The 72,089-nt window shown below is 45.4% G+C and overlaps 1 long non-coding RNA gene across 2 annotated transcripts; it reads left to right on the top strand.

The window, feature by feature from the left end:
• Nucleotides 1-5,588: 5,588 nt before the first annotated feature.
• On the top strand, nucleotides 5,589-20,469 carry LOC113624127 (uncharacterized). Of its 2 annotated transcripts, XR_003434229.1 has the most exons (5): nucleotides 5,589-5,707; nucleotides 18,655-18,816; nucleotides 19,493-19,680; nucleotides 19,935-20,060; nucleotides 20,195-20,469. It is a non-coding gene; the product is annotated as an uncharacterized LOC113624127 (long non-coding RNA). The 2 variants fall into 2 exon arrangements; XR_003434230.1 differs by lacking the exon at nucleotides 18,655-18,816.
• Nucleotides 20,470-72,089: the final 51,620 nt, after the last annotated feature.

Here is a 72,089-nt window from a genome sequence, read left to right on the forward strand (position 1 = left end):
GCACTGCTTCTGTCCCCAGAGGCAGTGGAGGCTGTGGCCCCTAACTGGGGCTGCAGGGGTGGGCAGGGGGAAGGAGGCCAGAGCTAATGGGACTGGGATGGAAGATGCCTGGGGCAGCCTGTAGGTTCTGAGGGAGGAGAGCTCTGAGGATCTCATGGGAGGGGAAGGTGTGGGGAAAAGAGGGTGTTTTAAAATGTAGGTTTTATTATTATTCAGGTATGGTGAGGCCAACAGGTCAGGGGATCAGGAAACAATTGTCATTGAAAAGATACTTTGTTATACTCATAGCATCCCAAGAGAAAGGGTCAAGCCACACCATGGTGGGGGACACACCGGGAAGCACCAGGGTCAGTCAGGAGGCAGAGAGAATTAAGGGAAATGTGGGCAAGAGCCCTCTTTTTTAAAAAAATTAATTAATTTATTTTTGGCCGCATTGGGTCTTTGTTGCTGCGCGGGGGGGTGGCTTTCTCTAGTTGTGGCGAGCGGGAGCGACTCTTCATTGCGGTGCATGAGCTTCTCATTGTGGTGGCTTCTCTTGTTGCAGAGCACGGGCTCTAGGCACGTGGGCTTCAGTAGTTGTGGCACACGGGCTCAGTAGTTGTGGCTCGCAGGCTCTAGAGGTCAGGCTCCGTAGTTGCGGCGCCCAGGCTTAGGTGCTCTGCAGCATGTGGGATCTTCCCAGACTAGGGCTCGAGCCCGTGTCGCCTGCACTGGCAGGCGGATTCTTAACCACTGCTCCACCAGGGAAGCCCCTGGGCAAGAGCCTTTATTGTGGCTTTCACATCAAGGAATGGGCAGGCAGGGTAAGCAGATTTAGGATTGGCTAGTGTGAATAATTTCAGCAGGTTCTAGTGCCCAGGGGCCGTCCCTAGCTGTCTGAACCCTGGTCCTGGGAGGCTAGGGCTGGGGATATCGCTTTGGAGTGTAAGAGACTTATAAAGGAGGTGGCTGACGATTTGGACTCTGAATTGTTTGGTTTGCATATAAAAGGTGTACCAGCAGGTGAGTCTCTTACTATCTCTAGGAACTGGCTAACGCTGGGAGAAACAGTCCATCCAGTGTCAGCAAGACCACAGAGCAAAGCGTCAGAAATACAGAGAATAAAAGACACGCTTCGTGCAGGGGGAAAGAGGAGAGATTTGGTTTTTCCTTTCGTAGCCCCACACTAGACATTCTACAGATACCGGGCCTTGGGTTAGTCTCATTCTAGAGCTTGTTAGGATAGAGAAGTCCATGTCAACCGAGTGTGTGACTGCATCATTTCAACAGGCAGGAAGATTTTGGTGACTGAAATTTCCAGAAACTTCTCTGGATGGGGCAGGCTGATGATAACTCCCGTTCAGGCCCAGATAACCTCTCCACTGTGCTGGCACTACCCGGACACTTGATGTGCCCCAGTTCCAGAAGCTTTTGTCTCCTGGTGTGGCCAGGAGAGAAGAGCTCCCAGGTGTCTTCCAGGGGAGAAGTGTCCTGGGTGGGAGGGTTTGAGGAGGCAGTGTCTGGAGATGCTGGGTCTCAGGGTCCCGCTCAAGTTTGGAGGAGGGTCTTGCCAGGGGATTCCCAGGGACTCTAGACTGTGAGTTGGGGGTTCAAAAGACAGCTCAGAAGTTCGACTTGATTTTTCTGAGCTTGAATAGATAATCAAAATAAAGGCTCCCATTTATTGCAGGCTTATTAAGGGCTAGATGTGGGGCTAAGAGCTGTGCAGTTCTATGTCATTTCATTCTCTCAGCAACCCCAGGATGTAGATTTTTTACCTTCATTTTACAGACCAGACTGAGGCACTGAGAGGCTAAGTGACTTGCTGGCAAGTGGTAGAGGCAGAATTGCACCCAGATGGATCATGGCCACTTGGAGTTGCAAACTGAAGGAACTTTTCCTGGAGGCCTCTTCTAACAGCCCCACTGATCTTTCTTCACTCCCCTGACCCGGTGCTTCTTAACCCTTTGGGGGCTGCAGGGCCCTCTAAGCACGTGATGAGCGGAGCGTCGCTTCCCAGAAAATGCACACTTTGCATTTTGCACATGCATATCTCCCAGGCAATTTCAGGGGCGCACAGGCCCTCCTGAAGCTCATGAACCCTGCTTTTGGCATGTGCTTTCTGCAGGGACTGTTTCTCTTTCTCGTAACCCTAGGGCACAGGGCAACCTTCTGGGCCCCAAAATCACTCCAGTGGGGAATGGAATCAGACAGGACAGGTTAATCAATGAAAGCTTGCGGCATGCTCCTTCCATAATTGCATTCCTGCCTTTTCATCCCAGCAGCCAGCACTTAGGGTAATTGCATTCCAATAAGGCTCCCAGATTTGGGGCCTCTGGGGCCTGCCCTGGAACCTGTTGACATGCCATCTGCTTCCAGAGGGGTTCTGGAGACCAAGACAGCCTTTTAAAATTCTTCTCTGTTGTCTTTGCTCTAAGAGAGACAAAGAACTCTGTAATAGATCTTGTCCAAAATTCCACTTTCTTAACCCACCCACATCAGCCCTGGAGCCAAGGAGCCTTCCTCCCTCCCTGGCTGTCTTTCTGAAGTCAAAAGAGCAGCACCTGTCATTCCAAGTAGATGACCTTTGGAAACACCTGGCTTCGGAGCAGGGTGACTGCCACCCGGCCGGCCGGCGGCTCGGAACCCGCTCAGGACTAAAGGATCGAAGGTCTTGGGCGCTCCCTCAGCGGCTGGGCCTTGTGCTGCCTCAAACACCCCACTTCACTCATTTGTTCATAAGATTTATCGGAACCTCCCTAAAAGACTCCTCCTCTTTGCAAAGAAAACCCACCGTACAGGAAAGTAGGGAATCCCTCAAGAAACAGGGGAGTTTCATGAATCCAGGGAGTCTCATTTCCAGAAATAGAACTTCCTCTAAAAAAGGTCCACGTGTTCTCCAGGCACCACGAAGTCCATACAATTAATGGGAAAAGTGCAGGGTTCAGGATGATTTGAGTTTCACTCTTTCCCAAATAGGAATGCCTCCTCTCCTCACCCCCACCAAAGGAATGAGGTATAAAATGGAGAGGTCTGGTGTTTGTTATATGACTTACAGATGCCTCTCCCCTCCCCCCTCCCCCTCCAGCCCCTGAGGCTTCTTTCTTGCGAAGAAAATTTTCCTCTGGGGCTCTTCTTCCTCTCGGATCTGAGCCCCAAGAAGCCCCCTCCCAGCCCAGCTCCCTTGTGCTGCTGCCTCCTCAGGGCTGAGAGCTGAGTCCCTCGTTCCTGCTGAGACCTTCCCTCTCTCAGAGGAAATGGGTTGTTTCAGGATGGAAAAGTTCTTAACTGCAGGAGGGAGGGCGATGAGTATTCTTGGGTGGTTAATGCCCCTCCAACATTATAATGCTAGCGGCTGACCTGTGGTTTAGCAGAAAAAGCATATCGACAGGCCAGCATTTGAATCCTGCTTCTGCTGACCACGAGCTGTGTGACATTGGGCGACACTCCTCACTAGCCTGCATCTCAGTTTTCTCCCATGGGGGTGGGGGGAAGAGAATAAGATTTACCTTATACGGTTGAAATTGAAGAGATAACATGCTCTGACCCCTGGTATCTGATACTTGATTTCCTTTCCTTCTTTTCCTACACAAAGGCACAAATTCCTACAGCATCATGAGATGTTAGAAGGTTCTGCTGGGTTGTTCTCTATCAGCACCCTTGGGGGAGGCTTCTCCCCAGCCTTTCCCCCTCAACCCATTCCATTCTGTTCTTCCTTTATCCTCCTAGTCTCTGCCTGTACCTACAGCAGGTCACCTGAGCTCCAAATCATTGCTTCAGCCTTTCTCCAGAGAACTTGGTTCTCACTAACAGGCTTGGCATCCCTCCTGTACTTCACAGCAGCGGTCAGTGTGGCCTCACAAATGGGGACACACGTGGACAGGTCAATTCGTCCATCCCTGCCTCTCCTGGTTCAACACTAGGGTCCTTACATCCAAGTCTGTTAAGGCTGCTACACGCTTTCTGTGGGTGGTGAGATGGTTGACTTTACATTGTGTGGGGTGGATCCTACATGGGCATCAGCCTCCTGGGCACGAACAGGAGCCAGCAGGGCTGTGCGATGCGTACATCCTTCTGTTCAAGGCCATGCCTGCTCCCATCACTTCATTGTCACCACCATGGTCACCCTTGCCTTCGGCACCCGGCACCCCTATCAGGACTACCTGAACCTCGGGAAACTAACACCCTAAGACAGAGACCAGGACCTCAAAGAGGACCCACACCCAGACCACCGGTTCTGAGTATGTTTTGCATGCTTACAGGTTAAGTGTTTTAAATGGAATCTTGAAGTTCCCAAGTCAGTGCGGTGGAGGGGGGGGGGGGGGGGGGGGGCAGGGAGTGGAGTAGGTAAGGGGTCAGGACAGGCCAAAGGAGATTAGGGATTTAATTAAACTGCTTGTTTAGGTAAGGGCTTTTAGGTGCAAAGCTGCTTTGCATGATAATGGCAGTTTATCTGAATTCCATTCTACTGAAGGAAACTCTTTTAATTACTGTGACCAGTAAACCTGGTTTATCCTTTATGCCCCTCCCCAGGGGAAGCCACGGGGCAGGGGTGGGGAGTAGCTTCCCTCTCAGCTTCAGTCCTGCCGACTACTGCCTAGGACAGACCCCTAGTCATCTGTTCCGTTATGAGGAGGCCTGTCCACGCAGCAGGCAATTCTAGGTGGGTGGAGGGACTTTGGGATGACTCAGCAAAGTCAAGTCTGGTTTCGGGGCTGGGGGGAGTGACCCCTGAAGGTCCCCATAGGGCTCCACGGCCGGCCAGGGCCACAGAGAACGGGGCTGGGATTAAGCTGTGGGCACTGGGCCTGGGGTCTCTGCTCCCAGAACCCCCAAACACTAGACAGGACCGACACTCACCTGGCAGGCTCCTGACCTGGCTGGCAGGGGTGTGGTGGCCAAGTGTGCTGGGTGGGGGTGGGTATGGGGGGTGGGTAATCTAGACCCGAGGGGGACTCCTTGGCCGACTTATCAGGGCGGCCCGAAGGTGGAGGGGCTGCATTTTAGCATTTGGTGGTGGTAGCAACTGTTCTCCCGGTAGAACAGCATTCATTGACCTGTCAGGTAAAGGGAGAGGAAGATGGAAAGGTTGGTGGGGAGAGTCAGAGAGTCCTGGTACGGATAGGAAGCCCCAGGGAGCTGGGCCTCAGCGTTTCGAGACTCCAGGCGCACGGGCAGGCTAGGGAAGGGTTAAAGGGTTTGGGAACTCCTGTTTCCAATCACTTGTCAGCCAGCTTCTCTCCATCCTTATCAGCAGGGGTAAGGGCCAAGCGGGGAGAGGCTCAGAGAGCTTTAGTTTCCAAGCTCTTCCCAGACTCCAAGCTCTCAGCGTTTCTCTTTACCTTCTAAGGGCTCGAGGCTCAGGCTGGGGGCAGGGTGGTGGGTAGGGTCTGGGAACCCAAACACATTTAATGGAGTAGAGTGGGAGTTACTAAATACAGCCCTGGGGTGGTGAGGGCTGCAGAATCTCGGGAGTAACCCTTCCGAGTTAAACTGCCCCTCCTCTTCCCTCCTCCACAGAAAGCCAGATCCGCGCAGCTCTATCTTTGCTCCTTAGTTATCTCAGCATTGGCTAACACTCTTCAATGTTTTTCCCTTTTACAGTTACCGCTGAGCCAGAGATCTCCATTGTGTATTTGTGCAGTGGCTTTTGGAACCCAAGTAAAGGACCTTTCATTTCGGGTGAAATTCCTCTTGGTAGAGTTGACCTATGCTGGTCTTTGGAGAGGTACGCAGTTTTCATTTCTGCTATCCCACCTATTTACCAATGGTCCGCGTTTCAGCCATTAGAAAGTGTGATAAGTCTGCTTTCTATATCTTCATTCAAGTTATTGATTTAAAAGATGTTGCCTGGGAGAGGGCTGTGGGCAGAGCCATCAGTCACATGAGTATAGATTGTCTTCTAGAACTGGACATCAATCCAGGGTCAGTATCCTTTGGATGTGGTTGTTAAACCAGCTACTAATCTCCCGTATTGTGGTCCTCTGATTTATAATCCACCGATGTATCCAGAAGGTTACCATGAGAAAAGAGATGCGCCTTTCTGAGATCCAGTACACTTGGTCCCCTGAATCTTTCTGATTTGTCATTCCAGTAACCCTTAAAGAAGGAAGTAAGGTTCATGCGATATTTTGCAGTAGACAAGAGATATATTATGAATGAAAGTCAAAACTACAGTTTTGTAAGGAGCAAGTGTTTCTTGCCAGGAAGAAGTAAGTGGTACATGTTTCAAACATGCCAGGGAGCTGGGTCTATAAAAGAGAACTGACCAAGGGAAGAAATGGGAACCTAAGAGGATTTGAGTTAATCAAAAGCAGGGACTGTGACAGCAGTTTGTGGAAAAGGCACTCGTTTTGGCGATCTGGGGGCTCCTGTGACTGCAAGAGCAGGTCTTGCACTAGAACCAAGATTTTCCCCTGGAGAACCAGCCACAAGGCCTTGATTTTCTAGATCTAGAAACTCCAGGCAAGTTCTGAACACCCCAGGCTGAGACTCCATGCCTTTGCTAATGCTGTTCCCTGTGGGAGCCGTCTCCTTGTGTCTCTACCTGGTCAACATCTCATCCTCCATTTCCGTTGCAAGTCTTACGTACTCTAACAAGTCTTGCCTGCCTCTTCCCCATGTCTCATTCCAGGTAGAACTACTTCTCCCACTGAGACTTTTTGTTCCCTGTCTAGATGTCCCCAGAATACATTTGCACTGAGAACACTTGATTGTACAGAGGAAAGAACACAGGCTTTGAAGTCCAGTAGAGTTAGATTTTAGCTCTGACTTTGCATCTTATTTTAACCTCTGTAAGTTGCAGTTTCCTCATCTGTAAAGTTGGGACAAGAATAAATACTCAACAGGACTGGTGTGAGGATTCAGTAGATAATGAGCACAAAGCACTGTATTAGCTATCTGCTGCTGCATAACAAATTACCCCAAATTTAGTGGCTTAAACCAATAATAAACACTATCTCACACAGTTTCTGCGGGTCAGGAATTTGGGAATGGCTTGGCTGAGTGACTCTGGCTTGATGTTTCTTATGAGGTTGCAGTCATCTGAAGGCTTGTTTTAAGTTGGAGGCTCTGTTTCCAAGATGGCTGTTGGCAGAAGATTTCAGCTGCTCACTAGTTATTGGCGGGAGGCCTCAGTTCTTCTCCACATGGACCTCCCCATAGGGCTTCTTGAATGTCTTTACTATACGGCAGCTGATTCTCTCTAGGGTGACTGATACGAGATGGAAGATGCAATAGCACTTACGGCCTAGCCTCAGAAGTCACACACCATTTTTTCTATGAATTCTATCAGTTACACATGTCAGTCCTGCTCAGTGTAGAAGGGGAGTACACAAGGACATGAATACCAGGAGGTGAGGATCTTTGGGGGCAATCCTGGAGGCTGGCTGTCGCAAGTACCCAGCCTCATGTTTGTCGAAAGCATATCATATCATAAGGTGGAAACAAAGTATCCATTGACAGATTGATGGATAAAGAAATGTGATATATCTATGTATATATATAAAATGGAATATTATTCAGCCTTACATATAACATACATATAATGGAGTATTATACAGTCTTAAAAAAGAAGGAAATCATGCCATCTGAAACAACATACATGAACCTGAAGGACATTATGCTAAGTAAAATAAGCCAGACACAGACAAATATTGCATGATCTCACTTATATGTGGAATCTAAAAATAAAAAAGTTGAACTCATGGTAACAGAGAGTAGAATGGTGGTTACCAGAGGCTAGGGAGTTGGGGAACAGTGGAGATATTGATCAAAGTGTACAAACTTTCAGTTATGAGCAAGTTCTGGAAACCTAATGTAAAGCATGGTGACTGTAGTTAATAGTAATGCAGTATATACTTGAAATTCGCTAGGAGAATAAATCTCAAGTGTTCTCACTACACACGCACATAAAATGTTTAACTATGGGAGGTGATGGAAACATTAGCTAGTTTGATTGTGGTAATCATTTCACAAATCATACATATATCAAAGCATCACATTGTATACTTTAAATATAGACAATTTTTATTTGTCAAAAATAAATTTAAAAAAATTTAAAAAAAAGCTTATGGTAAGGGTTCAATAAATAGTAGCTGCTATTGTTATTAATTCACACATCTGCATTCTCTACTAGAAAAGAAACCCATTGAAGGTAGTCACCATGTCTTGACTGTTTGTATCCCAGGTGCCTAGAGTAGTGTCAAGACTATTGGTAGGCCCATACTAAATGCTGGTGGAGAAGACCTGAATGAAGTCTTGGAGAGAGTTTGTCTAGCGGCAGGCTCAGAGCGACTGGAGAGAGTTCACACTCAGATTCTGTAACAGCCAGGTACCTGGAATTACCAACCTGTATAGAATCAAGATGAGACGGTTCCTCACACTTTGATGCTTGAGTACCAAAGACGTTTGATACCTTAGCAGCAGGCAGGGCAGGTGAAGTTCTTATGATGCTCTTTGGAAAAGAGGTCCTGATCAGGAATTTGGTGTGGAGAAATGGCCCATCCCCAAGTAAACCCACTGCTGTTTAATTCCCCAGGCTAAGGCAGACATGGGAACCTCTTGATATTTTTGTCATACTCAAATTCCTATCTTGATGACTCCTGTGTCCTTCAACCAGGCAGAACAATCTCCCTTTCTAGGAGATCTGGTGCACATTTCTTAGCGTTAGTTAAAAGGTGCACAGAGAGTTTCATGTCAGAGACCTGCCCTGCATCTCCTGCCCTCCCAGCAGCAGAGTCTGTGAGGTAATTGATGCTCTGGGCAATATTGAGTTTCCAGACATGTAGCTCAAATTGTAAGCCTTGCTCCCATCCCCTGGGCTTGAAAGTGCACCGATTGTCCTTTTTGCACAGACAGAGCCATCTGTCTCTGCTGGTGCTATGTTTGTTTGCCGCATTTTCCAATAAGAAGCCACTCCCGCAGGGCTGCACCTCCAGGAGCCTCGGACACAATGACCTGTGGAGGGGCAGGTATCTTTGCAGTGATTTCCCATGTAGATCACATTCCCACTTGCCCGAGGTCCCATTTCTCCCCAGTTCCTTGAAATCTCAAACGAGTGGCTTTAATGGGCCCTTTTCTCCCTTCTTTAAGCTATGGTGAGAGTGGCAAGAAGAGGGAAACTCTTTTTCCATTGGAGTGTAAAGAACTTGGTTGCACTGATCAATATGTTGCCCCCAGATAATAAAAAGAAGATTGAGACATGAACATAGACACACCATGGGAGACAGATGATACTTGCATTACATCTAAATCAAACCAGGTCACTCTATGGGACTCTGAAAGGAAATTAAAAATGCTTATTGATTGAAATAAAAAATTCCATAATTGGGTCTGATATTTCGTATCAGGAACTGCCGTAATCCCAGGCAACTGCACTCGGGAATGACCCCCATCTTGAATGAGCTTCTTTTCATGGTATTCATTTCACTTTCCATTAGGATTTAACCAGAAAGAACATTTTTGGTAGAGAATTGAGAGCATTGAGAAATATGGCCAGTGGGGAGTTGGAGACTTGTGCATATGAGGAATTCTTTGGGTATAGGATCAAGGCAATGTGACTCTGTTGGTTTTCAATTTCCCCCTCTGCGTAGCTGTGGAAAGAATGTGTCATTCCTGGTAGAAAACCCTGCCAAAGTATTTCCTTGGAGATAAAAACATAGAATAAGAGTTTTAAGAAACAATTTGGGGGAGTCAAAAGAATGTTAATGATATGGTTGATTAAATTATAAAAGAAGTTGAAAATAAAATAAATACTTATGACCAGTTAAAATATTTGGAAAGATACTGAAAGAAAATTTTAAGTTTTCAGAGGAGAACCAGGGATTACAGCAGAGAGAACCCAAAAGGGGACAGCATGGAAACAAAATTGAGGAAGCAGGACTTTTAACCAGTGATTATTAGAAAGACAACAACAACAACAGGTATTGATTCTTTTAAAAAAACCAATTATGGTTCTAGGAAAAGGGACCCAAAACCATCCATCAGCCTTGGGAAGACTGTACTAGGTTGGATAAGCTGTGATGTTTATGGATAGTATCTTATTTCCTCTGTGATTAAAAACACTGTTTTTTGGATCATTGCATTCAGTCGACAATCATTTATTGAGCAGATACTATATGCCACTGCTTGGCATATCGGTATGCAATAAATATATTTAAAAAGTCCTTACAAGTAGGATTGAGTATGTATAATTATTATACCCATTTTATAGGTGAAGGAATTGAGACCCACATGGGTTAAGCACTTGCTGAGTGCCACAGGTAGGAAGCAGTGGGGCATAGATTTGAACCTAGGAAGTCCTGTAAACCACTACATAATACCGCTCTTTGGTAAATACACAAGACAGAAAGTGGAAAGCACTCCATGGGTGATGAAACCAACTGCAGTCAAAGTTCTAACCTCTGGCAAAGGAAGGGAATGGTAGGAGGGGCTCCCTGGAGGAGTAGTATTTGGGTAGTGTCTTAAGTGTCGGTGAGATTTTCTAAGTGAGCACAGGGGGAAGCATCTTCAAGATGGAAGGGCTGACATGAACCAGCGCTCAGAACTGGAAAAGTGAAAGGTGTATTGGAGACGTTTACGATTCCAGTATGTTGGGACAGCAGTCCTCCATGGTGGCAGCAGGTTAGCTGGAGTGAGTTGGAAGCAGTCAGGAGTAGGGCTTCTCGTACTGTCATGGGCACATGGGTGACCTGGGGGTCTTGGTACAATGCAGCTTCTGCTCCAGTAGTCTGTGGTACTAGCCCCTGGGCATGCCCAGGCAGCTGGTCTTGGATCACCCTGGGCATCTGGGCTCTTGAGGGCCTTGCTTTCCTGGGCCAGGGCTGCACAGATGGATTCTAAGCAGGAAAATCAGGCTTTAGAAAGACATTTGGAGGTAGCGTAGAATGCTCTGGAGGGCGCTTGGGCTTGGGTTTCTTTAGCTCCTAACTTGCAACCCTCAAAGCTCAGAACACTGATTTAGTTGGGGTTCGGGCAGGAAAACAGAAACCACCCGGGCTAGTTTTTTTTTTTTTTGCGGAGCACAGGCTCAGCGGCCATGGCTCACGGGTCCAGCTGCTCCGAGGCATGTGGGATCTTCCCAGACTGGGGCACGAACCCGCGTCCCCTGCATCCGCAGGCGGACTCTCAACCACTGCGCCACCAGGGAAGCCCCGCCCTGCGTAGTTTAACAGGACTAATCTCACCCTTGGCTTCCAATTGTCACTTATTTACCAGAGCTGCCTAGAAACTATTCCTCCTCTCCTTCAGGATTGGACAGAGCTAGGTCTGTCCTATTCTCTAGGGGTCCAAAAAGGAGATGAGATGTTGGCTTGACCTTGGGTCATCCTTGTGGGCCTGTCCAGGTAAAGGCTGGGTCCTGTCACCCAGCACATTCTGGATCACTTTACCACAACCAGTAGATCTGCTCAGGGAAGGGAAAATGCTGCTAATATCAGCCTGAAGAAAAAACATCAGGAAATTAAATCTGTGGCTTTAAAAAATCCCACACTGCTTTCTGGCTCTGCTCCCTCTCTCAACCTCTCCCTCTTCCTGGGGGCCTCCTTCTGGCCTCCTTCCCTCCCTATCAGGTCCTCCCACCCTCTGTCCCCTCCCCCAGCCTCTCCTTCTCCCTTCCTTCCTTTCTTTCTCATCCCACAAGACCTCCAGCTTTCCTTCTTTCTTCTCACTGGGCTTCTCCTTTGTGGCTTCAGGCTTCCCTTCTGGTCTCCAGGCCTCCAGCCTTTCCTCAGCTCCACGGAAGCATCTGTCTGTCTCCTTTTCGCTTCCCATCAGGGAATCCGAAATGTTGAATAGGCCCTTCAGACCAGGCCCTGAAGGGGACTTGGCTGGGGCACCCGTCGAGAGGGGAGGGGTGCCAGGGACCTGCTGGGGCCATACAGAAGCCCATTGATAGGCAGCCCCTCGACACAGACAACCCAGCCCCGCCTCCACGGCTCCAGGCGGAGAAAAGTGTCCCTGGAGGCAGTGGTCAACATCCCGACCATCGACCATCGTGAATGACCTCAGTGTCTCTGGCTGGGGTGGGGGGACCTTCGCTCTGTACCTCCAAATCCTTCAGGACTATCAGCCCCACCATCGGTGTGAATATATTCATCTTGAAAATAATTTGTCAGTACATCTCCATCAGCGGTGCTGATTTCATTAATTGAAAGAATTAGCTCTTTGTGGCCAATGGAAGAATATGGAGCCAAAGCACACGGAACACTTTTCCCCAGTGACCCAGAGACCCTTGGACGAACTCCTGGGTGCCATGAAAATGGATCGTTTCGCAGAAAGAATATCATTGGATGTTTGTTTAACATCATTCTCGATCCCCCCAAAAGAACCTTCGAATCCTTCTCACATCTGGCTGCTTTTCTTCCTGTACTTTTGTGCAGAGCCAGGGCAGGGAGGAAACTTCATCAGTCCCAAAACAGCCAGCAGCAAAGTGTAAATTAAATGTGCAGAGAAGCCGGGCTCGGGGGAGTCTTACATCCTGGGGGTGGAGGAGTAAGAAGACTGTGTTCTCACCCCTACTCAGTATGGGCAGAACCGTTTCTGGACCCTGCATCTGCCAGTAGGAGCTGTGTGACCTTAGGCAAGACACTTAACTCTTTTGGGCCTCGGTTTCCTAACTGGTAAAATGGGGGAATAAGCATATCCTCACAGGGCTGTTGGAGGATTAAAGGGGGTAATGCATGTACAGTGCATGGTACAGAGTAGATACTTGGTTGATGGTAGCTACAATTATTGTTGCTGGGGCCAAAATTAGAACAGAATTTCAGCTGTCCCTAGGTCTCAGAGACCTGCCTTTGCTAGTCGCATTCAGGGAGACAGATGGGCAGAAGTATATCCAATCGGCGGGGAGACAGATGGACAAAAAAGCATGATCAAGGGGATTGGATGGAAGGACAGGCCAATGGGATGATGGACAGGTGGGACATCTCATGGGGAAGGTAGATTTATGACAACTAAAAGGGGATACTTAGAAACGGTTGTCCTGTGGGAGGGACAGATAGATGAGGGTCCATCGGGGGAGACAGAGAGATGACAGGCCGAAGTGGAAGACAGATGGATGGCAATTTCATAGTGGAGTTGGGGGGAGGGTGGGCACCCCTATGACTGGGGAGAACAGATGGACAACATGCTGATGGTGGGGCCTGGGCTTCCTGTTTAGTCTCTATTCCTCAGGCCTGGACATCCCTGAATTCAGAAGAACCCCAGGGGCTCTGTGGGCATTTGAGCAGTGGGGGTGTGTCACATGACCTGAGAAGACACTAAGCACTGGGGTCAGCTGGGCCTCTGTTCCTCCCACAGCCCCTCCCTGGGTGGCCCCGAAGATAAAGGCTCAGCCAGGATGGGAAGGGGAAGAGGCGGGGAGGGGGGAGGGGGAGAGAGAAAACAGCGTTTTGAAAGAAAAGGGAAATAAAACTGGCTAAAAGTTTTATTTATTTAAAATAAAGGTTCAGTTATGCTTGACTGTAAACATGCCGGCCCATCCCTCGCTCCCTCCCTCTCCTCCTGGCAGAGGGCTTGGACCACACAGCAAGCTGGGGGCAGGAGGCAGAGAGAAGGCCAGAGCAGGCCGCGGGGAGGGGTGGCACTAGGGTACCCCAGGTGTGGGGAGGGGAGAGGGACCTAGGAGCTCAGTGACCTGCTGAGCACAGCTGGGCTCTGCTGGTCCGAGACCCGCTGGCTGTCAGCTCCCAGCCCCCCGGCACACAAACCCCGACTAGTCCCAAAGGCTTTGGCTCCACACGCAGAGGGCAAACAGTGGGCACAGCGATGCGGGTGGCATAGCTGCGCACGCGGACACACATAGGTGTGCAGGTCTTTCTCTCACCTGCCTCTCTGTTTCTCTGTTTGTCAGAGATAGACGGCAGGGTCCTAGAGGAGGTGGCAGAACTCCAGCCGTGAGTCACATTTTCTTCCTTTCTTTTTTTTTTGCGGTACGCAGGCCTCTCACTGCTGTGGCCTCTCCCGTTGCAGAGCACAGGCTCCGGACGCGCAGGCTCAGCGGCCATGGCTCACGGGCCTAGCCGCTCCACGTCATGTGGGATCTTCCCGGACCGGGGCACGAACCCGTGTCCCCTGCATCGGCAGGTGGACTCTCAACCACTGCGCCACCAGGGAAGCCCCCACATTTTCTTTTTTGAACTCCAAACCCTTACCTGCCTTTTGTCCTCTTTCTTTCCGGTTCCATCTGACATCCTTCCATGCTTTTCAGGGACTGAGTCAGTTTGGGTGGCCTGTGAGAATCTGGGAGCTCCCTGGAGAAGGGAGCAGTGTGGATGGAGAAGAATCTGGAGTCGCGACAGGTGTGGAGGGCCCCTGCCTTGCAGATCCTTGATGGAGACCTTGCGGGGGTCGCCGCTGGTGGCGGCACTGGCCGGGGAAGGGCTGTGGTATGCAGCAGGGTCCGAAGGGAACAGGCAGGAAATGTTTGTGATAAGACGCTTCTCCTCTGCATGCCCCCCCTCATTTCCAGAGGGCTGCGGGATAAGGTCAGGGAACTGCAGAAGTACCTGCTGCAAGAGCCAGCCCTCGGGACTGTGGCAGGAAGGGCAGCATTCGCGGGGGCCCCTGGGGCCCAAAGACAGGCAGCGCCTGGGGATAAAAATACCCCTGGGAGCTCAGCCAGGGTTGCCTGCCTTTGGGATCAGAAAGCTCAGTCAGACTTCAGTAAGGCCGCTGGCCTGGCCCCAGGGCGTTTCATGCCCCAGGTTGGTCCCACCGGGGGTCACTCCTCGCGGTTAACCAGTAAAGATGGGAAATGGAAGAGTGCGCTGAGGACCAGGCTAGAAGCTCCTAGAGGGAATCCAACCCAAGAGAGCCTTCTGCTGGGAGTAGGGGCTCAGGGATGCGGTCATGCAGCCATTTGCGAAGCTTGGTGCTCCCTGGGCTCCTCCTGTCTCCCGTCTGCTCCGGGCCCATTAACTAACTTTGCCATCTGAGGTTGACTTGGCCAGCTCGCAAAGGAGCGGGAAGTGCTGCAAAGGAGCTCACCACCCACGGGTGCTATTGTACCAGTGGCCCTTCTGAAGGATTAGCAGCTTCTATCTGTCCCTGGGGGCTGCACTGTAAATGCCTGTGTAATGCTAATTTGTGGTTGGCAGGAGATTGATTGGGAAGGAGCTGAACAATGGCAAGAGGAGGCTGAGCTCGCTCCTACTTCGGGAGAACTTGGGTGTGTGTGTGTGTGTCTGTGCGTCTGCGTCTTCTAGGAGGAATGTAGCAACAAGGGCACAGAAGGGATGGTTCAAAGAGAGGAAGCCACCATCGGTCAGAGCGGGGTCTGCGGAGCACAAATTCAGGGAACTTTTTTTCATGGGAGTAAGTGACATCCCATCACTTTTGCTGAATTCCATTTGTTGCAAGTGAGTCCCTAGGTCCAGTCCACACTTAAGGGGAAGGGGTTACACAGGAGGCAAGAATCAGTGAGAGCCAGTTGAGAAGCTGCGTGGGACCCTTTGAAAGATCCCAGCAAAGTGGCTGGTTTCTAGTCAGTGCTCAGGAAAATATATTGTTTCTTGGTCTAGTGAAATGGTCTGGGATGCATGGTAGTTTACCCCCAGTGGCCCTGGCCCCTGCTGTCACATCTTCAACCCTGTTGGGACTGCTGGGTGTTCCTGGAAGGTCTTCCCTCTAGCACTGTGAGGTTTGTGGCTGTCTTCTCTGGGTGTGGGCTGGCAGACAGGGGACAGATGCTAAGTCATATTCACACTATCTTCCTAACCGCCTCTTCATGAACATGTGTGGTCCTGCATTGTGGTCAGTGTACAGATATTTTAATTTCCTGCTCACCTGCTCAGTGGAGGATCCGATTTCTTCTTGCATTTATTTTTTTTTCTCCAACAGCCTGTGGACAGGTATTTCTGTCTGACCATCTGGTAGCCATTCACCTTTATGGCGGCTTGAGAAAGGAATTAATTTCACCTGTTTTTTAGCTGTATCTGCCTCCTTTATCACCTCTTAAAATTCTTACAATGTTGGTCCTTCTGGTACCTAGGGGGCTCTTTAGATCCCCTAACTTTGTGCAACTGTATCTCCCTCTTCAGGTTAGCTTCTCATGCCTTTCTTTTTGTGCCAAGGGTTTAAACATTCTAGGTAAACTCCTACCTGTGTCTGTACCTGTCCCCACCCACCACCCACTGAGAGTGATGGATTCGGCTTAACTAGACCAGACCTAAAGGAATCAGAAAACAATCAACTGAAAGAGAAAATCTGACCCCTGTCCCCATCTTGTCTCTTGACTGATTCCTAAGGCTTTTCGGCCTAATTCTGGTGGGTGATTTGGGGACAGCAGTGTGTGGGAAGATAGAGGAAATTCCTGGGCAAGAGTGAGATGGGTGAAGCCTCTTCATCCTGCTTTGGTTTTGTATCCTGTGTCTCAAGGGCCTACCGCCTCCCCCAGGACTCCTAGAAGGTGGAGAAATCATGGATTGGTATCCCATTAACAGATGGGACATCAAGGGCTTCTGTTCAGGAGTCTTAGCTCAGCCAATCATGCTCTGTTGTATTTTTTGTCGGAAGGAGCACTGGGAAGGCAGGGGGCTATCTGACCATAGGATACAAACACTTATGATAAGCGTCAGAATATGCTTTTCCTGAAAATGGTGCTGCATGGAGTGAATGACTAATATCCTAGTCAGGATGAAGCCAACTATCTTCTGGGATCTTAAAACTTCTCCCAACATCACTCACATACTAGTTTCTAATTGGTTAATGGACGTGGTCACCATTTCTAGGATCTGTTGCTCTCATGGTCAAGAGTATGCATTCTGGTCAGATGCGCCTTGGTTTGAATCCCAGTTCCTTCACTTACTAGCTATGTGACCTTGCTCGCCTCTCAAAGTCTTAGTTTTCTCATCTGTAAAATGGGCATGTGATGGTTTCTATTCTCACAGGGTTGTTATGAGGATTACATACAGTAACACATGTAGGAGACTACATAGCATAGAGTGCCTGGCATAAGGAAGCACTCAAAGTCTATTATCAGTTTTATTATCTTGGCCCCCAGGACTTTCCAACAGTTGAAGCCTCCGTTTTTGGAACTTACCATCTCTGTTATATGTCTTACTTGATGGGGACTGTCTCTTTCCCCACCCCTCCCTTGAAGGTTGAGCATCTGTTGACCCTTACATCTGTCTCTCTCCTGGACATTCTGTCTCTGGGACCTCGACTCCCCTCCATGCAACCCTCGCCCCACACTCCTTCCAGTGTGTGAATCAGACTCCAAGTCCTGTCAGCTTATCACTGTGAGGTGTCCTCTTGGGGCTGAGGGACAGTCTGGCTGGGAGGTCTCCCTCCTTATCATTGATGACCTTGTCGTGAACCTTACTGAGGCACTGAGGAGAAATGTAAAAAGTTCAGACAACTTGTTAGTTGTCAACCTGCTCACCCCCCCACCTGAAACTTAATGGAATTTAACGCACTTCCTAAAACACAGAAGTCAGTCAAAACCCTTTTTGTCTGTAGACGTAGAATGAACCTTTCACGTGGCTGGGGAGCTGTGCTGAAGAAACCGCCCAGGAGGCCGGATGGGATGTCTGTGGTGGGTCGGATCTCTCAGTGTGAGAAGAGGTTAGATATAGGGGACAGGGAAGCATCCGTGTGGCCCGAGGCTCCACGGTGATCCCAGGCCGTATCCACAGCCGCTCCAGGCCAGAGGCCTCCTTCGTTTCTACAGGAACCCTGGCAAAGCAGTGCTGCCCCGCAAAACTAGTCTGTCTCCTTTGGAAACTGGCACACTGGTTTCCATGGCAACAGGACTCCCCAGCTCTGTCCTCTCTGAACCCCATCTCAGAATCTTTTTGGCATGGATATCAAGGGGTGGTGGTCTTTTCAGAGAGGATGAATCATCCCCATACTTGATCCAAAGGGAATCGGGCTTTCTAAGCCCACAGCTCTCATGCGATGTAAACAGTGGAGCTGAAGGCTAGGGTGTCAGGGTGTAGGGAGCTTGACGCTGCTCAGGAAAACAGGGATGCTGAGTCAGCTGATGGAGGCAGATTTTGATGAGTGTTGTGAATTATCGGTTTGGCATGGAACACGAAGTGGCTTTGTACCAAATCACTGTGGGGGGGGGGGGGGGGACAGGGCTGGTACCAGCAGGGACCTCAGCTGGCTTAGGTGGAGTGGTAGTGACTGTGAGCTCCTTCTCAGAGACCTGGACAGCTTGTTACAAAATCCTCCTGAGGAGGATGAAACTCATAAGCTGTCCCCTAAAGGGGGCTAGGAGTATCATTCATTTGTCTCAGTGGCTACTGTCCTGTCCATCAGGGTGGACAAAGCCTGTTGCTCAGATGGGACAACAGGAGTGAGGGTCTGGGGGTGGGAGAGTGAACTTCAGGTGGGTAGGAATGAAATATCTTCAGTTGGAGTGAAGATATTTTTCCTTTCTGATTATCCCAGAAGAGGACCCAGTTGACTGTGTGGTGGGTGATAGTGGCACTTTGTATGAAGGCTGGTGTAGTAGGAAGAGAATAGTGCTGGTGAGCTCTGCAAGCTGGTTAGTTACCGGAGGAGCTGAAACTTACTTGGGGGAAGCTGATCACCCATATGGGTCTAATTTTCACCTGGGTTATTTCCCTGTTTCTTTTAGTACTTTTAACAAATAAAGGGAGAAGGATGAACAGATCTCCGCAGTTTTCATACTAGAAGATCCTGTTAATCTCTTCGTGATTTGAATAGGTGGATGAGATTCCTGATTTCCGTAATTATCTGTGCCTGGAGGTGTAGACAGGAAAGGATCACTGGAGGAGACTGGAAACACGGTGCCCAGGAGTGGGGAGTGTACCTCAGGGGCCAGGGAAAGAACTTCCTTCTGACAGCCGGACACAGCCTTCTGTGTGGGTGAGAGGGGAAATAATCCCTTTTATCCTGGCTTTGGTTTGCTTAATTACCTCTTTAGCAGTACTGCGCATGGCTGCAACAGGTGTCAGGCTTCGTGACGCAGGTGCCAAGAGCTGGCCAAGATCCTTGCTCATTCCTGACCTGTATGGTTGGGTCTTCGGTACCATGAGGTCTTGTTCCCAATTGCAGTCTCTTGTCCTGGGGATGAGAGATAAGGTATCGTGTTCAGTTCTGATAAAAGACTGGAAGGGCAGTTTCTCCTTCTGAATCGAAAAAAAAAGAAGCTCCAGTGGAAGAATTGGGGTGGGAGGATGGGCGCAGGGGATGGAGACCAAGGGAATTTGTCATTGCTTTGGAAAATTGTCCTGTGCATTTGCAAGTCACAGAAAGTTAGCAGAGAAGAAACAGCTGGGTTCTTTTCATCACCTTAGACCGCGTATTATCTTGAGATAATATGTATTACACTACACTTTGAGAGAGTGTAGAAACCTGGGAAGTGCACGATAGTGGGAGTTGGGACACTGGGATTTTAGACTGCCCCTGGCCAGTTGTGGACCCCTGAGGTAGCTGCTGGGGCTCTCTGGATCTCTCCAGTTCTCTCCTCCATTGGTGTGGGCAGGGAGGGTTGGTGGACCGGGATGAGGTAGTCTCCAGCCTATGACTCACTGGCCCACAGCATGACCACATCTCAGACCCGGAACCAAAGATGCTGATTGCTCTCAGCAGCCTGCACTCTCCCCTCCCGGGCCTCCCCAGCGGGTTATCATGCTGACTCAAGGAACACAACCCCCATCTGGATGCAGTCCAAACGCCAGATGTGCCCCCGATTAGTGTCGGTCTGGGGAATGTTTCCACGACTGAAAGGTCAGTGTCGGCTGGAAGTGCCCAGAGTGGGCGTCTGCCCCCCACCCATGTCAGCTACAAGGGCTGAGCCTTGCATTATCTCACTGGCCCGGGAACTCAGCTGGGGCGGCATGGGGGCGGGGGCCAGCCAAGTTCAGAAGGGCCTTGTTTTACTCGCCTTCCTTCTCTGATTTTCCACTCGGAAGAGACTCCAGGGGTGTGCAAAGAGGGAAGTCCTGCTGGTGTGTAACTGAAAACACTTTGTTCTCCTTTAGATCTGCAATGGGCTCCTGTCTATTCTGATTTTCTTATGGCAGCCATCACCTCCACTATGGAAAGAAAAATGAACGATGATGTTGTGATGGGCCGGGCTGCCGTGTTTCAGCCTATTTACAGGTCATGTTAAGTATCGCTTCTACACTTCAGATGGGCTTTCATGTTTAATTTCATTCGGGTAGGGCTATGCTCGGCTTTCCTCTAGGTAGCAATGAAAATTAAACACAATTGAGTTTGATGTGTACCTTATTGATTCCAGACCCATTTCAGTAGACTGTGACACTTCAGCGACCTGCAAATTCTACACATTAGAGTTCAGACTTTACACAAACGCTGTACACCCAAGACGTGGACGGGGCGTTTCTACCAGCAACACCCAACTCCCAACAAAAGACACAGGCTCTGTCAGAGGATGAAAACTACTAATGAAGATGCATTCCAGATGATATGTTGGATCATCCCCTAGGAAAAAAAATGATTCATGAATAATTTCATGGCAATCACACCAAAAAAAGAGAGTAATAATTTCCTCAATTCCACGTCGTCCTTTTTGGTTCCTCTGTAAGCAACATCTTATCCCACAGTTGCCACAATTTCATTTCAAAAGGATGAGGAAGGAAGGAGAGGGGAGAGGTCGTGTGTTAACCTGGCTTGGGAACTACCAAGTAACGATAGCTGCTCAGCACCTTGTCAAAGCGCAGAGTTTCTCTTCTTTGGGTGTGACTGTGAGGGTGGAGCGCGCTCATCTGTGGCCCATAGCTCCTCTAGCAGAGGCATCCTTAGAGAAGGCCACTTGAGCAAAGGGAACAATTGGTAACAGAGCAAGCCTGGCTGGGCCGGTTCTGACCAGTCCCTGGTTTCAGGGTGTTGGGTCAATCATTTCTCTTTTGCAACTGAGCTGGGAATTAGAGGCTCTATTCAGCCCGAAGTGGGCGAAAGGGAATTTTTACCAGAGGGCATGGCCTTCTGAGGCAAGAGAAAAAAAGTGTCTTCCCTGAGGCAGGGAACAGAGGGGAGTCAGAGCGGCTTGTGGAGAGTGGTCACAGGGCCACTTGTAACATGACCCCTAGATGCTGGTCTCCAGCCAACGTTCTCAACCTTTGCTGCACGTAGAGTCCCCTGGGAGGCTTTTACAATCTGGATGGTCGGGCCCCGCTTCAGGCCAATTACATCAGAATCTCTGGGGTGGGACCCCGGCTGAAGGAGTTGTCAAGGCTCCCCAGGTGATTGCAGTGTGCGTCTAGGTTTGAGGCCTACTGGTCTAGGACCTTGCTAATCAAAGTGTGGCCTGAGGACCAACATCCCTGGTATCCCCTGAGACTTGTAAGACATGCAGCATCCCAGGCCCCAACAACAGACCTACTGAGTCAGCACCTGCCTTTTCGCAAGGTTCCTGGAAGATCTGAAGCCTATTGAAGTACGAGGAGCTGTGGTTCTCCAGCTGCACGTTAAAATCTCCTAGGGAGTGTTTAAAAATCCCAATGCCCAGGCCACACCTCCTGCCCATTAAATCAGAATTTTTGAGCGTGGGATGCAATCATTGGTAGTTTTTATGGCTTTTCAGGTGATTCCAATGTATATGAGTTTGCAACCCTGGCTACATATTAGAGTCACCTGGGGAGCTTTACATATGCAGATACCTGAGCCCTACTCTCAGAAATTCTGATTTAATTGGTCTGGAATAAGCTGCAAAAAGCTTCCTATATATTTTAATAGATAGCCAGTGAGAGTCTCTGTTCCAGAATGTTGGTCCAGCTTCATCGAGGGGGCAGCCTTGCTACAAGTCAACGAATCCAAGAACCACTGATGGAAAAGAACGACCAGACCATGTCTAGACTTATCTAGTCTCAGGGCTTTGTTTGATATTGGATCTCCTTACATGTGACAACGACTGTATTATTTTAATGAATTCAAATATTTCTATAAAGTTCCTTTTGAAAAATTCGACCTCAGTTCAGCTGAATTAAGGGGTGAAAGCACTGGTCCTACGCCTGGGCCACGGGAGCTGGGAACAATGGAAGGATCAGGTGGGATGGAGGCAAGAGAAGCCAAGATGAGAGCTAGGTTGAGCCAGGGTGGAGATGAGGAGTGGAGAAGGACCCTGGGGGCCAAGAAAGAGGTGAGCTGACTGGGATTTCTTGTCCCTTTCACCCTGTGGCACTCTTACCATTTTTAGCATGGCTGTGGAGCCAGGTAGCTCTGCAGTAGGGTTGCTGGATTGAGCAGATAAAAACACAGGCGCCCAGTTAAATTTGAATTTCAGATACACAGTGAACATATTATTTTTTAATATAAATATGTCTCATGCAATATTTAGGAATGCCTATTCTAGAAAATTATTTGTTGTTTATGTGAAATTCAGTTTTAACTGAGTATCCTATATTTTATCTGACAACCCTACTCTGTAGACAAACTTAAATGCTCAGTGTTGGAAAATGTGTGTTGCGGGTACGGCTTCCTCTAGGCCTTGAGTGGGCTCTTGCCATCTGAGGTGAGGTTCATGTGTACTTGTTTGAACCCTGTCCTAGGAAGTCCATCATCCCGTGTTCCATAGGGCTCGCTCAGCGCCCCCAGACCAGCCTGGAAGGGGTGTGTGGGGATGTCACTGTGCCTATGGACAGTATCCTTGAACTTCACTTCTCCGGGCGTATCTACAGTCTTTTGTATTGAGGTGGTCCCTGGGAGTTCCTCTGAGGTGCCCTCTTCACCCTCTGGCACTCGCCCCATTTAGGCTGCATATGCCCAAGAGAAAGGGAGCCGAAAGGCTTTGATGGGCTGGAGGTGACAGTGTTGAGCGGATGGTGACTCAGACAAATGTAGGGACACGTGGGAGCGGGGATTAAAAGGAAAGCATGGTTCACAGCCGCAGCCAGAGCGCGTCCCTGAAGCTGCTGTTCAACAGCTGAGCCCAGCGAGGCTGGCTTTCAGCAGAGGCTGTTCTCCTGCAACATGTTCAGAGTGAAAAGTGCAGTTTCCTGTTCCATTCGGCTCTGAGCAGCTCACCCCCTGCTGGCTTCAGAGTATGTGGGGCTTGAGGGAGGGGAAAGGGGGGAAGAGAGGGGGGAAGAGAGTGGGAAAGAGCCAGCTGCCAGCAGGAGACCCACGTGCAAGAGATGTGCAGAATGAGAGAGAGATGGGGGCGGGGAGAGAGGGAAAGGGAGAGGGAAGATAGAGGGGGGAGGGAGAGACGGATGGAGCGAGAAAGCTGGTTAGTTAGCTGGGCATGCTCAGCGAAATGCAGATAATCAGGAAGGGTACCCTTGGATCATCCCTCCAGTCTGTCGCATTGAAGACCTCAGCTGGTGCTGGTCTCCCCTCTGAAGCAGAGTCTCTCAACCAGTTAGCCTCAAGAAAAGCGCAGGGGGGCTTGTGCAGGCTGGAGAACCGGCTGAGCCAAGGTCTGAGGCCATGGCTCATTTTCCCTGCTGCTCTGAGGTGAGCACCCCATCTGTGAGGCTCAGGAGCTGGTCCGACCCTGCAGGCATTACTGAGGCTGGAGCATTGGCATGTGCCCTAGGAGGAATGCTCACTTAAGATATCTGCAGTTGGAAAGTCTCCGCATCTCCCTCCTGACACCACTGTCTTCTCAGAATAATAAATCACCACACTTTATATGAAGGTCACGGACTTGGTTTTCTGTTTCTGCTGGGATTCAAGTCTTGGGAAATCCAGGCTCTCGACTGGGTCTCCTTCTGTGCTTCCTGTTCTCTCTTGCCTCCTTCCTGATCTGTTACAGTGTGGAGAGCCGGGCTTTCCAGCACATCTTTTCCCACAGACATCCTAGACGTGCTGTGGGGTTTCTCTCCAGAGAAACCTCAGTAGCTGGTGGCAAATTAAAATAATAAATGGGCTTTTTGCCTCCCTGACCAGTTAGTTGAAGACGGGAACAGCCAGAGACTCTGTGGAAGACTGGAAGAGAAGCCAGGGGAAGGGAGGGAAGGAGGAGGGAGCGGGTAGCTTCAGAACAGGGCTGGCGTCCTCAGCTCACACCTGTGGGGACCCCTGCTCACAGAGGGTTGGTCCCAGTTCAGTGTGGAGAGCTGGGCATCTCAGTGAGAGGTAGGTTTCCAGGGGAACTGTGCTGACTGGTAGATGGAGCTGGGCCTGGGCCTTGCCGCCTGTTTAGGGTTTGGCTTATCAAATCTTGGCCAGTGCCTGACTACTGGCTCCAAGCCTGTTCTCCAGGAGATTAAGAGGCTTGGCCACTGGGGTAAGAGTTGGCCCGCTCCTATGGGCCAACAGCTCATTCCGGAATCTAATTCAGAAACACAGCCTGTTGGTGACGTCATGTGTGTCATGGATGGTGGGACAGTGTGTCAAGTCCTGGAGCCATGGAAGATGGGCTTGGATGATCTCAGGGGCAGGGTTCATGTTCTTAACCCAGCTCTAGGGAAGAACAGCTTGCCCACACAGGCTTCCTCCGGGGCTGGCGCACAGACCCCATTCAGGGGACGGGCTTGTGCGGGCCTGGCTGGCCAGATCCTGGCTGGCTCTCATTTGTCCGCCTTTGACCAGACCCAGGCTTGGCCTGGGGGTCCTGAATTTCTGCCTGGTAGAGACATCAGTGTGGAAAGAGCCAGGACCCAGGAGAGACTCCTGGGTGAATCTGTATGGGATTGTGATGTGCATTTCTTCCCGTGGAGCTGTGGGGTCTGAACACCTTGCTCATGTGTATTTTGAGGGTCAAGGAGGGAGAGCTCAGAGGTGGGGACATGGCTGATTAAAAGGAGAAAGAGCCCAGCTCTCAGTCAGTCCCCACTCTTCATCCTCTCCTGGCCCCTCTCCTCCACCCTTGGCATTTCTCATGTTCTGGGACAAGGTCTAAATTGAGACATTCCAGGAGCTGCCAACCTCCCAGTTCCAGGGTGGTCACAGGACTTGCTGGCTCCACATCTCCTCTCGGTTTGGCCCTTGCCCTAATCCCTGCTGGCGCCCGGTGCAAACATCTCGCTGCCCTCTGAGGTCCTCTTTTCTTGTGCCCGTTCCAGGCACTGTTTGGAGCTGCCGAGGTGGGTCAGCGTGTGTGTGCCTGTGTGTGTGTGTCTACACGTCCTCCTCCGACATTTGACTAGTCATTTATTGGCCCCGAGTGAGGCACAGATTCCACAATCCTTTCCAACCCTGGACTTAGTGGTTGGAGAAAGTGCTCGAGTACAGCTTATTAAACACGTATGATTCTCCCCACCCTTTGGGGCCCAGCCCCTGCTGCCACTCCTTTAGAAAGTCTTCTCTCAGGACCTCCGCTCTCTGTGCCCTCTCCCCAGGCTCCTAGGGTCCAGAGAGTGTCCTAGGAGCCTCTGGGACAACCCAGCCGTGAGCTCTTCTGTCTTGGACCAGTTTTGAACCGTTGGTCTGTTACCTCCCAGAGCCCAGGCTTTGGAGTCAGTCGAACCCAGGTTCCAATTCTGATTCTCTTGCTTACGAGCTGATCACCTTGAGCTAGTTAATTTCTTTGAGACTCAGTTTTCTCATCCGAAAAGAGGGATGATAATACCTTCCTCTCGAGTTGGTTGTGAGAATTCGTGGGCTCATGAGTGAAGGACTTGGCACGGGTCTGAGTTCCTGTTTCTTTTCTTCTCTCCTCGTGGTGGTTGGAACAGAGCTGGGCTTGCGGTCGGCACGCAGAAAAGTAGTAGTGACCGATTAACGATTATGGAGCCTGCAACTGTTGGGATGAAGTCCCTAAACAGAGGAACAGCCCTAAGCAAACCCATTAATTAGGGGCCTGTTTGCAGTTCTTTTGTGCTGGCTTGTCATGTGTTAGCTCAGGGGGGGCTGGGTACTCCCCATCCCCAGAGGTCATTCTGGGAAAATAATGACCAGGGGGAGGCTCTGGCCTGAGGTGTGCAATTCCCACCTACTTGTGACCTTCACGCCCATCCTCCCCTCCCCACCCTAGAACTGGTGCAATAAACAAGTTACCAGGTGACAAACACAGCCCTAATAAAGAGGGCCACTGGCATTAGGACGGCATTAAGCCTGAGCTAATGGACTTTGCAGGGAGCACGGACTCCCTGGGGCACAGGAGAACTTCTGACCTGGAGTGACCTCCCAGGCTAAGGAAGGCCCAGGCCAGCAGCTACTTTCTGAGAAAACGGAAGCTGTTTTTTTTTTTTTTTTAAAGGTAAAAGAAATCCCAAAATACGGTATTACAAAAATCATGTTATAACTTGTGTGTTAATGTTTATCCCATTAACTAGTTTAAACCCAAATGCAAAATAACTGTCATTTTACAATAATTTCAGGACGAATAAAAATATTAATTGTTGTGCACAGCAGACAAGCAGGTGGTGATAAGCTAATGGGATAGAAGTTGAAGGTAGCATGATGGACGTGTCTGTCTGTCTTGGGTCAGTCCCCAACCCACTCCACGGGGATGGTCCTATTGGGGCAGATTGGAGCCTAGGGCCCTGGCCTCTGCTGAACACTGTGGTCCCCTTAGAGCTGGGTGGGGCCCTGGTGACAGACTCAAAGATGACCTCATCCCACGGGGAAACTAAAGCCCGTTCACAAGCCACAGACCCATAAATAAGAGGTGGCACCGGCTTCCATTTTTTGGCCGCACACAGCTTGTGGGATCTTAGTTCCCCAACCAGGGATCGAACCCGGGCCCTCAGCAGTGAAAGTGTGGAGTCCTAACCACTGGACCGCCAGGGAATTCCTGGCACTGGCTTCCTTTAAAGGCTGTGCTGCCTGTGGCTGGTGTGCGTCTCTGCGGTGCCGGCACCAGCATCCTGCACGCAGTAGGTACCAAGTACTCTGGAATCGCCTGCTGTGGGCACAGCCAACGTGCTTTCATTCACTTCTGGGATGACTGCTGCTTCCCCTAATTGTAGTAAATACCACAAGACAGGAAGTATACCTGACTTTTTCCTTACCTGTGTCCTCAGCACATAAGTGCTTCATAAATAAATGTTGAAATACATTGACTCAGATCTTCTCTAGGAAGCACACTGATTCCCACGTGGACTGAGTAACGCCTCTTTTCCTGGGCTTGTTTCCTCCATTTCAGAACATATTATATTACGTTGCTATTATATTTGTTTCCTTGCTCTTGTCCTGCCCGGGCTATGAGCCTTTACTTGGTATCCTGAGTGCTTAGCACAGAGGCCTGACCAAAATTCTGTGGCAGAACTGAATAAATCGTTGTGTGAATGAGTTTGCAGGGTGGGCAGAACGAGACAATCTTCCACCGACCCCAGGCCCAGCACGCTTGGAAGCTTGGAAATTTCCTGATGAGTGTTTTCCTGTTTTACAAAAATCCTTGTATGTCTCTAGAAGCCCATGTTCTCTTCTCCCGGTATCAGGGCACATCTGGTTGTTGGTACATGTCGCTTAGTTAGAAACTCTTAAAACAGCATGAAATTGTTAGCACGTTGCTCCTGCCTGCCAAGCTCTTCTTGAGACTCAAGCTTTGGTGGATTTGGTTTTCTGTTTGTTTTCTGTTTTCATGCAGTTTAGAAAATTGGTCTGTGACAACCTTGGGGGAAATAAGCCTGCCTTGAGCCCTGCCAAGGAGAGGGCAAGCCTGAGGTGAGGGCTGGGGGAGGCGGGGGATGGAATCAGCCTGGAGAATCTCTGGGAATCCTCGCTTGCACTTCCTTTCCTTGCGTTTTGGATGGGATGCTGGGGCTAACTTGATGTGTGTTTTGGATTGGACGCTAGGGCTAATTTGATTAGAAGGGTGCCCGAAGGAGGTGGGGTGGGACCGGGGAGAGCCTTCCTTCTGGATGGGTCCTCACAGGGAGACCGGCGCTGATCAGTCCAGCACCTTTGGGTTCCGGAGGACACAGACCCCAGATAAATGCCCAAGGATGGGGGCTGTGAAGGACAATGCCCCTTCCTCATGCATTTGATTTCTCTGCTATCTTTGTGTGTGGGCAACACCAGAAATCAACTCTTCCCACATGGCCCCAGTATACCATTCCCCGCCCTCCCCACTCTTGGTAGCTCTCGTCTCTCGGCAGATCTCTTTTCTGGAAATTGTCTCATCTGGGGAAAAGTCTGGGCTGGTCTAGTTCACCTTGGGTGCCAGTTGTTATCCTTGCTGGGTGTGGACACCCAGCCAGGCCTGCTCCTGGATAGTCAGATGGGGCATGGCAAAGGCAGGTGGGAAAGGTCTTCAGGACGCCAAGGCAGGACTCGGTTTGACTCCTGGCAGTGGAGATGGGACTTATCAACTGTTCTGTTCCAAATGCCAGGAGCAGCCTTGCCCCCTTCTCCCCCAAGCTCTGTGCCTTGTCTTTGGTGTTCTCGGCTCCATTTTTACTGCTATTTGAAAATCTTTTCATCCACAACAGGGTGGCCTCTGTTTCAGCCTCTAATCTCTCCTCAGGGAATGATTCTGGGCTGTGCTGCTGGGTTCTGGGTCTCTTTGAGCAATGCTGAGATTTCTACTCTGGCCCCAACATCCTGAATGAATCTCAGAGCACATTCTCCAGGACCCCAGAGATGGGCATTCTGCCTCTTTATTGCCCTTGGACTCTGAGGGCATTATACCATGGTATGCACTGAATATTTTGTCCCCCCAAAATGCGTAGATTGAGGCCTAACCCCCAATGTGATGGTGTTAGGAGGTGGACCTTTAGAAGATGATTAGGTCATGGGGGTAGAGTCCTCTTAAATGAGATTAGTGCCCCAGAGAGCTCCCTTCCCCTTCTACCATGTGAGGACAGAACAAGAAGATGGCCATCTATGAACCAGGAAGTGAGCTCTCACCAGACACCAAATCTGCCAGAGCCTTGATATTGGTATTCCAGCCTTCAGAATGGTGAGAAGTAAAAATTTTCAAGCCACATAGTCTGTGGTATTTTTGTTACTGCAGCCCAAACGGACTAAGACACACCACTAAAATCTAAGTTCTCTCAGGGCACCTTTGCTTATTTTATATTATTTCTTTAATACTCTTTAGTCATTCTTTTTATTTATTTATTTATTGGCTGCCTTGGGTCTTCGTTGCTGCGTGTGGTCTTTCTCTAGTTGCGCTGAGCAGGGGCTACTCTTCATTGCAGTGCACGGGCTTCTTATTGCGGTCGCTTCTCTTGTTGTGGAGCACGGGCTCTAGGTGCGCGGACTTCAGTAGTTGTGTCTCGTGGGCTCTAGAGCACAGGCTCAGTAGCTGTGGCACACGGGCTTAGTTGCTCCGCGGCATGTGGGAGCTTCCCGGACCAGGGCTCGAACCCGTGTCCCCTGCGTTGGCAGGTGGATTCTTAACCATTGTGCCACCAGGGAAGTCTGACCTTTGCTTATTTGGTATCTACAATGTGCCAGACACTTAACACGTGGCTTAGATATAAAGGCTTGCCCAAGCCATACAGGCAGTAAGTGACGTAGTGACAAAGTGACCTTTAAATGCACGTCTGTCTGAGGTCAAAGCCCTCCCTCATTCCTCTACACTAGGGGTTCATGAACTCAGGAAGAGCAGGGATTGGGGGGCTTGGCTTAGTGTCACCCTGCCGCAGCCCAGAACTACTGGTCTGAATTTCTCAGTCTTACATTCCCCAACTCTAAGCCTGCAGGAATGCCCTTGCTATCCAGATCTAAATTAAGACAACATTCTCTGTCACCACCCCTGAGCTTTACTTAAATATATTAAAACGGTCTTTCATTTTAAAAGGTGGGGGGAAGGGAGACAAGTACAAAAAGAAACCACTGGAAGAGTTTATAAATTTTGAATTCAGAATGGTAAGGCTTACAGGCACATGGTACCATATTTCAACCCAGCCACATCTCGGGGATCTCCCAGTGCAGCTCCCTGTCAGGCAGTGGGAAATCCTCCCTCTCCTCCCCTCCTCTGCCCCCTCCCCACCTGGAAAGTGTTCGAGGCAAGTGTCCCTGCCACACCCATAACGTAGGCTGGGGTTCCTAAACTGGGATCCACGGATGAGCTTCTGGAACCTGGGAATTGCCAGAGATTGAATGTGATTGCATGGGTGTATGTGCTATTATTCTGGGAAGTGGACTCACAGATGTAATGCTATTCACAGAGAAGTCGGTGGTTTCAAATGGTCTAAGAAGCCCCAGAGCGGAACATGGGTACATCCACGTGAGAAATTTACTTTGGAACTAAGTGCTAGGACAAGTTTTGCTTCCTCTGGAGGAACTGGTGATGTTTTCTCCCTTTGTAGTTGATTTTCTGATTTTCTGAAAGCCTTTCTAAATTATTCCATTTTTATTTTACTGAAATGATTTCTACCTGGATCAATTCAATTTTGCATAAATATTACAGGAAGAGTTGGTTCATTAATCAGTTTCTTCTTCTTCTTCGTCTTTTTTTTTTTTAACTACAGAACATTTATCAATTATTGTTTCTCTTATACAAAAGTTTCGCTGGTGGCTATGATGCAAAGTGAATGTAGAGTGACAGACGGAGAAGGGAGACGGAGCCTGAGGGGCATCTTTACAGAGAGTGAGTTCAAATGTTCTTGGGGACAGATGCCCACGGGGTCAAGCAGTGGGGTCAAAACATTCCGTTTTAGTGTCTCCGCCAGGAGAAGGTCTTGGATTAGGAGGAAGCAGGCCGCTTAGAGAGTGAAAAGAAGTTGGCACCGTCCCGTGGGCTGGTGTGCCTTCACCGGGAAGGACACAGTTGATAGGAAAATGCAGACGTCAGCGAAGTTGAAAGACTCCAGTGAGTCATCTCCCTCTTCTCATCACCCATGTGAGGCCCAAATGTGGCTCATCTTGAAGTCATCCTTGTCTGTCCCATCCTATAGGCTTCCCTCTGTCACTGAGTGACTCAAAACCCTCACTCTCCCTGTAGTGCCAGTGTGCCTTCTGGCTTGGGTGGCAGGGACCCTCGGAGCAATTCCCTAGCTTTTGAAAGATGCGTCTGTGCCACTAAAACTTATGAGCCTCATTTATTTATTTGACCAACTACTGGAGGACAATGTTGGTTAAAAAAAAAAAAAAGAGGCGGTACAGTGCAAACAACATGGGATTTGGAGTCGGTCAATACTCGTTCTTATCCAAAAGTCAAGCAGCCTTTGCCAAAAGACACATTTAAACACTGTTCTTCCTCACTCTTTTCCCAAGGGCAGGACACAACTGAGAATATTTACTGAGCCCCTGAGATAGGGGCATTTCCTCTCAATGTTTGCTATTTAGCGGCTGTGGCAAGACAGGCCTTGTGGAAAGGACCACAGAGAAGCCACTGGCCTGTTACATCCTAATCCAAGCATTAAGCCTGTCTGCACTGGGCTCATACTTGGTCCAGCCTAGCTCACTAAGATGAGGTTTGGGCCAAAGGCCCAGCTAGAATAAAGTTTTACTATGCCTAGCATGGTTGGTTTTTAGGAAACATCTTTAAAAGACAGGTCATATTTGACCTGTGCTTTTCTCTCCATCTTGCTAATGCAGATGTGATGCCTGGAACTCTGGCAGCCACTTGAGAACATGAGAATGAGGGATGTACTGTAGCATGGCAGAGTGATGACCTGGATCCAGAAGATTGAGGAAATGCCACGTAGCCTTGTATTGTCAGCTTCTAGCATTCTTTTAATTCAGAAAGAAATAAACTGTCTTGTTTAAGTCACTGTTATATTAGACGTTTCTGGCACATAGGACCTAACCATACTAATCCAGTGGTCGCATTTGGTTTCTGGAGTCAGTTTACCTGAGTTGAAATCCAACCTCCATTATTTTATAGACTCCAATGTGGGAAATCTCTTAACCTTTATAAGCCTTCAGTTTTCTTGACTGTGAAATGGGGGTCATTAATGTACATATCTCTTAGATTTATTATGTATGTTAACATGATATAATGTATATAAAGTGTATGGTGTGTGTTCAGTACTCAGTAAATGTTTCTGTTACGTTGTTGTTAATACTATTATCATCGCCATCACCATCATCATCCCGGGGCATCTATAACCCTTGGAGAACTTCCTGGGGGTGGCTATAGGAGGCTATGAGTCATGTGTTCAGGATCCTGGAGGCTATATCTCTCAGTCTCTTTCCACAAGAGAAACAACTCATAAATTCAGGGAGGTCACTTATCCTCTATGAGCTTCCCTTTCCACATCTGAAGCAGGGTTAATAATAATTTGTAGACTTGTTGGGAAGATTAAATGAGAAAATATGTGCAAAGCAGCCAGCTCAATGCACAAAGCATGCATGCCACAAATGTTAGTTCCCATCTCTTGGTTGTATTGATACTTGCTTTTACTCTGTAGAGATAAATAGAGCTCCCTTCCCCCCACCCTTACTACTCCTAGCCGGGGTAGATTGTAAGTTGGCATTGGCTGCGCAGTGGCTATAGGTGAATCCAGCTGGTGAAGGGCCAGTGGCCCAGCCAGGGCAGAGTTATGCAACGCCCCCTGAAGACGCAGGCTGGCAAGCCATATGGGTGTGGGTGGCAGGAAGTCTCTTGGGGGCAAGGGTAGAGGACAGGGGGATTGGGGGGACAGAGGGGAAATGGGCAAGTTTTACCAGCAGTGTTGGGGGCCTTAGTGAGAGGAGGCGGGAGAATGAGGGCTCTTCCCTTCCCTCTTCAAGGGATACTGCTTTTATTTTTTCAGATCCAACTCTGCAATTTTCAGGGTGAGAAGCCGCAGGCAAAATAGTAATCTCTACGAAAAAAATAATACTCATCTTAAAGGAGCTGTTTATGAGACTCTAAAGAAATGAAATAATTTATATAAAGGTGTGTGTGGCATGTAGTATAGGCTGCTTGCTCTGACCCATCTTCCATTCACACCAACAAATTCTTGCCTCCTAATGAGTTTGCTATACCTGAATGTGCCCTTGGGGTCCCTGAATACCATCTGCTTATGCCTGAGGTAAGGCTGTGGGGCTGGCTGCCTTCAAATAGGGTGAACACAAGCTGTCATAGAAAGCTGGGTATAAAAACAACCAGTTGCAAATACCAAGGTGTGATGGAGACAGGGCCTGGGAGTCCTACACCAGCAGCCCTGCCCTTCAAGTCTCTCCCCTCCATGCAACATCGGTATGCTTTCTACTGGACACCATCCTTCCAGCCCAGCACGGGTGATGGAACAGAGAGAGGCCTGCCCTCTCTTCCCTCCTCCACCACCCCCTAAGCAAACATACAATTCTTGTGGATTTGTATCTCCTCCCTTTTAAAAGATTTTTAACTGAAAAAAATTTAAATTACAGAAAGATATTAGAAAAAAATACAACGGCGTCTCACTGCTAAATTTAAGTGAAAGTTAACATTTTGCTTTGAATACTTGCCTTGATTTTATGTTTCAGTAAAAGAAATAAAGTTACTGACAATGCTAAAATGTTCATCGAACTGCTTTCCAATCCCATCTTTTGGCAACCTCTGTCCTGATGTTGCTGTGCATCCGTTCAGCCCATGATTTTTACACTTACCCTATGGGTATGTATACATTTGAGATTTTGTATTTCTTCCCGTCCCTTTCATTTTGGAAATTACACGTTGTATTTTTATTCTCTTTGTAGTTTCCCTAACACTCTTTTTTTAAAATTTAATTTTATATTGGGGTATAGTTGATTTACAATGTGTTAGTTTCAGTTGCACAGCAAAGTGATTCAGTTATACATATACATATATCCATTCTTTTTCAGATTCTTTTCCCATATAGTTACAGAATATTGAGTAGAGTTTCTTGTACTATACAGTAGGTCCTTGTTGATTATCTATTTTATATATAGTACTGTGTATATGTTAATCCCAAACTCCTAATTTATCCCTCCCTACCACTTTTCCCCTTTGGTAACCATAAGTTTGTTTTCAAAGTCTGTGAGTCTGTTTCTGTTTTGTAAATAAGTTTATTTGTATCATTTTTTAGATTCCATATAAGTGATATCATATGATATTTGTCTTTCTCTGTCTGACTTCACTTAGTATGATAATCTCTAGGTCTGTCCATGTTGCTACAAATGGCATTCTTTCATTCTTTTTTATGGTTGAGTAATATTCTGTTGTATATATGTACCACATCCTCTTTATGCATTCCGCCGTTGATGTACATTTAGGTTGCTTCCGTGTCTTGGCTATTGTAAATAGTGCTGCAGTGAACACTGGGGCACATGTATCTTTTTGAATTATGGTTTTCTCTGGATGTATGCTCAGGACTGGGATTGATGGATCCTATGGTAGTTCTATTTTTAGTTTTTTAAGGAACCTCCATACTGTTCTTCATAGTGGTTGTACCAATTTACATTCCCACCAACAGTGTAGGGGGGTTCCCTTTTTCTCCAGCATTTGTTTGTAGACTTTTTGATGATGGCCATTCTGACCATCATCAGATACCTCACTGTAATTTTGATTTGCATTTTTCTAATAATTAGTAACGTTGAGCATCTTTTCATATGCTTTTTGGCCATCTGTATGTCTTCTTTGGAGAAATATCTATTTAGATCTTCTGCCCATTTTTTGATTGGATTGTTTGGGGTTTTTTTGTCCCTAACATTCTTAACATCTATACTTCATATTTTGGGAACAAATTTTAAATTAATTGATATCTCTGTTCTCTTCCTAGAAAAGACACAGAACTACAGAACTCAGAATGCTTTAACTTTGCTCCCATCTTCCGTGTTACCATGGTCTAGTATTTAGTTCTGCCATGTTTTTACTCACCATTTGTCATTATTATTATTATTTTTAGAATCTACACCATCTAGACTTACCAGCATATGTGTGTGTGTGTGTGTGTGGGTATATATATATATATATATATATATATGCATTTTTGCACACAACTGTTTCTTGCAATCCCATCTCTCTTCATTTTTCTTAAGTAATCCTTTAGTGGTTATTCAAAGAAGATCTGTGTTTAGTTAACTCAATTTTTTTCTGAAACTATCTTTCCTTTCTCCCCCATCTCAATGTGGGTCAGCTGAGTACAGAATGGTAGATGGACTTTTTCCCCCCTACTTATAGCACTTTTAAGATATTATTCCCTCATCTTCTGGTGGCTATTGTTGCCAGTAAGAAGGGTGATATCAATCTGGTAGACATTTCTTTGAAGATAATCTTCCTCTCTTCTCTAGTATCTTTGAAAATATTATCTTTTCCTTAGATGTTCTGTGGTTTCACAGTCATGTGGCTAAATGTGTATTTGTTTTTACTTATTCTATGTGTTTTCCAAGCCAAGGCTTAGAACCTTTCTTCGAATGTGGAAATTCCTTAGCCATCGTCTCTGCAAATATTACCTCTCACACTCTTCTCTGTTGCCTGGCTTTCTGTAGCACTTACTGACAGATAGATACAGAAATATTAAAACATACTCTCCATGGTTCTCAATTTCTTTTTCATACATTTTTTCTTTCATATATATATATATATATGTTTTTTTTTTCTGTGGTACGCGGGCCTCTCACTGTTGTGGCCTCTCCCGTTGCGGAGCACAGGCTCCGGACGCGCAGGCTCAGCGGCCATGGCTCACGGGCCCAGCCGCTCCGCGGCCTGTGGGATCTTCCCGGACCGGGGCACGAACCCGTGTCCCCTGCATCGGCAGGCGGACTCTCAACCACTGCGCCACCAGGGAAACCCTCTTTGACATATTTAATAAAATGTCCTTTTCTTTATGTTGTGTTCTAGATGATTTTTCTTAGATCTATTTTTCAAGTCACCAGTTTCCTTCATGGCTCTGTCAATGGACTATTGAACCAGCCCTGCTGAAGTTGTTGTCTTTTTTTCAATTTGGATGATTATGTTTTTCAATTTTAGAACTTTATTTTAGTTCTTTTTCAAACCAATTCTTCTTTTCTCATAACGTTTGCACTTGCTGTATAGATTATGTTCTTCTAGTTTTAAAACGTTTTAGACAAACTTATTTAAAATTCCTTTTCAGAAAGCTCAGTTGGCAATTCCTTGGGAATGATTCCTCTCACTTGTAATTTTTGCTGACACTTGTGGTTTCGCATTTCCTTGTGTGCTTTGTAAGTTTTGTCTCATCTTCAGCAGGAATTATCTTCCTCTGAGTCCTGTATATTCTCTAGTATTTGGAGACACCCCACTGGTGTAGTTTCTTCATTATAGGATTCTTTTTCCTAAATCAGTTTTACTTCATTTTATTGGCTTTGGGCTTTTTTTCCTAGTAAGAAGTGTGAGAATTTGGGTTTTATACTAACACATACAGGCTAAGTGCTCCAATTTCTTTCATTAAGTCTTTTTCTTTTTTCTTACCCACACCCTGGGGTGGCCAGCCAGTTTCTCTGCTGACTAGCAGGAGTTTTTCTGATGGGATCATACTTTCCAAAATAATTTCTTCCTAGTTCCAACTCCTTGTGATAAACAGGAACTGTGGCCTTGACTTCCGTCTGTGATATTAAAGCCCTCCATAAGGCCATGTTTCTCACATTTCAAAGTATGTATGAATCACTTGGGGAACTTGTTAAAATGAAGATTCTGATTCAGTAGGTCCGGGGTGGGCCTGAGATTGTGCATAACAAACTCCCAGGTAATCCTGATGGTACTGATTCAAAACTGCTTGGAGGAGCAGAGTCCTCCAGCATGTACATCTCTTGTCAGTTATCCCTGGTAGCTTTACTTCTCACTCTCTGTTCTGCACTCTCTGTTTTTGACTACTGGAAAGTTCCCTCTAGAGTGTCCGTTCAACCTTAGACTAGGAGACCTAGGCTCTTTCCTGTTCCAGAAAATCTCTAGGTAGCAAGTGTTTTAATTAGCCATACAAAGTATGGCTGTGAGTCACAAACACCCCCTCCCCCCAAAACAGAGGCTTAAACTAGGAAAATATTTCTCACTCACATAAGAGGATCCAGAGTTAGGAAGTCTAGGGCTGTATGGTGGGTCTCCAATCCTCAGGGACTAAGACCCCTTGCATTTTGCTGCTCTGTCATTCTTGGTGTGCTTCCTCACAATTTAAGATAGCTACAAGAGCTCCAGCCATCTCATCACACTCCCACCATCAGGAAGAAGAGATAGATTAAGAAAGGCAATCCTTTAAGGATACTTCCCAGCAGTTACAAATGCCAGTTCCATTTATGTCTCACTGACTGGAATTTAGTCACATGTTTACTTCTAGTTGCAAACATGGCTGGGAAATGTAGTATTTATTCTGGATGGCTAGATGCCAGCTAAAAGTTGAGGCATCTACTGCTAAGGAAGAGGGCAATTGATATGCAATAGTTTCTGCCATAATCAGAATGCAGTTTTCTAGAATCTTAAGGCATTCCCTTAGCCTTGGACCCAGAAGATTGGTGGGATGGTGGAGGTGATGATGGAAAAACAACCTTGTTTGCAAAATGGCAGTTTGGGAGCTCCAAGAACCAAAGAGCACAATTTTTTAGAAAGATAAATATTCCAAGAGGAAATTATACCCCTTGATTAGTCTATTCCTTGCATGAAAAGAAAGCAGAATCTTGAGTACCTCATGATGTCTGCAAATGCCAGCATTTTCCCTCAAAGTCTTGCAAAATTTGCCAAGAATAACTGGGTGACAAAAGAGAAAGAAATGGAGACACCCTGAGAAATCAGAGCACTGGAGACTGGGGCAGGAGCAGACCTTTTAGAAGATGGGAGCAAAACCAGTTGGCAAGAATGGAGAGGAACAGCTGTCCATGGGTCAGGAGCAGAGTGGCCAAAGATGCTGATATTGCTGTGTCTGGGTGCCTGTATGGGGGTTGAGCCAGGTGGCGGAGGTGGAGGGGAGAAGGCGCAAGAGAGGAGACACACCAGTCATCATGTCACACTTCAGGACCTCTAAGGTCTCTATATCAGGTTGCAGAGAGCTGGGCAGTGCAATCAGAAGTCTTGGGGTAGAGAAGAGAAGGCAATTTCTGCATGTAAATATCCACGTCAGCTCTATGGTTAGGACCCAACACAAGGACTGGCCTGTTATGATCATCCCCAGTCACCAAGTACATAAATGTTATATCTTAACATTATATGTGTAACGCACATTAGTGACTAGAAGTCCTGCCTTCAAAACAAACAAACAACCACACAAAACTAGATTTGCGTTGGGGATTTTTACTTTTATTTTTGTTGACTATGGAATCCCTTTTTCATGGAACACCAATGAACTGCCTTTGCCCTAGTGTACCTCACAGTACCCTCTAGAAAAATCGTGCCACGGATAAGTAAACCACTTGCCTGGGAGAAGCACTACTATTTTTAGTACTAAATTCAGACAGAGTTAACCCTGAGGCTACTTAATAACGCAAACGCTGTGTGATGTAGCGAACAATGTCTTCAACAGCCTTCTTACCCCAAACATAATAATGCTTTTCATGGGACTGTTTCTTGTAATTCTATTAAAAAATGCTGATGGAATCACACCAAAAATAGTTCAGCGAAAGCAGTCCTGCCGGGGCCAAGGTGATGCATTCCAGGCATCTGTGTTTCAGTGGCTCTGGTGGGTTCCAGGGATTGGTGTTAGGAAGTCTGGAAGAGTGAATGCACTGCTTATCCTTCAAGCAATCCTCTCTGAATAGTGTTATTTCTCAGCAGGGGTTTTAAGTAAATATTTAGTGGTAGGGCATTCACATTGTACTTCCTAGCTGGACCTAAAGGGCATTGCTTTTTATGCCCTCTGAGTTCCTATCCACATCTTGACTGACAGTCGAGCTTGGGTGAGGTTGGCATCTCTTTGGAAAGCTGAGCCCTCCCACCATTGCCCACCAGCAAGATCAGAACTCTCTCCTGAAGTTGCCTTGAGCCCATTCCAGGGCATAAATGAATGAGCAGACCAGAGCCCCGAAGCCTACTTCAATTAACGTGGCTGAAGTAGTGCCCATGGCCAAGAATGTTTAAGATTGGTATAACCAGACACTTGCCACTGCCAAATAAAATCTTGGCAAAGCACCAGAGAATGCCTGGCTTTGGGCAATGCTACTGTCAGGACCCTATCCAAGAAAAAACTCTCCGTTAGTGCCAAGGTAACTAAATGAAGTAACTTGTACTGGATCGTTATTTATAAATCGGTTCAAACGTGGAATGCCTCTGAGAGATAACATATTTAGTTTTAGGACCACGGATTTGTGGGCTTTCTTCCTGAAAATAATTGGCTGGCATGGCAAATTTATTTTCGGGTCACCTCTAATTTGAGATAATAAAATGTCATCTCTGTATACGAGAATCTCTGTCTTTTTGCTCTGCGTGGGGACGGGGATGTTGGGATTGGCATCCAGGACACCCAAAGGATCATTAGGAAATAAGCTAGAAAGAAATGATTCCAGAATATATCCCTCCAGTGTGCTTGTCTGGCCAGTTTTCACAGCAGACTTTGAATCCCACTGACATAGATACCATCATCCAGAACTGTTCTAGACAGATATCAACAGTCCAAGCTCTACGTAGCAGTCTAGGCCAGGGTCCACTCCAGGTCAACAGCAGTCACACATCATCTAATATGCTCTAGGGGTTGACTGTAATGGTGACTGAGTATTCCAGTGGATGGAATAGCTGTGTCCGATGCTTGCACGTTCCCTAAAGTGTAAGAATTTGATATTTGCTGAAATACGCACTTGATCTGTGACAGTGCAAATCTCAGGTAGAGAGAGAACCTTTTATTAATGGTCTCCAGCATTTGCATTCTGTTTTCCATCATGGAAGTGAAAAGAATCTTCTATGTGTTAATATATGTGTACATGAGAAATAGATTCTCCCTAAAAGCCAACTCCTGTTGCTAGTGAAAGAACTGAAGAAGTTTAAGAAAAGAGACATTTTGGATAAGTTAGAGTGAAATATCACTCATACACGCACACACACACACATACACACACACACACACACACACACACACGGATGGTAATTTAGTACATGATAAATGTGGCTTTGCCAATAAATGGGAGAAAGGATACTAAATAAATGAGATTGAGACCATCAAAAGTTTAGGAAAAAGGGCTTCCCTGGTGGCGCAGTGGTTGAGAGTCTGCCTGCCGATGCAGGGGACACGGGTTCGTGCCCTGGTCCGGGAAGATCCCACATGCCGTGGAGCGGCTGGGCCTGTGAGCCATGGTTGCTGGCGTCCGGAGCCTGTGCTCCACAACGGGAGGGGCCACAGCAGTGAGAGGCCCACGTACCACCAAAAAAAAAAAAAAAAAAAAGTTTAGGAAAAAAATAGCTCCCCTTTTTTCCCCATATACAAAAATTTATACTAGATGGAATAAAGAGCTAAACTACCCCCCAAAACAAAACAACACAAGAAACCTTCAAAATATCTGAAGAAAATATAAATGAATATTTGATGAATCTTAGTGACAAAGAACGCCACAAAGGAGACATTTATTATATTTGCATAAGCATAACAACTTTGGACAAAAAAAGAGACTGTAAACAAAATCGAGAGACAAATGACAGCCTGGGAGAGAGTGTTTGTAACGTATGTGAGAGACAAAGGATTAAAAACCACAAAATACAGTTTCTATAAAATAGCAATTAAAAAGCAAACAACCCAGTAGAAAAATGGATACAACATAGGAATAGGCAACTTATAGTAAAAATCAAAAAGACCACAAAATTGACTAGTAATCAGAGAGCTAAAAGTTGTCAGTGAAATTGTTTCCTAATATCAGATTAGTAAAAATTTGAGAGGGTTTAAATTTTCTGTGTTGGCAGGATGGGGGAAGTTTTTGGTGGAGTGGAATATAAATTCTGCCCTTAGGGCAGCAATGTGGCAGAGGCAGACAAAACTTTCAATACACAAATCATCTAACCCAGGTAAGCACTTGTGCACATGCCCAAAGAGGCATGTGAAGGGAAATATTTTTCAACATCATATGAGGAAAAATTTAGAAACACCTGAAATGCTCGTTCATAGGTATGTCTCTGCTATGGAATATAATGTAGCGCTTAAAAGGATAAGGAATTTACTGGCATAGAGAGGTCTGCTAGATATAAGAGAGAGTGCAAGGTGCATCACTCCACACATGGCACAATACCATGTAATATGGGTCTCCAGGCACGAGGTCTGTAAGGAACAGGTCATACCAATTGTGTGTGTGTGTGTGTATGTGTGTGTGTGAGCACGCTCTCTCAGTAGGGAAGTGTGATGAACTAGGGAGGAGATTGGTGAAAGGGAACTTTGTTTTTTTCTCTACTTACTTGTATGTTGTTACACACACACACACACACACACACACACACACACACGAATGTATTCATGTATTACTTGCATATTTAAAAAACAAAATTACAGGGCTTCCCTGGTGGCGCAGTGGTTGGGAGTCCGCCTGCCGATGCAGGGGACATGGGTTCGTGCCCCGGTCCGGGAAGATCCCACATGCCGCAAAGCGGCTGGGCCCGTGAGCCATGGCCGCTGAGCCTGCGCGTCCGGAGCCTGTGCTCCGCAACGGGAGAGGCCACAACAGTGAGAGGCCCGCGTAACGCAAAAGAAAAAAAAAAATTACACGCACAGAATGGAATGTTGCATCCTGTAGTGGCTTTTGGACACTTGAAGTGAGTGATTCTGTCATTTTGCTATACCTTCGCTCATTCATTCATTTAACAAATATTTTTTGAGAGCCCACTATGTGCGCAACACAGAAACTAGAGAAAGACTAGAGAAAGCTATCTATAAAACTTATTTCAGTGAGTGCTCTGGTTAGCAACTGCGTTAGTCAGTTCCGGCTGCCGTAACAAAATACCACAGACTGGGTGGCTTAAGCAAAAGAAATTAATTCTCTCTTTCTGGCTCTGGAGGCTGGAAGTCTAAGATCAGGATGCCAGCGTGGTTGGGTTCTGGTGAGAACTCTCTTCCTGGCTTGCAGATGGCTACCTTCTTGCTGTGTCCTCACATAGTGGAGGGATTGATAATGACAGAGACAGAGACACAGACAGAGATTAAGAGAACCTTTCTAACAAGGGCACTAATTCCATCACGGTGGCTCCACTCTCATGACCTCATCTAATCCTAATTATCTCTCAAAGGCCCTACCTCCAAATACCATCACATTGGGGGTTAGGGCCTCAACGTATGAATCTGGAGGGGACATGGTCCATAACGATGATACATTGTATAGCATGTTAAAAATAAAAATTTGACAGAGACTTCAAGGTAAAACAGATGTGAACTTACATAGTTAGATCACCACTTGCAGAATGTACAAAGGAAATGGAATTGGTGACATTACCTTGTCCCCCTTGAGAATGTAAAATGGTTGAGGCAGTGGAGAGGGAGAATAGATGAGCAAAGAGGTTTCTCTGGAGGGAGCTGTTGCAGTGCTCTGACTCTGCTCAGTGCGTGTGCGCGTGCATGTGTTGGTGAAAGACACACAAGACAGCTAGAGAGATTAACCACTCCCTCCCCTTCCCACCAAAAACTTTCAGCCTAAAGCAAAGTGGAGCTGGGGGAGGGAGGAAGGCATGCTCTTTTTTTTTTTTTAAATAAATTTATTTTCTTTTTGGCTGCGTTGGATCTTCATTGCTGCACATGGGCTTTCTCTAGTTGTGGCAAGCGGCGGCTACTCTTTGTCGGTGCACAGGCTTCTCATTACGGTGGTTTCTCTTGCTGCAGAGTGCGGGCTCTAGGCGCTCGGGCTTCAGTAGTTGTGGCACACAGGCTCAGTAGTTGTGGCTCGTGGGCTTAGCTGCTCCACGGCATGTGGGATCTTCTCGGACCAGGGCTTGAATCCGTGTCCCCAGCACTGGCAGGCGGATTCTTAACCACTGTGCCACCAGGGAAGTCCTTTTGCTCTTAAATCAAGTTTAATCTTTATACATAAATGGGCATTCAACTTACTGAATCAGGACTGTGTCTGTCACTTAGTGAGTGACTTAGTGTGTCAACAACCTAAGACTGAACTAAAAAGTCGTGGACCTACAAGGAGTTTTTATTTCGCGGTAGAGGAAGACTGCCCACGTGGAGTCAGGTTTAAAGGGATAATGAGAGATGAAAATAAAATTGTGCTTTGATTACATCGTAAGTCATGCGTGGTCAATATACCAGTTACATATAATTGCTCATCAAGCGAGAGGCAAAACTGTAGAGTAAGTGGAAAGGGAGGGTTGTGTGTGCTTCCAGGCTGCACATAGGATACCTGTGGCTTTCCATCTAAATGTGATTCCCGAGCAAGCCAGGAGTCTGTCCAGGCTTAGCTGCGTTTGTGAATTTGGAGATTCACCAAGACCCCCCGATGTACCTCTTTCAGATGCCAAGGGTTTACTATGGTACATTTTGGAAGGTTTTCCACTAAAAATATCCAGTTAAAATTATGCCTGGGCATCTGAAAGATTAGCCTCCATTTATCCAGAAAGTGAAGCTCTCTGGTTGGAATTTACTGCTACAGTATTTTGAGATTCTACATAGTCTCTGGAGATTCATGAAAGCCTCTCTGAAGGTTTGGAGAAGGCATCTAAAAGACCCGCTGGCCCCAGTAGCCCAGGGGAGACTCTCCTGGCAAAATTTTCCCCCTTTCCTCTTTCAAGACTCAGCTCCAGTGTCACCTTTGTGAAGATTTCCCCATTTCTATGGTTAACGTCAGTTACTTCCTTTTCTGGATTCCAGCTGAACAGTCTACCTACCTGTTAATACATTTATATTGTATGGAACATATTTATTTGCTTCTCTGCTGTCTCATAAGATCTTCAGCTTCTTGAAGGTAAGAAATGCTGTGTTTCCTCAGTTTTAAGATACACATTTCCACCCCCCAAGTTTTTACGTTTCTGAAATTAGGATAGCTTTTGATGGCATGTCATAGTTTCATTGGCAATATATTTTTTCTGTGGTACATAATTTTTTTTTAGTGGTACATACAGTAATGGTAGGTCTCATAATTGGTTATGACTTAGAATTAATGAACTATGGCATATCTAATTTACCATTGTAGCCTTAAACAGCTAGTACACCGCCTGGTATTAGTAGGTTCTCCATAAATTCATGAAACTAACAGATTTTGTGACGGTGGATTTCACCAGCAGGTGTCACTAGTCTGAGTAATTCTGGCATTGGAGAGCAAAACCATAGGCGGCAGACTTTGGGGGTTGCAAAACTTCCAGAATATTGAAGGAGATGTGATAATTAGGGTAACCGCAGCTGCTGTAACAGCTAGCTCTCCAAACTGCATAATGGCTCAAACTCAGGAGTATTTCTTGCTATCATTAGCTGTTCAGACCAGGTGCTCCTTTTTGGTGGTGACTGTTCTCAGTGCAGTGTTTCAGGGACACAGGCTCCTTCCGTGATGTGATGCCATCGATCTCCAAGGCGTCTCATCCCCATCCCCATCCAGGCAGAACAGTTAAAGAGAGTGTAGAAGGCAGGTACGCTTTTTTTTTTTTTTTTTTTTTGCGGTACGCGGGCCTCTCGCTGTTGTGGCCTCTCCCGTTGCGGAGCACAGGCTCCGGACGCACAGGCTCAGCGGTCATGGCTCACAGGCCCAGCCGCTCCGTGGCACGTGGGATCCTCCCGGACCGGGGCACAAACCCGTGTCCCCTGCATCGGCAGGCGGACTCTCAACCACTGCGCCACCAGGGAAGCCCGGCAGGTCCGCTTTGAAAGACTTGTTCTGGAAATGATTCATAACACTTCTGCTTATGTTCCGCTGGTGAGAATTCATCTTGTACCACATCTAGATGCAAGCCAGGGGGTGGGAGCCAGGAAATGTAATCCTTAGCTGGGCATCCATTTTCCAGTGACAACCCCATGCGATGCAGTGGGAACACGTATTTTGGTGGGACGCTAGCTCTCTAGCACGGGGAACCACTGGACTCTTGCCTTTATCAGGTAGGGCTGTCTGCTTCTTGTTGCAAGTTTAATTTTGGCTTCCAACTTCAACTGTACTAGCCAATAATTTCTTAGTTGCAAGAGACAGAAACCCAATTCTGACCAGTTTTAGTAAAAATGGAAACACCCTTGTTAGGTGTAGTTAGACCCAGGAGCTCAAATAATGTCAATCATCTTTCTTTCTTTCCTTTCTGCTTTTCACTGTCCTGGTCTTAATTCGCAAACAAAAACTCTGCATAACATGGGAAAGAGAAGGATGCCTTACTGGGTCCTTTCAGCCCATAATCTTAGGAGGAAGGAGAAAGCTCTTTTGCACAGAGCTTTCTCTGTGAAAGCTAGGGATCAGTAGGGATCATAGGTATGTCCCCCTACCAACCAAACCAAACCAAACCAAACCAAATGTTTGGCTCTAATTGGGTCATGTGACCACTCTTGGGCCAATGGCTGTGTCCAGGGGGTGGTGGCCTGTTCTGAATGGAGAGCTTGACAGCCCTGTGAGAATCACCTGGAATGAATAGGGGGAGGGGCAGTTCCTAACAGGAAAGGATGAACAGACAAAAAGTGAAAGTTGTCCACTGTTTCCAGCACTACTGGAGCTTCATCTCCAGCCATTCTTCCTCTGCAGCTGCCCCAAATTGATGCCATTTCTCAAAATATACCAAACCCCTTTAGAGATTCCCTGCTGTACCCCCTTTCTGAAATGACCCCTCTCCCATTCTTCTCCCCTACTCATCCATCAAGTCCAGATCACAGTCATCTTTGCAAAGCTATTTTTGACACCCTAACCTCACCCCAGCGAGCCCGGTTACAGCTACCAAACAGGCTTTGCATTCACGTTGACAGCTTTGAGTAGAGTTCCCTGTGCTATCCAGTAGGTCCTTGTTGATGATCTATTTTATACATAGTAGTGTGTATATGTTAATCCCAGACTCCTAATTTATCCCTCCCCCCCACCTTTTCCCCTTGGTAACCATAAGTTTGTTTTCGAAATCTGTGAGTCTGTTTCTGTTTGGAAAATAAGTTCATTTGTATCATTTTTTTTTTAGATTCCACATATAAGTGATATCATATGGTATTTGTCTTTCTCTGTCTGACTTACTTCACTCAGTATGATAATCTCTAGGTCCATCCACGTTGCTGCAAATGAATTTCTTGTTCAAGTTTTTTGCATGTTTTCTACTGGATTTTACATCTTTCTCATTGATGTATAGGAATTCTTTAGATGTTCTGAATAGTATTTCTTCGGCCATTATTATGTGGTGCAACCTTTTGTTCATACTCCGAGGCTTCTATTTGCACTCTACTCCTTTTAATATAAAAAAGTAACATGTTAAAAAAATTGACTGAGCTTTGAGGCTGCATCTCAGGCCCACACAAAAGTGGGTTCTGTGGTTCTGCCATGCTGGTCACACCTGCAGTTCAGAGCTGGCTGGCCTGGGAGCAGCCTGTGATGTATTGTGCTGGCTGAGGTGTAAAATGCCACCTTGTCCCGAGCAAACACCAGTGCCGGGGAAGTCCTCATCCCCATCACACAGGGACCCAGTCGGGGAGAGGGCTGCAAGGAGTTGGCTGCCCACAAAGCTCCAATTAGCCCCCAAATTATCTCCTGTGTCACGTGTGCAAGGATTTCTAACCAAAATTTGCTGGAAAATGGATTCTCAATGCTTCTGTCTATTTACCTAATACTTAACCCAAGGATAACAACATACATACAAATTTAAAATAAAACACATGTTGGGTTTTTTTTTTAAATAAAAATTTGAAACAGATGGTCTCTTTTAAGACAAATATTTATTCCCCTGACATTTTTTTCACTTATATGTTTATATTTTTAAATATAGGCTTTATGCAGAGACCTTAGCGATGTCACGATAATAAAATCCATGTTTTTCATAATTGTCTATTTCCTAGAAATGCATGGCTGGAAGCAACCTCAAGAAGCTATCTCTGGCATCCCCCTCCTCCAGGCAGGCCAGCATGCGACCAGCTGAGACCAACTGGTGTTTATTTTGTTTATCTTGGAGTCTTTTGAGGAAGGAAGCTGTAAACTCTTTCTTACTGAGCTCATGGACTCTCCATTGAGTTTTAGATCCCTTGGCTGGGTGAAGAGTTCTTGGATAGGGCAGAGTTCAGAGCAAAGCTTCTGAGTGTTTTTCCCCCTGGTTATACTCTTGCCGATCCTACCCTGAATTTGCAGTGCAACCACCTTGACTTTGTCACCACACGCTTAACTTGGGTTTCATTGTTACCTGTTCAGATCTCTTTGTGCACATCTCTGATACGGTCAGTTTTCATCTTGACCAGGACCATTATTTTTTCTTCCCCTAAGGTAGGTGAATGTCTAAAGGGAGAATCAACAGATGTATGAGATATTAGGCAGAAAAAGATGGACGCTATTCAGAAGTCATTGATAAGAAGGGGCCAGCCCTTAGCCTGAAGTATGCGACCTGAAGATCTTTCCTTTGTGAGAAATACATTGATTTTTCTGTATTCTTGTATCAGTTAGCTTTTGCTGTGTAACAAACTACTCCTAAAGAGTACTGACTTAAAATAACAGTATTCTTTCTCCCTGTTCTATGGGTAGGCTGGGCCAATTGTCAGGTCTGGACTAGCTTGGCTGGGGATGGATAGCCTAGGATGGCCTCACACTCACGTTTGATGGTTAGCTCTAGTCATCTGAAGCAGTAAAGAACATTTGGTCTTATGTTTCTTACTGTCCAGCAAGCTGGTCTGGGTTTATCCACACGGTGGTGGTTGCAAAGTTCCCAAGAGCAGCAAAAGAGAGCAAGCAAGTGCATTTCAAGTCTTCATTTAGGTTATGCTTGCTATTGTTCCATCAGCCAGAGCAAGTCACTAGGCTAGCCCAGAGTCAGGACAGGAGGCCACATCAAAGGACCTGGACAGAGGGAGGCCATCTTTGCAAGCTTACCCCACTTCTTGAGATCAGGAGAAGGAAGATGTCCCTTCTTGGTTCCTATAAAATCCAGATGGCCTGACAACATTCTCAAAGAAAGAAAATCTTGCAGTTTCTCATCTCAAATCTCATCCTCACCTAGTATTTGATTCAGTGCTATTCTTCCATGCCAGTCTTCCACACAGTCTCCGTTTGATGAGGACTTGTATATCTTTGACTCCTGGCATAGTTCTGGGCAGATAGCAAAAGCTCAATAAATAGTTTTGAATGAATGAATGAAAACTTGTCTTCCTAAAAGAGGTTGTGCTAACTTGATTTCACTGTAACCTTCCTTATTTGCTTGATAACTAAAGACATGAAATAACTGGCTTCCAACCATCCCAGGTAGGAAGTGGTTTGAAAATCTAGATCAGATCAAGTCCCTCGCCTTCTTAAATGTCTTCAAAGGCTTTCTGTTATGCTTATAATAAAATCCAAATTCCTTACTATGGCTTAAAAACCCAGCATGATCTGGTCCCTGCATTTCCTACCTCATCCCATTATTTCTTCTCATCAAGTATCAAGCAAATTATTTCTTCTCATCCCCGCTTACCTACCAAGGTCAGCCATAATGGCCTTCTTTTTGTTCTTAGAACACATATACATGTCATATTAAAGATTTTCCCCTCCCACCTAGAGTGTTTCTCCTTGGAATGCTGCCCTCACCCCCCAAGCCCCCACTCTTTACAGGTTGGCTCCTTCTTTTCATTCAAACTTCATCCCTCAAATAGGCCACCCCTAATCATCTATACGAAGGTATCTCCTCAACCACTCTCTATCACCAAACCATTTCAATCCTCTGTGTAGCTCTTGACACTAATGCTGCCCCCAATTATTTATTTGTTTCTTTGTCTATAGTTTGTCCTCCATCTCCCACGAGAATGTTAGTTCCAGGATAGTACCTTGTCCATCCTGTTCACTGCTGCATCTCCAGCATCTAGAACTTTGACTGGCACATAGGATGTGCTCAAGAAATATTGAGGGTAATGGGAGACTCTGACCTGATTCTTTAGATCTTAATTTCTTAGTTCTTCTTGTTTAATTGACAAACAAAAAAGAACACCCTCCATTAAATTACTTAGGGGAAATGTAATCTGGTTCCTTCTCTATAACAATTCCCTACAATGTAAGGTAACATACTACCTAATATGGACACAGAGGAACTAACTGCTAGAGAATCTCCGTTTGCATTGATTGCTTTAAAAAAAAATCAGGAACAAAAACTAAAACTCGAGGAACAAAACGTTAAGACGACATAGCAATGAATTATTCTGATGATTCCTTTTATGGCAATAGCTCTACAGTGTGACCTTTTCTTCAGAATATTTTAAAAGTTAAAAAAAAAAATCAAACCAAATAGTACTGAAGAGCTTATAATGAAAAACAACAGTTGTCTGCCGTTCCCACCCCACTCTCCTACCCCTTGTTCTGCTACTGAGAGACGTTCACTTTTATCTGTTTCTGTTCTTAGATCTAAAGTGTATGTAAATAATGTGCTTATACTGTTTTGCCTTGATTTATCAACTTCAGACGTTATCTTCTGACGTCTGGCTATAATGGATGAGGATCTAGCTCTCTCCAGCTCTCTTTCATGTTGCAGGCTTTCCCCCGAATCTGGGGATCCTTGGTTGTTGTTCATATGTGAGAATGAAGGCCAAAGAAGTATCCGTGGGGGCTCTGTGTTTATGGGTAGTCACTGGAAGCTTTGGTTGGAGTGAGAATGAAGGCTGGGGGTGGCAGCTGGCCATCGTGCTGTGGGTTTCTGAAATGCCAGGATGCTGGAGCTTGACTGGGGTACCACCAACAACCTCTGCTGCTCCTGTTTTCCTAGACGACAAAATTTCCCTAGAGAAGCGTGCCCCTCAACCCTCTTCTCATCTCCTCTGGACCCTTCCCCTCTGCCCTCTCTCCTCTCTCTTTCTTTCTTCCCTCTCTAGCCTAGGGTTCAGAGCCTGGTTGTAGGCCATTCTGTCCGCTGAGGAAGGGGAGGTGTCAGAGTGTCGTTTACCATTCTGTATACAGATTTTGAATTAATCTCTTACTTCTCACTTTCATCCTCTACCTTGTCTGCTGTCTCCAAGTCATGACCCTCTCCACGGTATGGCCAAGAAGGTTCTAGGAGGTCAGGATTCCTCCTCTGCCACCTACTTTGCTTCTTCAGTGAATTATCCACTATGGACTTTAAGTTTCCCAGAAATGGGATGAAATGCTTCCTTTGCTGAAGAACCCCTTCCCATTTTCTTCCTTATTAAGAAGTAATACCTTAAAAATGAATTTTAGGGACTTCCCTGGTGGTCCAGTGGCTAAGACTCCGCGCTCCCAATGCAAGGGGCCTGGTCAGGGAACTAGATCCCACGTGCCGCAACTAAGAGTTCGCGTGCCGCAACTAAAGATCCTGCAGGCCGCAGCTAAGACCCAACACAGCCAAAAAAATAAAATTAACTAATTAATTAATAATAAAAAAGTAGAAGTGATCCAGTTACAAAGCTTTATTAAAAAATGAATTTTAATAGGGGTCTCATAAAGGACAAGGTGAATGAATGCATGTGCTCATCTGTGATCCTTAGAGTATCTTAAATCTTCTTTTACTTAAGACCTTTCTCTTATGCCGTTCAATTTAGATCTTTATCATTTCTTTTAAAGATAATTAGTCTATAGGTTTTTGCTCTGGTCAGCTCGTGACATCCTTTGTCCAGCTGCAATAGGATACATTCTTCTTCACTCGTCTCTACTCTTCAGTCCTGGAGCTCCAGCTTAAACAGGTGGCCTGAAGGTCTTTTCCCCAACTTTGCAAGTTCTTGCTTATCTTCACATGCTTATTTTCACTGCCCACTTGATGTTCTCAGCACATTTTCTGGGAGCCTTTGATCATAGCAGAGAACTGGGTTTCTTTCATCGGGCCAGAGGCTTCCTGATGGTTGAGTCATCTCCTTGTCAAACTGGGGGATTCCCAAGGATGTGAACGATGATTTCCTAATTAAAAAGGCATTCCTTATTGACAAGGCTGCCTCCCCTGCGGATTGGAGGCATCCTATTTCCTCCTATATCTCTTCTAGTAGTAAGAGGTCTGAGATTTACAGACATATGTGATAAATACAAATAGTTGTGGGAGTGGGTTGGGGGCAGGGGTGTCAGGTGACTCAAGCCCAAGGTAAAAATAGCCGTGGTATCTGGGCTGGCTGGGTGGCAGTTGGCTGTTGGTCGTAACCTCAGAGAGGTGCTCTCTTTAACTATATTTAGTCACCCCTGACTTGGATAGTTTGGGTTTTATCTTTGTGGGATAGCTCTGGCTCTCTTCAAGAAGGCCCACATAGGTGAATGAACAAATCAGAGGCCCTCATCACACAGAACAAACCTGTCACCCTCTGAGCAATAAGAATAATGACAACAACCAAGGATCCAGAAGAATACAGCTTAGGGTCAATGGAAATTCCAAAGGTTGTTGGGCTCAAGAAGGGCCCACAAGTTTGAGCTATTCTTTTAGCTTCCTCAGAGGATTATCACATTCTAACCTGAACCAATTCCAGCCTTTACTGGAAACTACAAGTGGAAAGTCAGGTACTGAGTATAAGATATTGTGGGTAAAAACATGGCTATGGTTAAGAAAAGGATGGAGCCAGGACTGTTGTCAAGACCAACACTTTAAAAATGGGGGAAAAAATATGCAAAAATAGCAAATAAGGTAGTTGTATTACAAATATAGAATAATATGCAGCTATTAAAAATCGTGACTTGTGGAACACATAACAATATGGAAAATGTATAAAACTATGTATGGTATAATTGCATTTTTAATAAAAATACGTTTTAAATACATATATATTTCCTATAAATGCATTTTCTTTTGGTTTTAGTTTTTGTAAGCAACCTCAAGATGGTGAGATAAGTGGAGGTTCTTTTTTTTCCTATTCTGGATTTTCTATGCTTTTACCATTGAGAAAGTGAGCATGTATTATTTTTCAGTGAGGTATTTTATTCTAATATTACTAGTTCAATATACTAATCTCAGAATTTATTAGAATAAAATATCTCATTGAAAAATAATACATGCTCACTGGCTCAATGGTAAAAATGTAGGAAAAAAATTACATAGTGTACACCAGAGGTTGCAAACTTGGATTCCTAGAGAATCCAGAAATGCAACAAAAATGAGTAAAGTGGGCTGCCAGAAATGTGATCAAACTTTCTCTCATTTTTACTTGACCGTGGCATAAGCACATAATGTAGTACAAACATATGATATTGGAGATTATATACTAAGTTCAAAATCGGAAAACATAACATTTGAAAAAACCAGCAATATTTAATTATTAATTTTTTTCTTTCATAACTCATTACTTCTTTGCTTTATAACCAGAAATGTGACACTTCTTCTTTTGCCCCAATATGTCAATGTTGGGTCTTGCATTTCATGTTGTGATGTGCTGTATAGAATTCAGCCTTGAATCCTTTCACTGAGAGCAATACTTTTATTTAGTTTCATAATGGAAAACAGCTGTTCATGGCTGAACATGGATAGAATCTTTGTGTGGTGGCTTTTATACTTAGGGTAACTACTCTTGAGATATTTGTAGAATAATGGCATTCCAATGTTGCAACATTTAATTTGGGGGACTAAATTGTGGTTCAAAAGATTTCATTTATGGCATACTATTCATTAAGAAAGGTGAGTTGAATAATAGCATTTATTTTTTATAAAATTAGAACCTTTTTTTGGAATCCTGTCTTCAATCTCACAATTTTGGGAGAGCAGTTAAAGCAATCTCTTTCATTTCTGAAAATTGATTTCAGCATAGGAAAGTGGGTTAGATTAGTCTTTGTCAAATGAATTTTCCAAAGATATAATTTCACTAAGAATGAACAAATTCAGTAGCTCATTTGCATACCTGTGAGGATTCTTGCAGAGAAGTACCCAAATGCCTTAGATGGCTTGGGATATTTACCAAAAAATTCAATACTTTGATATTTGCTGGTGAGTTGGGTAAATATGTTTTGTTCGATGATATAAACAAGTTAATCATTTTTCAACTGTTCCTCTGAACTGCAAATAAGACTCCAATATTATACACCAATTATCCTTAATTATTAGAACAGATGAATGATATTGCTATTGTGTATCCGCATTAGGCAAAGCACTGAAATCTCTATACTTTCAGCCATGGGAGTGAATCCAATTCAGTAAGCCCATGATAGTTTCTATTTTAACTTAGTGCAATTCTTGGTGAGTTGTTGAGGTTTCATGATCGTGCAAAATTTGCCACCTTAGATTTAAGTTTGATAACAAGGTCATTGTTAATACTGACCATCTCAGGAGCTCTGTTTCATACTTACTAATTTTGACCTGTCTGCTTTAAATTTTTCAAGACTTCTCAACACACAAAGCTAAGCCATTTCCTGAAGTTGTGCCTGTGATGGACACCATGCCCTAAAGTTCTCCAATCACATCGGAGTCTCTTTGGAACCATAAATAAATATAGCTGACTGGGTGGTATTATTTTAACTGGGCTCTCATAAGCTTCCCTAGGAAATGCCACAAATGATTGAACTTTTTCACACAACCTGTCCTGTAAGTTCTCAGCCATGTCGTCATCTTGCTGAGAACAGCATTTCTGTTTAGTCTTCCATTTGCAAATACTTGTTTTTGTTCAAGGCATGAATTTCCTCTTTCCTCAGTAGATACCCTTTTACAAACTCAGCATTCATAAAAGGTTTCAATGCCTGAGCAGTATTCTCACCTATTTCACTCCATAACTTTATTTCTCAGTTGCATCACTTGTTTTATTTGCATTGAAAAAACATGTGTTGAAACGTCAGTCCTTCGTTTTTAGATCATTAAGTTCCAATATACTAGTCACAACTTCTTTGGTTGGATTCTTTTGATGCTAACACATTTTATTTGCATGTCAAACTTAGAAGATTTTTTAAAAATTAATTTTTATTAGAGTACAGTTGCTTTACAATGTTGTGTTAGTTTCTACTGTACAGCAAAATGAATCAACTATACATGTACATATATCCCCTCTTTTTTGGATTTCCCTCCCATTTAGGTCATCACAGTGCATTAAGTAGAGTTCCCTGTGCTACACAGTATGTTCTCATTAGTTATCTATTTTATACATAGTATCAATAGTGTGTATGTGTCAATCCCAATCTCCCAACTCCTCCTACTCCCCACCTCCCCTACTTCCCCCTTGGTATCCATACATTTGTTCTCTATGTCTGTGTCTCTATTTCTGCTTTGCAGATAAGATCATCTATACCATTTTTCTAGATTCCACATGTATGCGTTAATACACTATATTTGTTTTTCTCTTTCTGACTTACTTCACTCTGTATGACACTCTCTAGGTCCATCCACGTCTCTACAAAGGACCCAGTTTCGTTCCTTTTTATGGCTGAGTAATATTCCATTGTATGTATGTACCACATCTTCTTTATCCATTCCTCTGTTGATGGATATTTAGGTTGCTTCCATGTCCTGGCTATTGTAAATAGTGTTGCTATGAATATTGGGGTTCATGTGTCTTTTTAAAAAAAATTTATTTATTTATGGCTGCATTGGGTCTTCATTGCTGTGTGCAGGCTTTCTCTGGTTGCGGCAAGCAGGGGCTACTCTTCATTGCGGTGCGCAGGCTTCTCATTGTGGTGGGTTCTCTTGTTGCGGAGCACAGGCTCTAGGCACATGGGCTTCAGTAGTTGTGGCACGTGGGCTCAGTAGTTGTGGCTCATGGGCTCTAGAGCACAAGCTCAGTAGTTGTGGCGCACAGGCTTAGTTGCTCCGTGGCATGTGGGATCTTCCCAGACCAGGGCTCGAACCTGTGTCCCATGCATTGGCAGGCGAATTCTTAACCATTGCACCACCAGGGAAGCCCGCATGTGTCTTTTTTGAATTATGGTTTTCTCTGGGTACATGCCCAGTAGTGGGATTGCTGGGTCATATGGTAGTTCTATTTTTAGTTTTTTAAGGAACCTCCATACTGTTTTCCGTGTGGCTGTATCAATTCACATTCCCACCAATAGTGCATGTGGATTCCCTTTTCTCCACACCCTCTCCAGCATTTATTGTTTGTAGATTTTTTGATGATGGCCATGGAAGAATGTTTTTAACTTCTGAAAAAAAAAAAGTTATTTTTCTGCAAATACATAGCCCTCTCTGGTGCTCTTTTGTTTCCCTTTTTTTAATGGAGTTATGGATATAAAAAACAAGGATTACTTTCTTCTTAATGCTATTATAAAATGAATACAGTCCAAACTGATGATAAATGACTACTGACCATCTGCCTCAGTGATGGGAGGAGAATGGGGAGTGGCAGGGAGTGTGGCAACATGGAAAACCACTCAGCTCCAGCTGACTTGATCCTTGCTGGACTGTGGCTCCAGTGTTGACAGATCTTCTACACTTTTAAAATAAAAAAAGTGTAATATACAAATTAAAAGTGGATATATTTAAAAAGTACAGCTTGGTGAGTTTTTCACAAATGGAACAAGGTGGTCCAACTCGCAGCTAGATCAAGAAACAGAACCGAAGCATCAGGCCCCACAACGCACCCTTTAACTCCCTTCAGGTCGAGATCTTTTACTTTTTAAGAAAAAAATCTGGATTCATATGTGGACTCTCCATTTCTAAATTTTGTCAAGTAATTCAAAACATTTTCAAACCCCGTGGGCCAAGCTAAATACATCTTCTGACCAGAGTCAACCCAGAGGACTCCAGTTTGGAGTCTTGTTTTTTTCGTTGGTGTCTGGAAGACCACACCACTCTTTTCTTCCATCTAGAGGGGGTGGGTAACCATGTTTGTGCTATGATTGACTGGGGTCTTTCCCTGGGATTTTGGCAGTGGGACACTAGCTGGGTAATGGTGCTAAAAGTGGGAGCTTCTGTATCCCCAGGCCCTACTCCACCATGTCAGTGGAGGAGCGGAGAAAGCTGGCTCCCAGAGAGAAAACTGAAGTGCAGAGAGAGCAAAGAGAGCAAACATACAGCAAGGGAGAGCAAGAGAGCAAGAGAAGCTGCCTTGGTTCCCCAGTAGCTTTCCAACTTCCCGATTCTTGGTCCTAGATCCTTCTGAAGCCAGGATATACTAGGGACTGAAGAGCTAATTAGGCTGTAGGCTTCTCTAAGGGTTCAGGAGGGACAAGCAGGTGGTAAATCACGGTTGGAGATGCACGTGACAGCCGATGGCTGGCAGTCAAGTGCGCAGGGGTCTCCATGTGGGAGCTCTGTCCACACAGAGCCAGTCCCTAAGCCTGAGCGGGGGTAAGGAGTGAGGAGGCCTGGCAGGCAAGTGGGAGCTAGAAATTCACTCAGGTGAGCTCATAACAGCATTCTTGTTTAAGAAATGTTGGAGATTGGCTTATTATTCTCAATTCTTCACACTTTCCCTATAATAGAATTATTCGTCCATGTCCTTTGCCGTATGACTTTGCACACACCCTACTAGAATAAGTGGAGCATGAATTCACATCCATTGGACTTTGGGCTTGGCCAGTTGACTTGCCTTGGCCGATGGATATGGGTGGATTTGACAGTGGCCAGTTCTGAGTTAAGGCCTTAAGAATCATGGGAAGTTTCCACTAGCCTTTTCTTGTGCTTCTTCCATCCATAATGAGATGAGCCTGCTCCAGGTATCTGGTGGTCCCAGAATGGGTGACATACGGAACTGATCTGTATCTGACCCACAGCCTGAATCAGAGCCACTCCACCCAATCCATAAACTAAGTGAGAAAAATAACTGGTTATTTTTATAAACCAGTAAGATTTTAGGATTATTTATTACATAGTATTATCATAGCAATAGCTGACTGACACAGAGTAGGAATGGATTCTAGGCAAAATTAGGGACCAGGAGTCAAGGCAGAAGGAGTCTAGTAATGCGGAGTGGACGAAGCCGGGAGTAGAGAAGGGAGAGCTCAGACTCAGAGGCAACATGAGCAGTAATGGGGGCTCTTTGAGGTCATTCCAGAGGGCACCAGCTCCACGTCTGATTGGAAGAGGGAAATGAGAGCGGTCTGGGGGAAATACCTGTCACCACATTGATCATCTGGCTTGAGAGAATCAGGAGGAACACAGGAGCCAAGCAGCTGTAACTGAGCTGGTGACCTTATTCTAAGCCATTGGGTCTGTTCAAACTTTATACTCCACTCCCAGCTTGGTCAGCATTGGCTCAGGATCTGCGAGCATCAGTGGATCTAGCTCAGAGGATTCTGGGAAAATGGCAGCAGGAAAAATCCAATGGAAGAGGACAGCACCAGTACTGCAGCTCACAAATGCTCAAAGGTGTGTGTGTGTGTGTGTGTGTGTGTGTGTGTGTGTGTGTGTGTGTGTGTGCATGCGTGCTGTGCGTGTGTGATGGCTCATCTCTTATAAACCTGGTGGTTGCTTGCTGTCCACCTGCTCGCTGTTTTTGTTAACAGCTCAACCTGGAGTGGATTTGAGGTTGGGAGACTGTTACATATTCCTACCACATTCATCAGCTTTCTGAGAGCTTCCAGTTTCAGATGAAGCCCAGGAAACCATAGATCAGTAGGACAACTGGATGACAGAGCAGGATGTGGTGGCCAGTGGCCTGCATTGCCACAGCAGAGGATGCTGGGCAGAAGCACAGACACAGGGTGTTTCTGATTTTCTTCCTTGAAATTCCTTTTCCCTGGGGCTTCCAAGCTCAGGAAGCTCATGTCATCTCCTAATTGAGGCAGATGAAGATGGGAGTTCTGTAGGGAGGCGTTTCCACTTAATCAAGGCCAGTCATACCCAAGCTCTAGGATTAAGCGGAGATCTGCAGATCTGCACACTTGCTTGGGCAGCCTGTTTTCTGTCTTCACTACCTTGTTATCTGGCCCTTTGCTGAATTCCTGTAGCTTTTCCAGGACTTAAACAATGAGATTAACAGCTATAATTTTTTGAATGCCTACCATATGCTGGGTTCTCTAGTGGATCTTTTACAAATATTACTGATAATAACAACAGTGACGATCACTAATATTTGTTAAGCATTTACTACGTGCTAGGCACCGCGCCAAGCCCTGTACGTGTATTAACTCATCAAGGATCCTCACAGTAAGGCAACGTGGGCCTCATTATTTTTGCATGTGAATAATAATCAGTGGAGTCATGACTTGGATCTAGATTGGCCTGACTCCAGGGCCTCTGCTTTTTTTCACTCATGATGCTGTTTCGCTTGGTTTTGCTCTCTAGCCATGCCAGGGCCCTGTCCAGTTAGTAGGATGGGCTGGGACAAGATCAGAAGGGCGAACACAGTGTGGGGCCATTTCTAGGTAAGCGTTCGGTGAGCAGTTCACAATGGGGGCAGAGATAAAGTCCGGCAGGAAGCATGGCAAGGCCCTGAAAGGTGAGTGGAACAGAGAGAGGGACAAGTCAGAAGCCAGCAGGTGTCCTGGCAGGTAGCTGGGCTGTGCAGGAAGCTTGTCAACAGGGAACATGCCCTAGATGCTGGGCAGGGGTCCAGGAGCAGGACACCAGGCCCTGGAGGAAATGGAGCTGGTCAGAGCACAGCCTATAGTTCTGGCTATGCCCTTTATTAACTTTTGGGCAAGTTACTTACCTCCCCTGAGCTTCAGTTTCTTCATCTGTAAAATGGGGAGTATAATATTACCTTCTTCATAGGGTTAATATGATGGTAAAATGAAACAAGCATAAAGTACCAACGGTAGCATCTGGCGTTACCATTGCAATGCTCATTGTATTGAGCACCACCAAGGAAGTGTACAATGGCACAAGGCACAAGGACAAGGCAGGACACAGTTTATCATAACTGAGAGTCACGTGAAGCATAAGAAGAACAGTCCCCACCCCACCGAAAAAAGAGCGGCCCTAAAATTCCTTTTGATGGAGATCAGTATTTGTTTTAGAGTCTGGAGTGGAGTTAAGTGACCTCAGTCCCATACAGAGGAGGGTGGTTGAACCCAAAGCAGATCCTGTTCTTTCCATACATGGGTTTTAGAATCCTGGCCCCTTATAACTGAAAGGCTCTTGCTCAGGGATTTGGACCCCCAGCTTGTTGCTCTTTCAATGGTATGATGCTGCTGATAAACACCTGACATAAAATATGGACAACCATGTCAACGGCACATGTACTACAGCTGTTTTAAAACATGTATGCAAGTTTGTTCCTTGACACTCCTCCCATCAAAAGGGCCCTTGAACACGGGCTGACTTTAGTGATTGGCTTCTAATGAAGAGAATGTGGTGAAAGTGATGCTATGTGTCTTCCAAGGCTGGGTTGGAAAACATAATACAGCTTCTGTCCAGCTCTGTCTCTCGGGATGCTCACCCTTGGAACCAGTCGCCATGTTAGGAGGAAGCTCAGTCACGTGGAGAGACCACATGCAGTGTCTGGACCAACTGCCCCAGCTAAGGTCCTATCTGCTAGCCAGCGTCAGTCACCAAACAAGTGAGTGAGCCAGACCTCAGATAATTTGGTCTAGCCTTGGAGCCATGCCAGCTGACACCAAGTGGATGGGCTGTCCCCAGCCACTCCTACCCAAATGACTGATGATTGAGCAAAATAAGTATTGCTGTTTTAAGCCATTATGTTGTGGGCTGGCTTGCTAAATAGGCTATGCACATGCATAGTGGAGCATGGAAGAGAAGCAGTTGGACAAAGGGCTTAAGAGTTTGTATTCTGGAGTCAGAAAATTGACTCTCAAATTTCGGCTCCGCTGTTTGCACCGAGCCAGTTTCATAACATCTTGAGACTGTTCTGCCCTCTGTAAGATGGTGATAATAATCATATTAATTTTATGCGTTGTTGTATTAGTTTGCTCAGGCTTCCATAGCAAAATACCAGAGTCTGAAATTAATTTTCTCATAGTTCTGGAGGCTGGAAGTTCAAGATCAAAGTATCAGCAAGGTGTTTGGTTTTTCCTGAGGCCTCTCTCCTTGGTAGACGGCTGTCTTCTCACTGTGTCCGCACGTGATCTTTCCTCTGTGAACACACCTATCTGTGTCTACATTTGCTCTTTTTATAAGGCCACAATTCATAATTGTATTAGGACCCACCCTAAAGCCTTCATTTTAACCTACTTACGCTTTAAAGACCCTTTCCCCAGTACAGTTACATCCTGAGGTGCTGGGGTTTAGGACTTCAACATATGAATTTGGGGGTTGGGGGATACAGTTCAGTCCATAACTATAAAGAACTGGTTTTTGGTGGACACACAGTAAATGCTTAATAAATAATGGACATTACTATTATTGTATATATGTTATATATATATGACATCAACATGCTAAAAGAGTGATACCACCACGTATGCAGGGGAAATGGTATTTTCTTTTCACTTTGGTGTTAAGAGAAGACAGTTTCCGACTCAGCACTGTTTGTTGCCCAGACCCCCAACCTGGCCCCCAGCCCCAGCTCAGTGATGGTGGGGAGAGAGGGGCTGAGCAGTCTCCTCTGAATGAAGGAAGCAGCAGCATTTCCTGACCCTCCAGAGACAGGTGCTTCCTTTGGCGACCCTTGAGAGGGGCTTTCTCTTTGATCCTGGGGGAAAATCCCAGGGTGATCCCTGGTAAGAAAGGTTTGGGGTGATGTAAAAACCAGAGGTCACTGTCTGTCTGAAGTTGTCTGGGTGCTCCAGAGCTGATCCTTGGAGTCGTTCCCACTGGACACAATTTGGAAAAGGTATTTTAGAGAGAAAGTCCCAATTCAGAAAACATTTCTGCCAAGTCCTTTGTTTTCCTAATGTTGCCGCAGTGTCTGGAGCTGAATTTTAAAAAACGGCATTTTCCTGGAAAGGACTTCTTGGTCTTTTTTGGAAATGTCTCATGTAAAACAAGATCACCAGTGGGCTGTTGGGTCTGGTCTCCCAGGAGTGAGTTTGGGAAATGGCAGTGGGGGAGGGTGGGACAGGGTGGGAAAAAGAACAAAAACAAAGAGGGGGAAAGCAGGACGAGACCAAGGGGCCAACATTCCTGTGTTAGGAACAGGCTTAAGGCTCAGGAATTGTTCCAACCGGTCAGGCATCATGGTGGGGAGAAAGGGAGGGAGGGGAGCCCTGACCCCAACAGCAGGGCTGTGGGAATGTCCCCCAGGAGACTGTTGGTGGCAGTGCTCGGTCATCATTCATCACAGAAATGGGCCTGTCCCTCGGCCTGCCATTTCCCTCCTCCCTGGTCTTGCATGGGTGGGAGGGCAAGGGATACAGCAAGCTCTGACTAGGGCTCTCTGAGGGCAGGGGCCTAGCGTCTTCCATTAGATTTGATTTTCTTCCTGAAGAGAGGGATTGTATGTGGCACCCATTCTAGAGACTTGTAGTCCTTTTGGGCTGCTATAAGGAAGTACCATAGATGGGGTTTCTTATAAACAACAGAAATTTATTTCTCTCTGTTCTGGAGGCTGGGAAGTCCAAGATGAAGATGCTAGCAGATTCTGGTGATGTCTGGTGAGAGCCCGCTTCCTGGTTCATAGACAGCTGTCTTCTTTCTGTGTCCTCACATGGTGAAAGGATGAGGGAGCTCTCTGGAGTCTTGGAAGGGCACTAATCTCGTTCATGAGGGCTCCACCCTCATGACTTAATTACCTCCCAAAGAGCCTACCTCCTAACATCATCACATTGGGGGTTAGGATTTCAACATATGAAGTTTGGGGGGGGGGACATAAACTTTCAGTCCATAACAGGCTTCATGAGGGCCAGACTGTGCCTTTCCATCAGACTGAAGGGTTCCAAGTACAGGGACCCTGTCCCTCCTTGATCTAAGGAATCTCTGAAGCTGGGAACCTCATCCCCTTCTTTCAGCATGTCCCTGAACCCAGAATGAGGGAGAAACTTGGTTTATGGACCTGACTGACCTGGTGACCTACATACAGTCCTGCTTTTCCAACCTTGTAAGCAGCACAGACAAGACGTACTGACTGGAAAGACTTGACATGGGCAGGCCAGCTACTACTTCCCTCCACGCCCAAGGCCAGGGCAATTACTGTGGGCAAGTGGAATTTCTGTGGCAGGAGGACACTTAGAAACTCTTTGCAGAGCTGGCTTCCATCCTCTGGGCTTCTATGTTACTCTTCCATCCATTCCTTACCCTGTCCTTGCTTCTCATTGCCAGCCTCAAGTCTCCTGGATTTGTGGTGACTCTGGGCCTCAGAATAGAGTAAGTGTAAGGAGCAGAGGAATGGGCATGTAAGGATCACTGAATCTTAGAGTTGGAAGCCACTCTAGAGGTGATTTTATCCGTTTTCTTATCTGGATCATTCATTCATTCATTTGATAGACACTTAATGATGACTCTTCTGTGCCAGACTCTGCTCTAGGCACTGGGTAGATAGGAGTGAACAAAACAGACATAGTTCCTGCCCTCATGGAGCCAAGTGTCTGACGCTTGCATATGCCAGCCTCATCGAGGGTCACACAGATTCTGCAAAACTTCCATGTTTTTGTAGCTCTCTGTCCCAAGGCAGCCCATTTCAATTTTGGTCAGCTCTGAAAGTCATAATGTTCCTCTATAGACTGAGTCAATGTCCTTTTCTTTTGTAATTTTTACTCATTTGTCTCAGTCTGCTTTCAGATGAAATCTCTCACTGTGATGGTGAGTTTGTTATTTCGTTTCTTTCTTTCCATCTTCTTATTTTTAGACTGTATTGTTAGGTGTGCCCAAGTTTAAGATTGTTGTATTTTCTTAGAGAGCTCTTCTTTTGATCATTTTGTAATCGTTTCCTCTACTTTTTCTGATTTTAGTGTTGCTTCATCACTTGTTTTTTTTTTGGCTAATGATTGCTTGGTTTATTTTTTTCCACTCATTGCTTTCTTTCTGTGTTATTATATATATATATATATTTTTTAAAAATATTTATTTATTTATTTACTTATTTTTGGCTGTGTTGGGTCTTCGTTTCTGTGCAAGGGCTTTCTCTACTTGCGGCAAGCGGGGGCCACTCTTCATTGTGGTGCGCGGGCCTCTCACTATCACGGCCTCTCTTGTTGCGGAGCACAGGCTCCAGACGCGCAGGCTCAGTAGTTGTGGCTCACGGGCCTAGTTGCTCCGCGGCATATGGGATCTTCCCAGACCAGGGCTCGAACCCGTGTCCCCTGCATTGGCAGGCGGATTCTCAACCACTGCGCCACCAGGGAAACCCCTGTGTTATTATATTTTAAGAGCCGTGTTTCTTATTTGATCTTAACATTTCTGTCATTTAGCAGGTAATCTGAATCCCTTTTATTTATATTCATCACTGGAATCCAGTTGTTACTGGTATATATTGACATCTTGATGTTTTGGTTTTAATCTCTTAGCTTCTTTGCTTCTTTTCTGTCATTTATTATATTGACTGAGTTTTCTTTAGTCCATCTTTTTCTCTTTTACTGTTTTAAAAGTTACATACATTCAAAGTCTTTTCTTTTCGTGATTATCCTTAAATTTTTAACATGTTGTGCAATTAAGTGTTGCATTTGGCTGCAAATAATGGAAAACAATGGATTAAATATGAAAAGGTTATTTTGTAGAGAGAAGGCCAGAGTCAGGCAGTATAGAGCTTAGTGTACCTCTTTAAGGATGTCATCAAGCACTGGGGTTCTTTTTATTATCTTTTTCTCCTATCCTTAGTATGTGACTTTGTCTTCTCTTCATGGTCACAGGGTGCCTGCTGCTTGTTCAGTCATTGTGTGCTCATTCTAGGTAGGAAGAAGAGAAGGGGTAAAGGGCAAAGTGTTCTTCCTGGAAGCCTACTAGGAAGCTGTGGTTATATTTCATTGGCTGAAACTGTAACACCTTGCTACCCCAGCTGCAAGGGAGTTAGGAAAGGTGAGTATTTTTAGCTGCCCTGTAGAAAATCAAGGTTCTACTATAAGAAAGAAGGAGAAAGAGAATATATTGTGTGGGCAGCTCCAAGCATCTATAACTCATGTATATTACTGTAGTAATCTTACAGTTTATCTGAATTTCTACATCTTTTTTTTTTTTTGCAGTTCATTCTTTTTTTCCCCAATTTTATTGTGATATAATTGACATATAGCACTGTATATGTTTTAAGGTGTATAGCATAATTATTTGATATACATATATCATGAAATGATTACCACAGTAAGTTCAGTGGACATCCATCACCTCGTATAGACACAAAATTAGGGAAAGAGAAAAAAAATTTTTTTCCTTGAGGAGAAGTCTTCGGATTTACTCTCTTAACTTTCCTATGTAATGTACAGTAGTGTTAATTACATTTGTCATGTTGTACATTACATCCCTAGTACTTATTTACTTATGACTGGAAGTTTGTGCCTTTAGAATGCCTTCATCTAATTATCCCTTCCCCCCCCCCCCCCCCTGGTAACCACAAATCTTTTCTCTTTTTCCATGAGTTTGTTTGTTTGTTTGTTTTTTAACATCTTTATTGGAGTATAATTGCTTTACAATGTTGTGTTAGTTTCTGCTGTATAACAAAGTGAATCAGCTATACGTATACATATATCCCCATATCCCCTCCCTCTTGCGTCTCCCTCCCACCCTCACTAACCCACCCCTGATCTCTACAGCTTTAGGATGTTCTTATTCTAATCACTCCATCTCAAGTTTCATGTTATTATTTAGCATTTTAGCTCTACTTTGTTTTTAAACTCTGCAGAAATCAGACATCACTACTGCTCTTGCTATCTTATAGTCAATTTGTACTTAGACTTATTCACATGCTCATCCATTTCTTCACTAACCATTGTTTCTTCCATCTTACTCCTTCCTCTCAACTCAGTTTCCTTCTGTAAATGATAAACTCTGTTGTCCTTTTCTGAAGATGTGGTGTCTTTTTTTAAAAGCATTTTTCAATTGAAATATAGTTGATTTACAATATTGTGTTAGTTTCAGGTGTACAGCAAAGTGATTCAGTTATATATATAGGTTATTACAAGATATTGGATATAGTTCCCTGTGTTGTACAGTGGATCCTTGTTACTTATCTATCTTATGTGCCATAGTTTGTATTTTTTAATCCCATACTCCTAACTTGTCCCTCCTTCACTCCCTCTCCCCTTTGGTAACCATAAGTTTGTTTTCTATGTCCGTGAGCCTGTTTCTGTTTTGTATATAGATTCATTTGTATTATTTTTTAGATTCCACATATAAGTGATATCATATAATATTTGTCTTTCTCTGACTTACTTGACTTAGCGTGATATTCTCTAGGTTCATCCATGTTGCTGCAGATGGCAATGTTTCATTCTTTTTTATGGCTGAGTAACATTCCATCGTGTATATATACCATATCTTCTTAAATCAAAATCATTTGTTGATGAGCATTTGGGTTGTTTCCATGTCTTGGCTATTGTAAATAGTGCTTCTATGAATATTGGGGTGCATGTATCTTTTTGAATTAAGGTTTTCATTTTTGGGGGATATATACCCAGAAGTGGGATGGCTGGATCATATGGTAACTCTATATGGAACCTCTATACTGTTTTCCATAGTGGTTGTACCAATTTATATTCCCACCAACAGCGTAGGGGAGTTCCCTTTCCTCCACCCCCTCTCTAACACTTACTATTTGTAGACTTTTTGATTCTGAGAGGTATGAGGTGATATCTCATTGTGGCTTTGATTTACATTTCTCTAACAATTAGTGATGTTGAGCATCTTTTTATGTGCCTGTTGGCCATCTGTATGTCTTCTTTGGAGAAATGTCTATTTAGGTCTTCTGCCATGATGTCTTTTTAAAACTCCCCACTCTTGAATGATAGTTGACCTTGGCGTGATGTTCTATAAAGATAGCTATTCTCCTTCAACATAAAAAATTATTCTATTTGCCTCTATGGTTGCTGATGCCAAGTCTGCTGTCTATTTTTTCTTATAGGTGGTCTTCCTTTTCTTCCTGGTGCTTTCATGATTTTTCTCTCTTGTTGGTGCTCTGCAGTTTCACTATAATGAGCCTAGGTGTATTTTTATGTTTATTTATCTTGCTCAGGTCCCTAAGTGCCTTTTCAGTTTGAAGATCTGTCTTTCATCAATCTAGGAAATTCTTAGTCCTCATCTCTGAATATTGCTTCTCCTTCTTTCTCTCTAATCTCTCCCTCTAGTACTCATAACACACTCACTTTGGACCTTCATGTTCTATTCTTCAAGTCATATGTTCTCTTTTTATATTTTAATTTTCTTAGTTGTTTTATGCTATATTCTGGAGACTTTCCTAGGATCCATTTTTTTGGTTCACTAAGTCTCTCTTCAGTTTTGTCTAATTTACTGTTTACTCTATCCTTTGCATTTTTTATTTCTAGAAGTTCTAGAAGTTTCTTTTTCAGATTTATCATTTTTTTCCTCCAGTATTTATTCCTTAACGTTTCTTGTCATTCTTTTCTTTCTTTAATGTTTTAAACATATGTTATGGTTTCTTTTAGATTGTTCTTTCATTTTAAATTCTTGAGGTAATAATCCTCTATTTATCTTCCAGTCTCCCTTATGGTGATTTGTAATTTTTGGTTGTGAGTACATATTTAGCTGTTTTTTTTCCCCATGAAATAGAGAAGTTTTTCATTTGTCCTGCTCCAAGGGGGCAGTCCAAGACAATTTTTTTTTATTAACGTTTTTATTTACAATTTGCATAGGGATGCTGATTAATTTTATATGTTAACTTGGCTAGACCATGATACTGAGTTTTTGGTTAAATACCAGTTTAGATGTTGCTGTGATTTTTAGATGTGATTAACATTTGAACCAGTAGACTTTGAGTCAAGCAGATTGCTCTCCATAATGTGGGTGGGCCTCATCCAATCAGTTGAAGGCCTTAAGAGAAAAAGACTGAGATCCCTTGAGGAAGAAATTCTGCCTCCAGACTGCCATGGATTTGAGCTTCAACATAAATACTTCCCTAATCCTCTAGCCTGTGGGTCTGCCCTGCAGATTTTGAACTCGCCAGTCCCCACAACTGCATGAGCCAATTCCTTAAAATAAATTTCTCTCTCTCTATATAAATACATTCTATTGTTTCTGTTTCTCTGAAGAACCATGACAAATACACCAGGTAAGGAGTGCAAATTTGGAGAACACTCTTGTATTTAGTGATGATTTGAGGTTTTGTTTCTCAGGGGTAGTTTTGTTTCTTTACCTGCAACTCTGGAAAGAGGTACATATCACTGGGGTTTTCCTGGGCCTGTGAGTGGGACTTAAACTGAAACAGTGATCCTCCCAGTGTCTCCACTTAATGCTTCTAGAGTCTCCATTACAGGACCCCAAAGCTCCATCTTTTGTTCTTTTGTGGGCTTTAAAACCCCAGCCTCTAGACATTTGTGTCAATATCTTCCGGTACCATTAGGCGTCAGTAAAGCTTGACACTGACTAGAACTTCGCCCCTTTTTTTTCCTGGCACCTAGAGATTTTACTTTATTCTTATGAGCTTAACTATATTTATTTACAAATTTTTTTGCTATATTTTACCAGTATTTTTATTGTTTTATAGCAGAATTAGAAGTTCATGTTAGTTCATTCTGTAATGTTGCTGGAACCTGAAAACCCAGTAGCCCTTCAAGTTGTTGAAGACAGCTCTTATATTCAACCCCAGGCTTTTTCTACTCTGTCGTCCTCATGTGATGAAGTGTCTTATCCTGATTATACTTCTCTTATGCTATTCCAGCTTGTTCACATCCTTCCAAAGAGTAGAACCCCAGACAGGGGTGGGCTCCCAAGGTAATGGCCAGACCAAGAGGTCAGAAGTGTTGCCACTCCACAGACTGGACACCACACTCCTCTCCATGAAGTCTAGGGTCCCAGGGACTCTTTGGGCTAAAACACAACAGTGTTGGCAAAAAGTAAGCTTACAAAAACCTGTATGGGGTGGAAAAAGAGTAAGAACAGCCATGAGAGACTGGGAGAGTGTCAAAGAGTGAAATAGCATTTGAGGGAGTTAAAACAAATGAGATACGGCTCTGCCCAGGGAGCCCTGCAGAGACATTCCACAGCCCTGTCTCAGGATCAATGATGTAATAGCAGAAAACTTCAGGGGACTGTCTCAGTGTTTTCTTAAGTTATTTAGGTTATTATTTGCCCTTGGTCTACTCTTCTTTTCAGGCCTAATTTTTTCTTTTTTTTTTCAGGCTGTTGTATAAGCACCTTAAATCTCTGATTAGAAACTTTACTGTGTTCTGTTTGGTGTGCTTTGTTCTGATAAGCATGGATTTTATAACTCCCAGGTCTTTTGTAGAAAGCCTGGGGAGCTGGGACCTGTAGTCAGATGGAGATAGTTGCTATGGGATATTCATTTAGTGTAGATCAGGAATCCTACCAGTTATCGCCTCAAAGTGGGGATGGGAGGAGAGGTGATGGGGGGAGGGGGGAGGGGGGAGATGAGGGGAGGGAGAGAGAGAGAAAGGGAGGCGGGGGGGGGGGAGAGAGAGAGAGAGAGAGAGGGAGAGAGGGAGAGAGAGAGAGAGAGAGACTGATCTGGTAGAAAGAAAACTGCCATGTGACTTTTCCAAATCCCTTAACCTCTCTGGATCTCAACTTCTTAATCTGTATATAGAAAGCATTTACTTTGATTCCCTTGCTCAAATGATCTGAGCCCTGGTTCCCCTGGTAGAGAAAAGGCAGTGATGCAGCGTCATGCTACTGGGAAGAGAAAATGCTGCATATCTTTCCTATGTAGTTCCACGTCTCAGAAGGGCAGTTTTTAATTCTTGAAGTAATAATCATAGCAAGGTTTTATATGGTGCTCACAATGGGCCTGACACTGTTTTAAACACTTTACAAGCACCTCTCACTTAATCCTCACAGCATCCCTGTGAACTAGAGACAGTTATTATCTTCATGCTCAAGGTAAGAAAAGAGATGCAGAGAAGTTAAGTAACTTGCCTAAGGTCGTACAACTAGAACATGTAAGGATTCAAACACAAGCCACCCGGCTCCAGAGTTCATGCTGTTAGCCCATACTTTTAAGAGCTAAGAGGCAGGGAGCTTAAGGAGTTCCAAAAAAGTCATAAAGACACATTCAGAATCCTTGAAAAAAGAAAGAATAAAAGATAGAGAGCATGTAATGGAGGATTTGACTTCATCTTTTTAAAAAAATTTATTTATTATATTTTTATTTATTTTTGGCTGCATTGGGTCTTTGTTGCTGCACACGGGCTTTCTCTAGTTGCAGTGATTGGGGGCCACTCTTTGCTGTGGTATGCGGGCTTTTCATTGCGGTGGCTTCTCTTGTTGCGGAGCATAGGCTCTAGGTGCGTGGGCTTCAGTAGTTGTGGCACACATGCTCAGTAGTTGTGGCTCGCAGGCTCAGTAGTAGCAACTCAGTAGTAGTTGCTCTGCGGCGTGTGGGATCTTCCCGGACCAGGGCTCAAACCCGTGTCCCCAGCATTGGCAGGTGGATTCTTAACCACTGCGCCACCAGGGAAGCCCTTGACTTAGTCTTGCTGGAAAGGCTTGGCATCTGTTGCGCTGAGATCTGGAGGATGAGAAGGCACTAACTAGATGAAAGGAGAGGGAAGAGCCTGGCAGGCAGAGGGATCCGAATATGCTGAGGGAGCACAATGCGGTCCAGGAGTCTGTGTGCCTGCGGTTCAGGGAGTGAGGGGAAGCAGGTAAAAACTATGGTGAGGGGAGGTGGGCAGGGCCAGCCCTAGAGGGCTCCTGTGTCTCTGTCTGTCTCAGGGTTTCTCTAGCTCAGCACTATTGACATTTGGGGCTGATTAAGTCTTTGGTGTGGGAACTTCCTGTGCTTTGTAGGATGTTTAGCAGCGTTCTTAACCTCCACCCACTAGATGCCAGTAGAACCCCTACCCCGGCCCAAGTTGTGATAATCAAAAATGTCTCCAGACATTGCCCAAACTGGGCAAAACACGGCAAAACTGGCCCTGGTTGAGAACCCCTGAGCTAGATATTTCACCCTTCAGTGAAAGCTCAAAGTGTCAACAACAATTGCAGTAATAGTGATATTTATTGAGTAGTTGCTACTAAGTCAGCCTTACGTTAGGTGCTCTGTGCACATTATCTCATTTAATTGCCTATAAGATGGGCCCTGAGTCATGGGGTCACTTTCTACACATGGGTATTGACTGAGTCTCTTTGGCCAGGTCATAGCCAAGCCTGACCAGGTAGGTGCAGCCTCCTAGAGACTGTCCTTGGAAACAGTCATGTTCCAGTAGAGATATCACCGTCAGAGTGGACAATGCTGAAATTAGGGCACTGAACTAGAAAACGAAGACTGAAGAACTGCATCAGGTTCAGAGCAGAAACAAAGGAGGTTCTTCACAAGCAGGTCCTCTAGAGTTTCAGTACAACATGATACGTTCTCAACAGGTCCAGTCCTCTTTCTGCTGAAGCCAATGTAACTGCGTAGAGTTTAACAAAGCAGGCCTTTTACAAAGCAAATTACCTTAAATCAAAAAGAATAGAAACAAGATCCTTGGCATTAATGGTAATAATAACCAGATTCCTGTGAAGGGCTAAAATATTGCTACTTTAGTCACTCACTGTTGTGGGAATTTGTACTTTTCAAACTCAATATGAAGTTCTTCTGGAACTTTTTGTCATGTGATTTCTGTGGCTGCCAAGTAACCCGGGGAGAAGGAGAAGGGTTGTTCTGTCTAGCATATTTCTTCCCTCACCAGGAAAATGAAGTTCTAGGCAGTCTGCTTTTTTTCTTTGTCATTTTTTTTAATGGTATGAAGATGTTGCAAATACTACAGTCTGGTCTATTGAGGTACCCCTGAAGCATGACCTTTATCCAGGGTCCATCCTGAGCCCTTTGTCTTTGTGTTGTAAGAATTCTCTGATTTCTTTTGCCCTCAACCTGCAGGACTTTCAAAGGATGACACGATTTGACTAAAAATCATATTGCCAGAAAATTATCTACAAAGGAAAGTGTGCACGAGGATCTTCCACATTTCCTGGTCTGTTCCCCTAATTCTCTGAACCTCTGATTTGTGACTCCCCCTAACCTCTTTCAGAAAGCCTGAGTCCTGGCCTGGAGGCCACTCTCTCAGAGGAGACCCAGCTGAGAAAACGCACCCTGTCTCTTAGCCTGAAGGTCATTTGGGCCAGGTCTGGGCTAGCTTCTACTTACCCATCTCTCCTGCTGAATTATTACCCCTGTTTCACAGTCGGAAAAGTAGGCAGAACGGTCAAATTAAAATTAGAGTTGGACTTGAGGCAAAAAGCCCAAAGTGTCAACAACAATTGCAGTAATAGTGATATTTATTGAGTAGTTGCTACTAAGTCAGCCTTACGTTAGGTGCTCTGTGCACATTCTCTCATTTAATTATTACCTCACCTCCATGAGATAAGTACTATTATTATATTCCTTTTACAGATGAGAAAACTGGGCTTAAAAAATTAAATTATTTGCTCAAAGTAACACAACTTCTTAATGTTAGAGCCAGGGCATTCAGAGCCCAAGTGTTACTTGTACCCTCTACGCTTTGCTGTCTCTCTTGACCCTTTTGGAGACCTTATGAAGACATCTGGAGGGGTTGTTGGTGTTCCCAAAGAGCTCCACCTTTGGGGCACATTTAAGCCTTGAGAAGGCCAAATCTCAAATATTTCTGAAAAAGTTGATCTCATGCATGGCTTTTGAGCTATGCTGGGTTAAGCATGTTGCCTGCCTCCTATTTAAAAGAAAATATATAGATATTAAAGAAAAGCTTTATAGTTGTAAATATGAGTTTTATTGATCAAGTTCCTCATCATCTGTATGGATACCGTTTATAAAGGCAGTATAGATCTTTACCACTTGGCATCATGATACCTAAGGTGATTTCTCCGGGGTTTGGTTTCCTTATTTGTAAAGCAGGGGTTTGGTCAACTTGATCTTTATAATCTCTAACTCTATGCTTGGGTGTGTATATACGTACACGCATCTGGAAGCCTATTTAAAGACTTGGAATCCCTTACGTGAGGTGTCAGTCATGTTCCATGGGCTCCTATAATGTAGAATTCTGGTTCTAGGTGGGCAGTCACTACTCCTGAGGATTTGCAACTCCAGTCATCTAAGCAACTGGCCTCCTGGCCCAGGAGGAGGCTGATTATACACAGTCCCCAACCCTCACTGTCCCAGGATCTATAAACAGTGAAGGGTATTAACCAAATCAGCTGGTTTGCTCGAGGGGGCACTAGCCCTCTCTAGGAGGGGCATTTGAATCAGTCTTCTACTCTGTAGGCAGAAGATGGAACTGAACCAGTCACCATCTTCCATGGCCCAGAGCTGAAGGAGGTACTGGAAGGCCTGCCAGTGGAATTACCATTCCATGGCATGAATTTCCCTGGGACCAAATTGCCATGAGGAAAGCCCAAGGGACGAGGCACTTGAAACCCAGAGTGAGGGGAAGCTGGAAGGGTGATTGATCCTGGTTAATCCTGGGGGCCTCGGGGAATGGCCTGTCCCAGAAAGGTGCCTCCTCAAAAGGCCCATCAGAAGTAATCTCACATGCAGGTAAAGAAGGATCCAGGGAAGGAAGGATTGGCTTAGCTGGGCAAGTTCACAGTATGAGAGAAAACTTTGCCATAGTGTAGGAGGGACCAAGGGGGCAGTGGGAAGCCAAGTCTGTTATTGTCCAAACAATACTAACATATAAGAGGTAAGAAGGAAAGAAAAAATCAGTAGAGTGATCTAATATTGATACAGGTCAAAATCATGGCATCCCAACTGGAGGCAAATTTT

This window comes from Aethalodelphis obliquidens, unplaced genomic scaffold (assembly GCF_003676395.1).
Source record: "Aethalodelphis obliquidens isolate GAN/ISIS:26980383/991018 unplaced genomic scaffold, ASM367639v1 scaffold12, whole genome shotgun sequence".
Lineage (NCBI taxonomy): Eukaryota > Metazoa > Chordata > Mammalia > Artiodactyla > Delphinidae > Aethalodelphis > Aethalodelphis obliquidens.